At 36.9% G+C, this 72089-nt stretch overlaps 2 protein-coding genes and 1 pseudogene across 2 annotated transcripts; 1 reads left to right on the plus strand and 2 right to left on the minus strand.

Annotated features, from left to right (window-relative positions):
- Window positions 1-14106: 14106 nt before the first annotated feature.
- Window positions 14107-17051, minus strand: LOC116582386 (capping protein, Arp2/3 and myosin-I linker protein 2-like). Its single transcript, XM_032329734.1, has 3 exons — window positions 17043-17051; window positions 14651-15284; window positions 14107-14543 (listed from the first exon to the last, which is right to left on the minus strand). Exons 1-3 carry the CDS (start codon window positions 17049-17051, stop codon window positions 14107-14109), a joined length of 1080 nt encoding a protein of 359 aa, XP_032185625.1.
- Window positions 17052-33974: 16923 nt separating this feature from the next.
- LOC116582387 lies at window positions 33975-38768 on the plus strand (annotated as a pseudogene).
- Window positions 38769-41840: 3072 nt separating this feature from the next.
- Window positions 41841-42604, minus strand: LOC116582134 (uncharacterized protein CXorf51A-like). The gene is made up of 2 exons (XM_032329528.1): window positions 42393-42604; window positions 41841-42206 (listed from the first exon to the last, which is right to left on the minus strand). The coding sequence occupies exons 1-2, from the start codon at window positions 42513-42515 to the stop codon at window positions 41982-41984; spliced, it is 348 nt and encodes a 115-aa protein (XP_032185419.1). The 5' UTR covers window positions 42516-42604; the 3' UTR covers window positions 41841-41981.
- Between the last annotated feature and the right edge of the window lie 29485 nt (window positions 42605-72089).

Below are 72089 nucleotides of genomic sequence, written 5' to 3' on the forward strand. Positions count from 1 at the left end.
GAAGAGCTTAGAGGCATGGAGAGCAGGTGAAATAATTGAGAAAACAAATGCAAGGCTGAGTTGTTGAAAGGGCCCTGGGAATGCAGCAAAGGGGCAGATGGTAAAGGGCATGGTGATGGATCTGTGACCATTGATTGAATCCAGGATGCCATTGAAAGAGAATGTAAGAGAATGGTCGAGTTTCATTCTTCTACATATAGCTGTCCAGTTTTCCCAGCACCATTTATTGAAGAGACTGTCTTTTTTCCACTGTATATTTTTTCCTGTTTTGTTGAAGATTATTTGCCCATAAAGTGGGGGTCCATATCTGGGGTCTCTACTCTGTTCCACTGGTCTATGTGTCTGTTTTTATGCCAGTACCATGCTGTCTTGGTGATCACAGCTTTGTAATAAAACTTGAAATTAGGTAACATGATGCCCCCAGTTTTATTTTTGTTTTTCAACATTTCCTTAGCAATTTGGGGTCTCTTCTGATTCCATACAAATTTTAGGATTATTTGCTCCAGTTCTTTGAAAAATACTGGTGGAATTTTGATTGGAATGACATTAAAAGTATAGATTGCTCTAGGCAGTATAGACATTTTAACAATGTTTATTCTTCCAATCCAAGAGTCTTACACCATACACAAAGATAAACTCAAAATGGATAAAAGACCTCAACGTGAGACAGGAATCCATCAGAATCCTAGAGGAGAACATAGGCAGTAACCTCTTCGATATCAGCCACAGCAACTTCTTTCAAGATATGTCTTCAAAGGCAAAGGAAACAAAAGCGAAAATGAACTTTGGGGACTTCCTCAAGATCAAAAGCTTCTGCACAGCAAAGGAAACAGTCAACAAAACAAAGAGGCAACCCACGGAATGGGAGAAGATATTTGCAAATGACAGTACAGACAAATGGTTGATATCCAGGATCTATAAAGAACTCCTCAAACTCAACACACACAAAGCAGATAATCATATCAAAAAATGGGCAGAAGATATGAACAGACACTTCTCCAATGAAGACATACAAATGGCTATCAGACACATGAAAAAATGTTCATTATCACTAGCCATCAGGGAGATTCAAATTAAAACCACATTGAGATACCACCTTACACCAGTTAGAATGGCAACATTAGCAAGACAGGAAACAACATGTGTTGGAGGGGATGTGGAGAAAGGGGAACCCTCTTACATGGTTGGTGGGAATGCAAGCTGGTGCAGCCACTTTGGAAAACAGTGTGGAGATTCCTCAGGAAATTAAAAATAGAGCTTCCCTATGACCCTGCAATTGCACTACTGGGTATTTACCCCAAAGATACAGATGTTGTGAAAAGAAGGGTCATCTGTACCCCAATGTTTCTAGCAGCAATGGCCATGGCTGCCAAACTGCGGAAAGAACCAAGATGCCCTTCAACGGACGATTGGATAAGGAAGATGAGGTCCATATACACTATGGAGTATTATGCCTCCATCAGAAAGGATGAATACCCAACTTTTGTAGAAACATGGACGGGACTGGAAGAGATTGTGCTGAGTGAAATAAGTCAAGCAGAGAGAGTCCATTATCATATGGTTTCACTTATTTGTGGAGCATAACAAATAGCATGGAGGATAAGGGGAGATGGAGAGGAGAAGGGAGTTGAGGGAAATAGGGAGGGGAGGTGAACCATGAGAGACTATGGACTCTGAAAAACAATCTGAGGGTTTTGAATGGGCAGGGGGTGGGAGGTTGGGAGAACCAGGTGGTGGGTATTAGAGAGGACACGGATTGCATGGAGCACTGGGTGTGGTGAAAAAACAATGAATACTATTACACTGAAAAGAAATAAAAAATTAAAAAAAAAAAGAAAGAGAATGTAAAAGACAAAGCTAATTTATTTTGGTGAATTTTGTCATGGTCATGATTGTTTTACTTGTTTCCATCAGTTCTCTCACCAATGTATCTTTTCCCATTTTTAAAAATTTCCCATATATTTGGAGGCTATATAATGAATTTATGTATGCTTATTTTATATATATATATATATATATATATATATATATATATATCCCAGCTTTATCATAAAATCTTTAGGATGTATAAATGAAATATTGTTAGTAAAGCATAGATTTAAGACGTTTTGGTTAATAAGTAATGGATCTCTTGTCCAACATTTCACTTGACAGCTAGAATCATAAGAGATTTTATAAGGTGGATTATTACAAAGAGCTAAAAACAGGTGGGAGGCTTTGTTCTCATCTTGGTAAATAACAAAATGACTCTCTGTTTTATATTTCCTGAAGATACATATGTAATAGTTAATTAACGGGATCCTATGCTTGTTTGAAAGTCTTTGAAGTTATCTGAGATGCAGTATAAGGGGTACTGTCTCATAACCATCTCTCAATTCAAGACCCAAGTAATGGATGGTTATCAGAGAACACTTGGAAAATATTACTACAGAGTCTCTAAAACAGGCACTTAGAGAAGTTTCCCAACTGGTATTCCTCACATATTTTTTGTATCTATATTTCTCATTTAGAGTAAATCGTAGCACCATCTATCTAGTACACAAGTCAGAATCAATGAAGTAATTCCCCTCCCCTCACAGCCAATGAGTCATCAATTTCTGTTTATTGAACTTTTTTAAAAAAAGATTTTATTTTTCTTACGTGGGGAGGAGGAGAGAGAGAGCACATGCTAACCCAGAGGGCAAGGGAGAAGCAAACTCCCTGATGAGAAAGGAGTCTGATGTGTGGCTCAATTCCGGGACCCTGAGATCATGACCTAAGCCCAAGACAGACACTTAACCAACCAAGCCAGCAAGGTGCTCCCATTTGTCAAACTTGAAAACCTCTGGAATCCATCCATGCCTTTCTATAACCAGTGTTCTTCCTTTCTTCTGAATATCATTTTTGCACAACCTTTGTGTCAGTATTTCTCTCATCCTCTTCTTGTCCTCCTCCATATTATATTGATTTCATTTAAAAATGCATGATTTTAAAAGAAAATCCTGATTATATAAGTAGCTGGTTGTTTTCTGAGAATTTAGAAAATATGGAAATCTTTCTTAATAACTTCAGTGAAGGGATTAAGCCCAACAGAAAATGACTGGAATAACTGATTTCTTAATTCTCTGAGGAAAGTGCATAGTTACTACAACACTGGGTGAATAGGACAGATGCTTGTAGAATAGGGCTGGGAAAACTGCAGCCCACAGGCTAAACCTGACCCGCTGCCTGGTTTGTAAATAGTTTTATTGGAACAAGCCACACCCATTAATTTCATGGGTGTTTGCCATTGTCTATGGCTGTTTTCACACTACAATGGCATAGTTGAGCAGTTGCTGTGAAAGAGCCATATGGCCTGCAGTATCTAAAATAATTACTATCTGGCACTCCTTTATAGAAAAATGTGGCTAACTCCCACTTAAGAACATTAAGGCATAATGCTCCTTGGTGAGCTGGTTGAGAAGGGTTGCCACCCAGGAAAGTTTAAAGAGAATATGAAAATAACCCATAATCATTATAACCCAAATATAGCCACTAATGTCATTTTAATACGTTTCTAGAAAAGTTTTGTGTTTACATACATGATAATGTAACAATATCATTGGGATCGCAGTATTGACCACATTTTATGTATTTTGTTATCAGATATTTCTCAGTTATAATTCCTGGATGTTATTACAACATATAGAATTTAGCAATTCTGATAATGTTGGGCAATGTGATCTACATTTTTTGTTTCTGTACACTGTTAAAAAAAAAAAAAAGACTTATCAGGGGGTGCCTGGGTGGCTAAGTTGGTTAAGTGTCCGTTGGTTTCAGCTCGGGTCTTGATCTCAGGGTCAGGGGTTGAGCCGTGCGTCCAGCTCTGCACTTAGCAGGGTGTCTATTTGCGGCTTCTCTCTCTCTCCTCTCCCTCTGCCTCTCCTTCCACTTGCACATATACTCTCTCTCTCCAGATAAGTTTTTTTTTTTTTAAGATTTATCAGGGAAGCCTGGATGGCTCAGTTGGTTAAGCATATGATTCTTGATTTTGGCTCAGGTCATGATCTCAGGGTCATGAGATCGAGCACTGCATTGGACTCTGTGCTGGGCATGGAGTCTGCTTGAGATTTTCTCTCTCTCTCTCTCCCTCTACCCCTGCCCTCTCTCCGTCTTTGAAAAAAAAAAAAAACAACTTATCAGATGTATTAAAGATTACTGAGCCAATGCAACATGATCTCTTAAATTGGATTCTGGAATGGTAAAAGGACAGAGTGGAAAAAACTGGTGAACTATGAATAAAGTCTGTAGTTTAGTCCATAGTGTTGTCCCAATGTTAATCTCTTAGTTTTGAAAAATGTAATATGGTTACATAAGATGTTAATTATAAGGAAACTGAGTGAAGAGGATACAAGAAGTCTGTACTATCTATGAAACTCACCTGTGAATCTAAAACGATTCCAATATATAAAATTTAAAATAAAAAACTAAGTCAAAGCTGAAAACTTCTCTGGGATGTTTTAATGAGGTACAACTTACATACAGGAAAGTGCACATGTCATAAATGTACAGTTTGACTTTAAAAATTGAACACATTCTCGTAACCACCACCCAGATCAAGAAACAGAACATTAGTCATATCACAAATACAGCACATGCTTCTAGTAACTATCTCCTGCTAAGGCTAATGTTATCCTGATTTCTAACAAGAGTATTCATTTTTACAGTTTTGCAGTTTATGAAATAGAATCACATAGTGTGTATGCTTTTATGTCTGTCATATTTTGCTGAACATCGAGATTCACCCATGTCATTACATATAGTTGTAGATTGTTCATTCTTATTATTGTTTAATGTTCCAATGGATAAATATATCACAGTTTATCCATTTGACTGTTAAAAGGCATTTGGGTAAGTTGTAGATTTTGGCTATTAGGAAAAATACTGTTATGAACAGTTATGTACAGATATCTTTCACTTAGTATATGTACCTATTTCGTAGGGCATATGTCTAGAACTGATACTGTTAGGTCAATATACATTTGTTTGGCTTTAGAAGTTCTCTTTAGTAGATAATGAAAAATCGCTTTTTAAAACACTTGTATCAACTATCTGTAATCACAGTGGCATTAGAAGTTTCTATGACAAGGGATGCCTTGGTGGCTCAGTTGGTTAAGCAGCTGCCTTCGGCTCAGGTCGTAATCCCGGGGTCCTGGGATTGAGCCCCGCGTCAGGCTTCTTGCTCAGCGGGGAGCCTGCTTCTCTCTCTGCTCTGTCTGCCTCTCTGCTGCTCCCCCTGCTTGTGCTCTCTCTCTCTCTCTAACAAATGAATAAATAAATAAAATCTTTAAAAAAACTTTAAAAAGGAAGTTTCTATGACAAAACCATGAAAATCGCCCTAATATTCTAAGGGAAAGTATTTATAACCTTGAATTGTATACTAGCCAAATTCTCATACAAGGTAAGGGTAGAATTAGTCCATTTCCATAGGCTCATCTCTCAAAAACTTCCCTTTTATAGACTCTGTAAGGAAATATCTGGAAAGTGTGACTCTCTGAAAGAGATTAAGCCAAGAATGAAGACTGTACCTGAGCTAGAATGAAAGAGAAGAGATCACACTGAAGGAGATTTCTATGATAAGAATTGTGCATCAGGCTTAGAGAAAACAGTAGCTGAGAGCAGAGCAGGTGGCTGGTACCCTCTGGGAAGGATGGCTCCCCTCCAGAAAAAGTTGAGTTAATGGATTACTTGATGTATGTACCCTTACTGAGAATGACTTTTATAGCATAGTTAGGAGTAGGAGGGTGGGGGAGATAAGGCACAAAAATAAGGCAATTATAAACTCTAAACAAAAAATTTAAACACTCATTGTACCTAAAGTGAATATGCCATGAACAGTACTCATGTAGTTCTAAGATAGATGCTGAACTGATTTAATAAAAACATTATCTATTTATATTTATGTCACAGGAAAATTCTTAATGGATGATCATGGTGAAAGAAAGCAAAAATTTTAATTTTCCTTATAGGACAAAAAATAAAGAGTGTTTACAGTGGGGGGAAGAATAGCAGGTATGTGCATATTTAGAAAAATGGAAGAAATAATATAAGAAAAAGTGAAGAGTTGATAAAATGCTGTTGGTGCTGGGTCAGGATGGCAGGTGACTGTTTATAATTAAATACTTTATATAAAACCCTGGTTGTCTTGGAATTATGTATAGTAATCTTTCTTGTTTAATAGTTTAGAAATTATATAAAGAATTTATAAGTAAAAACATAAAGAATATTAAAACAGTATTAAGACCAACCCCATTTAAAAAGAATGTAAAACTTGAACAGCTGTTTTTTTTTAAAGATTTTATTTATTTATTTGACAGACAGAGATCACAAGTAGGCAGAGAGGCAGGCAGAGAGAGAGAGGAAGGTAAGCAGGCTCCTTGCTGAGCAGAGAGCCCGATGTGGGGCTCGATCCCAGCACCCTGGGATCATGACCTGAGCTGAAGGAGAGGCTTTAACCCACTGAGCCACCCAGGTGCCCCTTGAACAGGTGCTTGACAAAAGATAGATGGATAACCAATGAGCACATGAAATGGTGTTGGACATTAGTCACCAATGAAGTAGAACTTTAAACCACTCTGAAATGCAATTGCACATGTACTCAAATGTCTAAAATTGGAAAGACTGAAAATACCAGTCTCAGAGAATGCTAAGCAACTGGAACTTTCACAAGTTAGTGATGATTGTATAAAATGGTCTAACTGTTTTAGAAAATGGTTTGACAAGTTTTTATAAAATTAACATACATTTACTTTTGACCCAGGAATTCCCCAGTATTTATGCAGAGGACATGAAAATATATGTCCACATAAAGACTTGGACACAAATGTTCAAATGTCCATACTGTTATTGATAATAGTAAAAAAACCCACAAAAACCCAAATGGTCATCAGCAAAATGGATAAACAAGTTATGGTAAATTTACAGAAAGGAATGCTACTTGGCAATAAAAAAGAGTGAACTAGTGATACTTGAGACAGTGGTAACACACTTCAGAAATGTCAGTTTGAGCAAGAGAATTCGAACATACCAGTACATGTACTTGATGATTCCATTTATGTGAAGTACAAGAAACCAGAAAATGGTTGCCTGTAGACATGGGAATCAACCTGAAAGGGATACCAGAGAATTTGGGAGTAATTGAAATGTTATTTATCTTGTCTTGGTTGTTGGTAATTTGGGTAGATCTAATTGACAAGCTATTAAACTTAAGATCATGGAATGCTACATTAAAAATTAATCATGTACCGTCTGGTGACTAACATAACACAATAAAAAATAAACTTAAGATCTATGCATTTTTGTATATAAATTACATAAAAATTTAAAGTTCATTGTATACCACTTTCCTTGTTTTTGTGCTAACACAAAGATTCTTGGATTTTATTATTAGATATTTAGGTTGTTTTTATTTTTTCTATTTGAAGCAGTACTTGATGAAAAATCTTCATTTTTACTTGCCCAATAATGTTCTGAGGGCAGAATCCTGCCTAAGAGAAGAATTCCCTGCTTACTCATAGTGTGTATTTTTTAAATTTATTTTCAGCATAACAGTATTCATTATTTTTTCACCACACCCAGTGTATACTTTAAAGGTTTTAAAAAAACTTATTAGAAACCTACCCTCCAGAAAAATTGAACCAATTTCCTCGAGCACATCTGAGAATATCATCAGTGACACTATTTATTTTTACATTAACTAACTTGAAGAGGGACAGTATTTTATTTTTCTATCAAATAATTCTGATCTTAATGTCACTAGGATCTGAATTTGAATCCTAGCTCTGCCACTTATTAACTATGTGTCTGTGGGCAAATTAAACACTCTTAAGTTCAAATTTCCTCATTTATAAAATGGGGCAAATAGTAGTACCTAAATCTTAAGGCTCCTTATCAATATCCTAATGCAGCTAGGTAGATTCATGTATACTAAATTCCCTGACAATCAACTTACTAAATATGCAATTCCCTGCCAACCAGAAGACAAGAGATTGAAATCTGGTTTAGGATGGTTCACTATAGGCTTTATATTGTTAGGAAGGAAGAAGGTTTAAGTCTACAAAAAGACTTTTTTTAGGGAAGTGAGGATAGAGGCAGAAGTGAAGTCAGGCTGGGGAGCGACAGGGGTAGATGTGGTAGGAGAATGAAGAAGGAGCTGCATTTGGCTTGCTACTTTTTTTTTATTATGTTTTGTTAATCACCATACAGTATATCATTAGTCTTTGATGTAGTGGCGTACTACTTGAGAGATACAACAGCAAGGGGCAGAGGCAGAAAAAATTAGAACTTAATTTGGAAAACTCCTCTTCTGATAGATTGGATTTCAATGAATAGCTTTCTAGCAAATAGGCTGGCTCCCAACAATCAATGAACTATTTTAGCTTAAATTTGTATTTAGTTATATGGACATTGAAACTTTATTTTAAGAGTTTATTTAAATTCCAGCATAGTTAACATACAGTGTTATAGTAGTTTCAGGTGTATGACACAGTGATTCAACACTTCCATAAATCACCCAGTGCTCATCACAAATGTGCTCCTTAACTCCCATCGCCTATTTCACCCATCTCCCCCACTCACCTCCCTTCTGGTAACCACCAGTTTGTTCTCTATAGTTAGGTGTGTTTCTTGGTTTGTCTCGTTTTCCTTTGCTTATTTGTTTTGTTTCTTAAATTCCACGTATGAATGAAATCATGTGGTATTTGTCTTTCTGACTCATTTCACATAGCATAATACTCCCTAATTCCATCCATATTGTTGCAAATGGCAAGATATCATTCTTTTTATGCCTGAGTAATATTCCATTCCATTTGGTACAATTGTAAATGAGATTGATTCCTAATTTCTCTTTCTGCTGCTTCACTATTGGTATATAAAGATGCAGATTTGTGTCATCGACTTTGTATCTTGTGTCTTTACTGAATTCATTTATCAGTTCTAGTACTTTTTTTTTTAAAGATTTTATTTATTTATTTGACAGAGAGACAGATCACAGGTATGCAGAGAGGCAGGCAGAGAGAGAGAGGAGGAAGCAGGCTCCCCGCTGAGCAGAGAGCCGGATGTGGGGCTCGATCCCAGGACCCTGGGATCATGACCTGAGCCAAAGGCAGAGGCTTAACCCACTGAGCCACCCAGGCACCCCTTGTTCAAATTATCTATTCCTGTTTCAGTTTATATGTTTCTGGGAATGTATCCATTTCTTTCAAGTTGTGCAATTTGGTGGTGTATAGTTTTCCGTAATACTCTCTTATAATTGTATTTCTGTGGTGTTGTTTGTTATTTGTCCTCTCTCCTTTGTGATTTTTATTTATTTGGGTCCTTTCTACTTTTGATAAGTCTGGTTAGAGCTTATTCAATTTTATTAATATTTTCAAAGAACCAGCTCCTTGTTTCATTGGTCTGTTGCTTCTTTTGGCTGGTATATCATTTATTTCTGCTTTAATCTTTACTATTTCCTTCCTGCTGGTGTTAGGCTTCATTTGTTCTTTTTCTAGCTCCCTTAGGTATAGGGATATGTTGTTTTGATGTTTTTCTTGCTGCTTGAGATAGGTTTGTATTGCTATATACTTCCCTCTGGGACCGCTTTTCCTGCATTCCAAAGATTTTGGACACTTGTGTTTTCATTCTCATTTGTTTCCATGTATTTTAAAAATTTCTTCTTTGATTTCCTTGTCGACCCTAAGCAATGAATCATTGCTTAGTAGCATGTTTAACCTCCATGAATTTGTGACCTTCCCAAACTTTTTCTTGAGTTTGACTTCTAGTTTCATAACATTGTGGTCAGAAAAGTTACATGGTATGATTTCAATCTTTTTGTATGAGTTGAGGCCTGGTTTGTGACCTAATGTGAGATCTACTGTGAAGGATGTTTAGTGTGTACTTGTAAAAAATGTGTACTCTGCTATTTTAAGATTGAATGTCCTGAATATGTCTGTTAAGTCCATCTGGTCCAGTATATCATTCAAAGCCATTGTTTCCTTGTTAATATTCTGTTTAGATGATCTGTCCATTGATATAAGTGGGGCATTAAAATCCCTTAATATTATTTTATTATTTATTAGTTCTTTTATGCTCTTGTTTTATATATCTGGGTGCTCACATGTTGGGTACATAAATATTTATAATTGTTATGTCATCTTGTTGGATTGTCCCTTTTATTATTATATTATGTTCTTCTTCATCTCTTGTTACTATCTCAGTTTTAAAGTCTATTTTGTCTGACACAAGTATTACTACTCCAGCATTCTTTTCATACCCATTTGCATAATATATGTTTCTCTGTCCTCTCTCTTTTCAATTCAGGTGTCCTTGGGTCTAAAATGAGTCTTGCAGGATATAAATGGGTCTTATTATTTTAATTCCTTTTGACACCCTGTGTCTTCTGATTGGAGTGTTTAGTCCATTTACATTCAGAATACTGATATGTATCTATTGCTATTTTATTACTTGTTTTCATTGCTTCTGTAGATTTTCTCTGATACTTTCTTGTCTTTGTCATTTTGGCTCTTTGCTTTACATTCAGAGTCTCCTTTAATATTTCTTGCAGGGCTGGTTTAGCAGCCACAAACTTCTTTAGTTTTTGTCTGGAAAACTGTATATCTCTTCTATTCTGAATGGTAGGCTTTCTGGATAGAGCATTCTTGGCTGCAGATCTTTCCCATTGACTACGTTGAATATATCTTGCCACTCCCTCTGGCTTGCCAAGTTTCTGTTGAGAAATCTCCAGCTAGCCTTATGGGTCTTACCTTGTAAATTAAGGATTTCTTTTGTCTTGTTGTTTTTAAGATTTTTCCTCATCACTGTATTTTGCAAATTTAACTATAATATGTCTTGGTATTGGCCTGCTTTTGTAGATTTCTTATGGGAGTTCTCTGTTCCTCTTGGATATGGATGTTTATTTCCTTCCCCAGATTAGGCATGTTTATCCTGTTATTATTTTTTGAAATAAATTTTCTGCCTCCTTTTCTCTCTTCTGGGAATCCTATAATATGAATGTCATTACATTTGATGGAACCACTGAATTCCCGGTCTATTCTCATGTAGCATAATTCTTTCTCTCTTTTGTTCAGCTTCATTATTTCCCATCACTTCGTCTTCTAGGTCATTAATTCATTTCTCAGCTTCTTCCAGCCTGCAGTTCATTGCATCAAGCCTGTTTCTAATCTCGTTTATTGCACTCTTTACCTCTGACTGCTTCTGTCTTGACTTTTATCTCTGTAGTAAGGGTCACATTGATGTTTTCTATTCTATTCTGAAGCCCAGTGAGTATCCATCCCTATGATTGTTGCCTTAAATTCTCCTTCAGGCATGTTACTTATACCTGTTTCACTTAGATCTCTGGCCTATGCCTTTGTGTTGTGATTTCATTTGGGATAAATTCCTCCATCTTTCCATGTAGTCTAAGTCTCTGCTTTCTTCTTTGTGCTAGAAAATCCAATTATGTCTCCTACTCCTGAAAGTAATGGCCTTATGAAGAAGGGGCCATGTAGTTCCCAGAGCCCGGTGCTTCAAGGAGTGTCTCTGGTGAGTGCAGCAGGCACGGTGCCGTTGTGTTCTGGCTGCTCTATCCTTCAGGCCAGTTGTCTGCAGAGGCTCTCCTTGCTTGCTATGGGCAGTTTTTGGTCCCTGGCCTGAATATGGTGAGTATTAGCTAGGTGCGTTCTCGTGTGCTTATGAAATCAGACCTGATACCACCTCCAGCAGAACTGAGGCCCTGCAGAACTGTCTGATTGGAAGACATAGTGCGGGAAGGGGTTTGTGCTGGTCTTCTTGGGGAAAGACCTGCTATGCTGGGACTGAGGCAGGCATGACTGAGAAGGCCAGTCCTGCCAGAGTGAAGGGAGTTGGGGCTTTTTAGGTAGGCAGTGTTGGCACTGCACTGTTTCCTGCAGTGGCTCTGCATGTCTGTGAGTGGCAGGGAGGGAAATATTTGCCAGCCAGCTCCTTTGTTCCTGGAGAGGCATTTGAGGTGAACAGTGCCTCTCAGGGATGTGTTCTAGGAGCAAATAATTCTCCCCTTGTGTGCCCCAGGCACTCTTCAGATGGCTATTTCCACAGTCTTCCCCTGTGTTGTTTGCTTGCCTTCTCTCTAGAAGCAACACAGTGTCCTGTGAGCTCTATCTTAAAACTCCAGGCTTTAAGCTCCACTGGTTGCATGAGCTCACAAAATTCAGCCTTTCATGTTTTTTAAGCCAGTGACTTTCGGGAAACATTCTCCTTGTGAGTTGCCCCCGGGTGCTCCTCTCTCTCTCCTTCCCGCTCTCTCACTGCTCCTTCTCTACAACCATAAATCCCTCCCCCTATAGCACCCATGACCCATTTCTCCCCTAAACCTTGTCTCAAAGCTTCCTACCTTCTTCAGTGTGGCCTCTTCTTTCCCTTTAGTTGTGGAGTCTGTTCTGACAGTTTTCAGGTCAATTTCTGGGGTATTTAGGATGATCTGATTATTACATAGCTATGTTTCTGGGACTAGACAAGCGTAGGGTCCTTCTATTCTGCTACCATCTTCCTCTCCTGAACTTAAACTTCAGTTTAATTGAAACTTTTCTTCATCAGCTAATTCTCAAATTGCAAATGGAATGTGCTTTTTTCAGTTTGTGAGACAACAAAACGTATCTATATATTCCCACCACAAAACCCACATTAATGCTCTACTTTTCTCTACATTAACAAAAGTATTCATATACATATACTTGTACACACCTTTAACACACACACCTTTGCATCTTTGTTTCTCTTACTCAGAGAAAACCTCAAAACATCCTACTAAGTCAACCAATATTGCTCCAATTCACTGTTTTTTTTAAAATACTTCATAATACTCTATGGTGTTAGTGCATGCTAAATCATTTAGTTAGCTCCTTTATTTGGAGAGTGGAAAGTCATTCCTAGCTTTGGGATATCAGGAGCAAAACTACAATAAATCATTTTTTGTGTATTTATCTAGGTATTAAGACTCTTACTTCTGTGGCATAGGGTGAGTGGCATTTTATATTTTTCAGCAGATAAGAGGATGTATTAATTTTGCATTTTGCAAAACATTTAGACTTGTTTTTCTTTAAAAATGTTATTCAGTAGCACTAATGTATTATATTGGGTTTCTGAATAATAGATTCTTACAAAGAGGGAAATCTGGATTCAGGAGGTTGGCTGGGATTGCAGGGGTTAAGGGAAACGTGGGGGCTGGACTGACCAAAGGAAGGGGGTGAATTGCAATAAAGTTGCAACAGATTCCTCATCTGATCCCACCAGAAGCTCTGGAGCTGGGATGGCCCTTCAGAATTTTCCAAAATTGAGGCTAGGGGCCTGGGCCTTTGTAATCTTGTACCGATCAGTGGCTGGATGCTGCTACCTTTGGGCAAGATACATAACCTTGAGGGAGGCAACTTTTTAGGCCAAGGGCAATTCTCAGAGAAGATTGCAGCTGTGAGCATTTCAGCAGCCAACAGTACTAGCAGCCGGGAAAATAAGTGCCGTGGTCCTAAAGGGGTATCTAGGCAGTGCACCACAGCATTCACCATAACCAGCAATTAAAAATTCAAATGAAAACAATATCTAACATTATTGAATTCTGGAAAGAAGCCCATTAATCAAATCAATTTGCTGGAAGCCAAATTTTAAAATGACAAATTCACCAAATTATTGAGGATTATAGGCTTATAGAGTCTAGATATATTTTTATGTAAAAAAATGCTGCTGGATTGGCTTCCCAAGCAGCTGTAAAACTTTCATTTCCATCCGCAGTATGAGAGACCCAGAACCAGTTAATCTTGCTTTGCTGCCAGCATTTCTGCTAATTTTTTTTTAAATAAAATAAATGTGTCAAGAAGTCCAGTATGAGGCGGTAGGGAGGGACCTAAACTCTGTTAGACTGGTGAGTGCTCGCTCAATCTTAAGACCTTGAAATTCAATCCTTTAAAAGACTACTATGTTGGCCAAACAAAATATATCTGCAGGATTTGGCAAAAGAACTGCTAGGTTGAGACTGCCCTAGTTTAAAAGGAATATATATTGAGGAACAGAAAATGGTGTTTTTTTTTTTCCTTTGAGTTTTTTAATAAAATAATCTCATGCGGCAGGAAAAGGAGAGGGTCAGGGGTTGGGGCCGCCGCCTTTTTGGTCTGTGGCTGGGGAGGGTGGGTTTGGCTCAGGGCTGGAGGGCTCTGTAGACTGTGGGGGCAGAGGTTGGGCTCCAAGGCCAGATTCTAGGCTTGGAGATGAAGGTGCCTCAAGCTTTGGTCTCCGCTTGAGGACAGGGGAGCGCTGTAGCCGCAGGGGCTGTTCAACAGGGGCCTGGAGCTGGTCCTCATGCACAGACACTGCTCGTCGCCCTGCTGAGAGAGGCCTCGGCCTCAGCTGGCCATCTTCATTCCTGGGGCCCAAGCAAGGGTCCTCCAGGAGACCCAGGCTGTCTGTGGAGGGGCTGGCTTTTTGCGGGCTGGGGCTGGGACAAGGAGGGGGGGCCCAGGACCATCCTGTTGGCTCCAACCACGGCCCCTGAGCTCTGCATACAGCTGCTGCCCCTGACCCTGCCCGTAGGAGCCGGCCTCACTACACTCGGGAAAGCAAAGCCTATTCCATGATACTCCTACCTGCTGAGGAGGAGGAGGAGGAAACCCTGGGTACTAGACCTGACAAGCGACAGCCCCTGGAGCGGGGGGAGACAGAGCTGGTCCCATCCTTTGAACAGCGGGTACAAGTGATGCTCCAGAGGATTGGCATGAGCAGAGGCAGAAGTAAGTCTTCCAGCTAGTAGACTCAAGCCCTTGGCCTCCTGGACTAGGTGTGCACGAGGGGTCAGCAGACACAGAGTGGGTGCGGGACTTGATCGAGATGGGAGGGGCCTCGGCGGAGCTGTCCGTAATATCACCATCCGAGCCAGCCTTCTTGATCTCTCGGTCCTTGCTTTGCTTCCTCTTGCCTTCGGCACTCCCGCTGCCTCTGCTCATGCCAATCCTCTGGAGCATCACTTGTACCCGCTGTTCAAAGGATGGGACCAGCTCTGTCTCCCCCCGCTCCAGGGGCCGTCGCTTGTCAGGTCTAGTACCCAGGGTTTCCTCCTCCTCCTCCTCAGCAGGTAGGAGTATCATGGAATAGGCTTTGCTTTCCCGAGTGTAGTGAGGCCGGCTCCTACGGGCAGGGTCAGGGCTACTGGTGCCCCCCTCAGCCCCACCAGACTCCTCACCACGGCTGGGACGGGCTGGTGGCTGCAACAGGTCTCCGAGTGTAGCCTTCTGAGTGCGCGGAGCTGCCCGAGGCCTGGTCTCTCCCTTAGGAATGGAAACTTGACTTGCTTACTAACAAAGGGATAGCAAGACCAAGTAATGTAGTCACCCATGATAGTGGTTTTAATTTGGGGCAGGATTAGAGTTTGCAGAGTGTTGATCTTAGGAACAACCAAACTAAAAATCTGTGGAGCAGATATCTATTATAGAATACCTACTTTAAGTAAAATGTATTCAAATTATGGCTTTAGCACCCTTCAATTATAAACTTCTAGGCAAGAAGCACAACTTTTCTCCTGAACAATTTTTCTTTTCTCTTCTCTTCTCTTCTCTTTTTTTCCCTTCTCTTGATCATGAGCACGGGGGCAGAGGGAGAAGCAGATTTCCCACTGAACAGGAAGCCTGACAGAGGACTCCATCCTGGGACCCTGAGATCATGACCTGAGCCAAAGGCAGACACTTAACAACTGAGCCACCAGGTGCCTTGTTTTATTTTTTTTTAAATTTTTTTAAATTTATTTTCAGCATAACAGTATTCATTGTTTTTGCACCACACCCTGTGCTCCATGCAATCCGTGCCCTCTCTAATACCCACCACCTGGTATCCCGACCTCCCACCCCCGCCCCTTCAAACCCCTCAGATTGTTTTTCAGAGTCCATAGTGTCTCATGATTCACCTCCCCTTCCAACTTTCTTTTTAAAATAGAAATCCCTTTACTGTGTTGATTAAATACTTATATTAGGTGGGTGATGGGTATTAAAGAGGGCACTTGTTGTGATGAGCACTGGGTATTATGTGTAAGTGATAGATCATTGAATTCTACTCCAGAAGCTAATATTACACTGTTGTTAACAAGAGTTAAAACAGAACAAAACAAGAAAGAGTTTATATTGGGTAACATTGCTAAAACTTGGAGTTCAGTAGTGTACTCCGGGCAAGGACCTTATATATTAGTGAAGGAGATCTACAGAGCCAACAAAAGAAAACAGAAAAATAATTGTTATAAAGGAAACTGGCAAAACATTGAGAGACAGACATCATGTAAAAATCATGCCGTCTTGTGCTAGGGAGAACAGACAGAGTGAATAATAATACTAGATAGCAGGAGAGAGAATGCTGTGAAAATAAAAATGTATTTCTAGAGCCCATCTCAACTCAGTCATTGAGTAGCTCCATGACCTTGGACAAATCATTTAACAGCTTCCTGGCTTGGATTTCTTATTTGTAAAGTTTATTACTAGTGTCTACCTCAAAAGTGTGAAAATTAAATGAGTTATCAAGTGTAAAGTTCTTAGAATGTTGCCTGGCACATAGTAAATACTCAATAAGTTAGCTTTCCTTATTATAACTTAGAGTTGGTGGGTAAATTGATGTCATCAGCTGAGAATTAAATTGTAAAATGAAATGCAAAGTAAGGCAACATTTTAAAGAAATTGCATGTGTTTATTATAAAAGAATGGTGCGTTCTGCAGTCCTATCTACCTTTGCCCTTTCTATACCTTGTGCTATAGAAATAACAAGAATTTCTAGGACACACAATGCTGTTTCAAGCCCATATGGTATTTCCTGAACCTAGAATGCCTTCTTTTTTTTTTTGAAAGAATTTATTTATTCATTTGACAGACAGATCACAAGCAGACAGAGAGGCAGGCAGAGAGAGAGGAAAGGAAGCAGGCTCCCTGCTCAGCAGATGGGACTCGATCCCAGGACCCTGGGATCATGACCTGAGCTGAAGGCAGAGACTTTAACCCACTGAGCCACCCAGGTGTCCTAGAATGCTTTCTTTATTCCACCTTTCTTACCCCCAACATTGTGGGTCATCTTTCACATTTGAAGTCACTTATCAGTGTCTTCCAAGAAACCAAATCTGCTTTTTCTTCCTCTAAGATAGTGTACTACTCCTTCCCTATGAGATCGGCACATTGTAAATAATGGACTTTCGTATTCTGACACTCTATTCTGATTTGCTTCCAGTTATTCTCCCTTAGAAGTTGTGAATATTAAGAGTGGGGACTTTGTGTTCACACCCATCTCTATTTTCAAATTTAACACAGTGAGTAGTGTATAGATTTTTCAATAAATATTGAATAAAGGAGTGAATAAATGAATATTTTCTTTGGGATCTTTCATAATTGTTGGTTAACTTTCAGCAATTACACAGATAAGTAGATGAATTAATACTGCACTAAAGAGAAAAACAGGCAATCAAATCACCTATGAGAAATAATAGTAGCTGAAAAAAGTAGTAAACATTGATTGCTAACTCTTTGTATGTACATACTTAATTCACTTAACAATTCTGTTAGATAATTCCAGTTATGATTCATGTTTTCAGAAGTAGAAAATGAGACTTGAGGTTAAGCTACTTGCCCCAGATCGTAAGCTAACGAAGTGGGTGGAGCCAAAAAATCTCCAAAACCATTTCTTGCTTTGTTAGACTACTTGAGCTTTGCATGCTACAGTAACATTGTTTCCAATTCATATTTGACATTTTTTAAAATTTTTTAAATTTATTTTCAGTGTAACAGTATTCATTGTTTTTGCACCACACCCAGTGCTCCATGCAATCCGTGACATTTTTATGATAATTACAATAGCAGTATTCTTAAAGGATTATGGTCAAATTTGAGAATAGTCCACTTTCCTCTTGACACACAACATATTTTAGCACATTAAAAACTCCAAAGTCCTATAATGAAGGGCTTAATTGCTTAACACAGTTTAGTTAATTGACAGACTTTTTTTTTTTTTTAATGAGAACATTAGAGGGTTCTAGTCCCCAGTTCCACCATGGTGAAGAGGATTCCTCACATATTCAACAAGCAATCTGAAACAACTGGTTATCTTACAGTTTAACTCAATTCTGACACTATCTGCCCTGAGATAGCATCCTATTCCACAGGTAAAGGGCTCAGTTCTCTAAGACTTCTCCACCTCTTCAGACACTAATCAAAAAGCCAGGTTATCATTTGTGCTTTTGACCAACCAGCTATAAATCAGAAGTTCCTATAACCCCTTCCTTTCTTGAGTTCAAATTAATTTGCTAGATCAGTTCACAAAACGAAGCTTTTATTTATTAGAACACCAGTTGATCATAAAAGGATAGAACTCAGGAATGGCCAGGTGGAAGAGATGCATGGGCAAGGCATGGGTGTGTAGTACCACTTCCCAGCACCTTTGTATGTCTACCAACCCAACCTAGAAGCATTCTTAATTCTGTCTTTTAGGGTTTGTATGGAGGCTTCATTACATAAGGATGATTGATTAAATAATTGGCCATTGGTGATTGGTTCAACCATCAGCCCCCCTTCCCTCCCTGGAAATTGGGGTGGGACAGTTCCAACTCTCTATTCATTGTTGGTTCTCCTGGCAACCAGCCCCAATCTTTGAAATTTTTTTAGAAGTTCCCTTGTTTAACATAAACCCAGTCATGGTGGAAAGGAGCTTGTTATGAATAACAGAACCTTCACGGCTTTGATGCAGTTTCAGGAACCAAGGACAAGAGGCCATTATAACAAGATGCTACAATTGTCCTTACTGCTCAGGAAATTCCCAGGACTTGGGGAACTATGAGCTGGGAACCATGGACAAAGATCAAAATCTTAAAAAAAGTATGTATTCAGTTATTCACCTGACCAAAACGTATTTCTCATAAATCCCAATATTGCAAATACCCGTTCATATTTTAAAAAGCTAGGATTCTGAGTAATATGCTTTGGGAAGTATTCATTAATCTATGCAAATCACAAAATTTAGTCTCAGATGATGCTGTATAAAATATGCTGAGTCTGTTTAGTTCCTAAACTTTTCCACAGTCAAGAATGTTCCTGCCAAGTGGAATCCTTTAGATAGGAATAAGGCAGGGATAAGTTCAGGCTGTATGCAAGGAGAAGATGACACTTTACATAAACACAATTTTGTATGCCTTGCTGTCAGCAAAATTTTAAGTATACATGAACCTTGAACAACACAGGGGTTAGGAGTGCTGATGCCTGCATAGTTAGAAATCCACTTGTAACTTTTGACCCCCTCAAAACTTAACTGTTAATAGTTTACTGTTGATGGGAAGTCCTACCAATAGCAGTCAATGAATACATATTTTGTACATTGTATGTATTATATGGTATATTCTTATACATAAGCTAGAGAAAAATGTTAAGAAAATCACAAGGAAAATACATTAAGAGTACTGTATTGTATTTATAGAAAAACAGATAAGTAGACTTCCATAGTTCAAACCCATGGTGATAAAGGTCAACTGCCGAGATAAAGAGTGCTTACCACATTATGTTTGGTGACACTGCCAATGCAATACTTAAGGTAGAATGTGCCCCTATCAGAAAGCATTCATTTAGGTTTTTAATATTCATTATTCTTTAAATTGAAAAATGTATATATCTCTGCAAGGAACCAGTTTATATTTCAGGTTGCACATACATGAGACAAATGATGGAGTTGACACATAGAAAAAACTCTACTAATGAAGAGTGTGAATCTGTGAACATTTTGTAATTTACACACTTCTGGATTTCTTGACTAACCAACTTTTTTTTTTAAAGATTATATTTATTTATTTGACAGAGAGAGATCACAAGTAGATGGAGAGGCAGGCGGAGAGAGAAGAGAGAGGGAAGCAGGCTCCCTGCTGAGCAGAGAGCCCGATGCGGGACTCGATCCCAGGACCCTGAGATCATGACCTGAGCCAAAGGCAGCGGCTTAACCCACTGAGCCACCCAGGTGCCCCGACCAATCAACTTTGTTTGAATATTGCCACATAACATTAGTGTCTACATTTAGTTTTATAGTTGTGTTGGCACCAAGCACTACTATTTAGCCTTGAATGAATGAGGACAGACTAGGTGTGGGTTTTATATCTAGGTGATGCATTTGCACTAAAAAAGGCCAAATTTCGCCATGACATGTTGTACAAAGTAAGAGTTGAGAATGGCTTGACAATAGAAAAGTGGTGGGAAAAAAATGGAGACCTCATACAGTCCTTGGTATCAAAGGTATTATAAAGCCCAGGGATGTGGGCCACAGCAGTCAGCATTGCATACATGTTTCATACAGTGGTCTTTTTTCTACAGATCTTATGACTTTATTGTCATTTAACTACAAATTTTATTTTGTTTTATAGTACTGTAAGAGCTATCAGAACAAGTTGTACCTGGTTTTGTTCGTACACATTTAAGTAACATTATAATACATTCAAAGTCCCCAGTAAAAATCTGATGTAATATAAAATAACTAATTATGATTTTCTGAATAGAAGATGGTGAAAGATGTAAATCCTATAGTTCAGAGGTCCTCAAAGAGGACAATTTGGAAATGTGTGGAGGCATTGTGGTTATCACAAAAACTGGGAGCTGCTGTAATCAACTACTATGGTTTAGAAGACAGTGACTAAATGTCCTGCAAATGCTCAGAACAAACTTGAAAAACAGAATCGTCCTGCCAAAAATGTCAGTAGTGCCTTGTTAGATGAATTCCTACATCGTTTTGGTTACAGTATTGTTAAAGAAAAGTTTTAGCCCAGCTCTAGCCAATGCACTGGGCCATATAATCCATACATATCGATAAAGTTAATTTGCCCTAGTCGCCTGGCCTACATCAGAAGTCGAAACCTAAGTCAGCCTGCACTTCCAAGAAACACCTGTCAACGAATCCTAACATGCACCAATCATAATCCTCCAACTCTGCTTCAGCTAGGTCGCCCTAAACTAGAAAACAGGACCTATTAGCTTTTTAAGGAAATCCCTGACCTGTAACCCATCATGCCCTGTTTTCACAGTGCCTCTTCTTTAGCATTCTAAAAAACTTGTTCTTGTACCATATCCTTCTAGAGCAGTCTTTCACTGCGTGAGGGCACTGTGTTCCCCCAGTCCATGGATAATTTTTCCTTGAATAAGTGGTATCAAACTCATCGCCAAATTGTATTTTTGTCATTTGACATTTTTATGCCAATGTGCCTCCTTGCTTTAATATTCTCCCATTCTCTTATCCCCTTCATTTGCAGTTCTTTTCTTTCCATCCTTTTAACATAAAGGATCCAAGTGTGTTGGTGTGTGTGTACATGCACCTGGTTAGCTAAGCAATATTTAAATTGGACTGGAATTACTTGGTTTAGATCTCTAGAACTACTTCACTTTTTTATAGCTTTGGTCTTCAGGTCTGTATTTTTTATAAATTCCATAATTAATTCTGTCTAAAAGATTATGACTTTTTTGGTCCTTCACAGTCACAGCATAGGGTTCATTTTTCCTCTGTTTTATTTGCATACAGCATAAAGTTCTTAATATTTGCCTCAATTATATGATCTAGAATGGAGAAAAGGCACAGACCTTACAGTTTTGCTTTGAGAATTATGAGAAATAAGTGAGTACATAGTTTAAGTCAATGACTACACATAGCAAGTGGTTAATAAGACTTAGCTATAGAAAGCTATATGTGTTTTTTTGCAATGAATGCATTTGAATTTTGATAGTGCCATTAGAAAAATGACTGACATTTTAGAGCTGAACAGGAACACAGAGTTATTGTGAAACACAGAGGAGAGTCACCAGCATCCAATATAGGCAGCTCTAGCGAATCTTGTCATTTTCACTTAAATGTTTTCCTACTTTACCACCCTTCTACCCTGGAGGTTGATTTAAAAAAGTTAAGGAAATTGATGACCGTGAGCTAATTATCTCTGAGACTATTATTTACATTTATTTAAAATTTAAATAAGAGTTGAGAAAACAGGATAAGGGACCATTTATTTCTAACATTTAGAAATCACACCATATTTTACAAATGTAGAAAGTATGGTATTTTTTCAAAACCAGGATAAAAATTTAGCATCTCTGATGTTTAAATATCCACTGTAAATTTGCAGAGTAGCATGTCAATTGTAAGAACACATTTTTGATCATCTATCTTACTCAGTGGCAGTTTGGGCCAAGAAAACATGGTTTATTTAGATCTTGTAAAGACATGTTTCTCCCTCCCCCAGAAATGTTTTGAAGTGAGTTGCCATTAATCTCTAAAGAAACAGAATTATGTTATTCTTAATATACTGCTTAACTCATTAAGCCATAATTTAACTTACTAATTTTTAAAAGGCTTATAGTACTTACACATCAAAGTAGACAGAATCTTTCCTTTATGTTTTATAAATCACATATGGAAAACTATGTTCTTGAAATTGCACTTTTTTGATATACCAATCACCGTGGCCTGATAGCTGGCACATTTTCAGCTCTGTATCACTGAATTTCTTTTGCATCCGGAAAGTTTAAACTACCCCTGAACTTCCCTAGTCATGCTGCCCAGCTTATTATCTTTGTTTCACCACTGTCATTAAGAAATATCATCTTGTTAGATTAACCAGAACCTTTCAAAAAGATTTACTGTCACTCCTCCTATGGTTTTTCTCCTTTGATGGGAAAGAAGGTAAGATAAAGGCAAAAGGGAAAAAAAGTAAGATCCCTATACAAAATAAATACCTTAGCTTTTTTCTCATTTCCATTTTTCTCTGAGATGTATTTACAGTTTGTATTTCTAGAAAGCCTTTTTCATTACATGATGCATAAACATGAAGGATGTGTAGTGATATCCATGCTGTTTGTGGTTGGTTTGCTCTTTATGCTTATGCTTTCTTGCCCTTGGCAAGAAATAAAAAGTGATTTTGCAGTTTTCTTCACTGCCTTTTTATGAGTATAAAAAACTACTTGCTCTTAATATTTTTCATAGATCTTCTAGTAAGGCAGTTGTCAAATAAAACCTTTCCTCTCTGGGTTATTGATTTTTATGGTCACAACCAGAAGGTAGGTAATTTCAGTCATTTGACACCATATTAGGATTAAAGCAAAAAGGATCTTTGCATGTTTTCCAATGTGCATTGTATACCAAATCAGAATGGACACGAGCCTTGATCAATTTCTGGTGTTTCCTTACACACCAAAGCTTCTCTTGGAGCTGCTTAAGAAGTTTAAAAAAACTTTAGACACAGAGGCTGTCATCTGCTATTGCCTACAGTACAGGCAGCCCAAAGCAAATGCCAAGAGTTTTATTGGGTTCTTTTTCTCGATTTGTTATTGCATCTGGTCTCATTCATTGCACTAGATGTCAGTTGATGCAGACAGATAGAGGAAAGTGATTGAAACAGAGATTCCAAATGGCAAAGTGGGAGGCTATCTGAAAGTATTTTATGTGTTTGTATTTGTTTCCTGAAGTTTAATGAACACACAAGGCAGCAAGGATTGACAGAAAACATGTTCCAACATGGGCTGCCAGGGAGTGCTTATTGGTCTGTTATATTAGGACCAAAAAGCAGGAACACCAGAGTAACAATACCCATCTTCCCAATGAGTTGAATATAATTATCCGAGCACCTTCTGATGCTGTCTATTTCCTTTGCACTGTCTTGAATTCTGTTTGGGTCCTCATCTTTGTATATGTGATTAGAATTCACTGTCACCAACAGACACATGAAAAAGTGCTCAACATCACTCAGTATCAGGGAAATACAAATCAAAACCACAATGAGATACCACCTCACACCACTCAGAAGGGCTAAAATTAACCAGTCAGGAAATGACAGGTGTTGGTGAGGATGCAGAGAAAGGGGAGCCCTCCTATAGTGTTGGTGGGAATGCAAGCTGGTGCAGCCACTCTGGAAAACAGCATGGAGGTTCCTCAAAGAGTTGAAAATAGAGCTACCCTACAACCCAGCAATTACACTACTGGGTATTTACCCTAAAGATACAAATGTAGTGATCTGAAGGGGCATGTGCACCCCAATATTTATAGCAGCAATGTCCACAATAGCCAAACTATGCAAAGAGCCTAGATGTTCATCAACAGATAAATAGATAAAGAAAATGTGATATGGGTATGTATATATATATATACACATACATATGTGTGAGTGTGTGTGTATGTGTGTGCATATATATATACATATATATAATGTGATATATATATGAATATTATGCAGCCATCAAAACATGAAATCTTGCCATTTGCAATGATGTGAATAGAGCTAGAGGGTATTACGCTAAGCAAAATAAGTAAATCAGAGAAAGACAAGCATCATGTGATCTCACTGATATGAGGAATTTGAGAAACAAGACAGAGGATCATAGGCGAGGGGAGGGAAAAATGAAACAAGACAAAACCAGGGAGGGAGACAAACTGAAAGAGACTCTTAATCTTAGGAAACAAACTGAGGGCTGCTAGAGGGGTGGGGGGTGGCAGGTATGGGGTAGCTAGGTGATGGGCATTGGGGAGGGTATGTGCTATGGTGAGTGTTGTGAATTGTGTAAGACTGATGATTCATAGACCTGTATCCCTGAAACAAATAATATACGTCAGTTTTTTAAAAAGTATGAGCTGAGATTTAAAAAAAAAGAATTCACTGTCACTCATGGTTCTTTAAACCTCATAATTCAGTGGCCACCACCCACCTCAGACATGAGGATGCCCCACAGTATCCAAGAAAAGGATGAGGGGTAATCTTTATAACATAAAGAGCCAGGAATATATCAGAGTCATGCTCTAGATGATAATAATTGTTCATGCATACTGAGAGGGGGATTAGAAGTGATGTGGAAAATCTGAAGCCTAGAAGAAAATGGAAGTAAGGATCCTTTAGCCGCATGGATGAGGCAGACATTAGTGGTTACATTCTTAGTGATTCCAACTGTTGTGTTCTAGATTCTATGTAAAAATTCTACAGGGATATTGGGCATGTGTTTCCAATGTTTAATGCACATTTTACTTGGATACTTCTGTGGTAAGAGGGACTATACTGGGTATATTTCATATAATGTTGGAAACCACGGAGAGTAAAGAATAGGCTAACCACAGTCCTATTCTTGAGGGTTATTATAAAATACACTGAATAACCCAAATAAAGTTGTAGTATAAATTGCAATGGCAGAACAAAGCCATCATGTTTTCTTAGCTCAGTGAGAGAAAGATTCAAATTTCTATTATGTTGTGTATTACTACAAAGTATAAGGCTACAGGCTCAATTCTTACTTTTTATCAACTATTTAGACTCACACAAGGTAAGAAAGATCTGTCTCTATTAAGGATTAAATCTCTAATTTATTTCAGAAATGTGTCCTAGGAGGGTGGGTCATACTGTTGGATGGCCTAGTGAAAAATCTTTCATTGTTGAAAACTACCTGTAATGAATCTGAGAAAAAAAATTGATTAACAAATGGAAGGTTTCACCATTCCATGTCATCAGTCTCATAGAAACTATCACAGAGAAGGAGAGTGCAAGCGGTCAGGAAGTACAAAGTTCCCAGGGAAGCTTCAATCCTCTCCCCCCAAAATAGTGATGGACAAGTTAACCATGGTAATCATTTTTATAGTGTATAGGTATATCAAATCACCATGTACACCTTTAACATATATAATTTCTGTTTGCTGATTATACCTCAATAAAGGTAGAAAATAATTTTTGCTTTATATTGAGTGATTATCCATCTTTCTTATCCATTCCTCTATTGATGGGCACTTCGGTTGCTTCCATATCTTGGCTATTGTAAATAATGCTGCAGTGAGCATAGAGGACAGTCTCTTCAATAAATGGTGTTGGAAAAACTGAACAGCTACATGCAAAAGAAAGAACCTGGCCCACTTTCTAACACCCTACACAAAAATAAATTCAAAATGGATTAAGGACCTAAATGTGAGACCTTGAAACCATAAAAAAAATCCTAGAAGAGAATACAGGCAGTAATTTCTCTGACATTGGCCATAGCAGTATTTTTCTAGATATGTCTCCTAAGGCAAGGGAAACAAAAGCAAAAATAAACTATTGGGACTACATCAAAATAAGCTTCTTTTTTTTTTTTTTCAAAATAAGCTTCTTCACAGCAAAGGAAACAATCAACAAAACAAAAAAACAACTACTGAATGGGAGAAGATATTTGCAAATGATGTATCTGATAAAAGGTTAATATCCAAAGTATATAAAGAACTTCTAGAACTCAATACCAAAAAAAATCATCAATTTAAAAAATGGGCAGAGAACCTGGATAGACATTTTTCTAAAGAAGACATATAGATTGCCAATAGACACATGAAAAGATGCTCAACGTCACTAATCATCTGGGAAATGCAAATCAAAACCACAATGAACTCTCACCCAATACCTGTCAGAATGACTAAAATCAAAGAGGCAAGTAAGTCTTGACAAAGATGTGGAGAAAAAGGAAACTTGGTGCTCGGTTGGTGGGAATGCAAACTGGTGCAGCCACTGAGGAAAACAGTATGAAGTTTCCTCAAAAAATTAAAAATAGAAATATCATATGAGATTCAAATCAAAACCACAATGAGATACCACCTTACACAAGTTAGAATGGCCAAAATCAATAAGATAGTAAACAAGTGTTTAGAGAGAATGTGGAGAAAGGAGAACCCTCTTACACTGTTGGTGGGAATGCAAGCTGGTACAGACACTTTGGAGAACAGTGTGGAGATTCCTGAAGAAATTAAAAATAGAGCTTCCCTATGACCCTGCAATTGCAGTACTGGGTAATTTACACCAAAGATACACATGCAGTGAAAAGAAGGGCCATCTGTACCCCATTGTTCATAGAAGCAATGGCCACAGTCGCCAAACTGTGGAAAGAACCAAGATGCCCTTCAACAGATGAATGGATAAAGAAGATATGGTCCATATACACTATGGAGTATGATGCCTCCATCAGAAAGGATGAATACCCAACTTTTGTAGCAACATGCACGGGACTGGAAGAGATTGTGCTGAGTGAAGTAAGTCAATTATCATATGGTTTCACTTACTTGCGGAGCCTAAGAAATAACATGGAGAATATGGGGAGATGGAGAGGAGAAGGGAGTTGGGGGAAATCAGAGGAGGAGACGAACCATGAGAGACTATGGAGTCTGAAAAACAATCTGAGGGTTTTGGAGCGGAGGGGTGGGAGGTTGGGTGAGCCTGGTGGTGGGTATTATGGAGGGCACATTTTGCATGGAGCACTGGATGTGGTGCATAAACAATGAATTCTGGAACACTGAAAGAAATTTTAAAAATAAATAAAAATTAAAAAAAAGAGAAATATCATATGAGCCAATAATTCCATTACTGGTTATTTACCCAAATAAATGAAACAACTGTTTCCAATTGTTTCCAATTGTTTTCTACAATTGGAAAAAAAATGATGCACTCCTATATTTATTGTAGCATTATTTATATTAACCAAGATAGGGGTTAAGCTTTTATTGATCATCTTTTTTCTCAGAAGTACCAAATACACCAAGAAGAATGAACCATTAGATTAAAGAGGGCCAAACTAGGGACCTGTAAGAGTCAGAACTCAGCGTCCCTTATCTGTGCTTTCACTCAGGCAGTTTTGCTTTTACCTGTTTTAGATATAGGGGTTCTATGTATTACTTTTAAAAAGCAAAATTGAGCTATTAGTAATTGATTAAAATTCATAAACCAGAAACCTAACAAGGTGGGATGGAGGCTGAGCATAGTAGCAAGTATTCTAAGAGACCTAGATGGAATCTGCTTGAATTTTTTATGATCTAGTGTCAGAAGGTACATAGAGGGACATCCATGGTACCCTAATGGTTTAAGCCATCCAACCTAGCCGAGATTCAAATAGAGAGGAAATGGAGCTCACCTCTTGAATAAACAAGTTTCTAATAATTTGTGGTTATATTTATAAACTGCCTCAATTGCACCATGTTCAAAGAACATGTTTCTTTGTGATGGTAAATCTTGTCATTTAGATGTGTATTTTTATAAATATTAGTTTTCATTTGTTTTTATTAGGTTCACATTTTAATCTGCAAAAGCCCCCATTCCCTACCTCTACCCCTCCACAAATAATACACTCCTGTCCCTTGGAGGTTTAAATATAACTTTTAAAGGCAGGATGTTGTTGGGATTTGTTAATTTAGTATTAATCTCTCTTTTGATTGTCTCACATTATTATAACCAGTACAGATCCATGTGCCCAGCCTTGTATACTCTTTTAGTTGAGTTTTGCTTATGTACTTCATTGCTTTTTCCACACGTATTCTGTTTTCCGAAGGCTCTGAGCGCTCTGAGACCTATGCAGGGACAGTGGGTAGACATATAGGTTCGTAAGTCCAATTGGGAGGTACTTTCCAATTCCATGCTTCAATTAGCCCACTTTGATCCACAATGTAGAAAAAACTAATGGGTACTAATAGAATAATCTACCCTAGCTTATCGCCCTTCCTTGGGTCCTTCACCTGATCTGGTTTCAATTAGTCATTTCCCCCCATGCTGGGGCCTAAACAATTTTTATGTCTCTGGAAGTATTTATCACAAATTTATTTCAGGTATGGTGTATAAGAATGGGTTCTGTCAATATCTTGACTCTTCCCTTTTTTCCTTTTTTAGCATGGGCTGTCCAAACCCAACCAGTTTGACATCTTGTCTCAAAATCCGCAGTTTCATAAAAGCAAATCCATCTGATCTTTTAAGAGCATTTATAAATGCAATGGTATATTTCCCATTTGCCCTTTAGCTTAGAAAATCTAGTTACTATAAATGAGGGCAAATCTCTCTTGTGCACAGCATTTCTTGGATTTTACAGCATCATATTCATTATCTCTCAATGCTCAGAACACTGACATAGTTATAAATGAGTAAACTGAGAAGTTAAGTGACTTGTCTATAAATGCAGCAAATAAGCATAGATGGAGCTCAAATTCAGACCCTCTGATTTCACAAATTCCTTTCTACTATACCATCTCAATGCTAAGTTTAAGAACATTTCTCAAAGCAGAAACAAAAACAAAACAAAACAAAAAAACCCAAACAAAACAAAACAAAACACCCAAAACAAAACTAAAGATAGGGTGCTTATTGAGTCAAGACATTTTAAAAATGAGTCTAGAAAATATTTAAGCATAGCTATTGTGACTGAATGAAGAGCAGCTTAAAGTAATGTATTGACTGTATAGATTTTGAAAAACAATGACAAAAATAAACATTTATCTGGTATACATGTTTATTTTTTGAATTTAGATTATTTATTTATTTGACAGAGAGAGAGATCACAAGTAGGCAGAGAGGCAAGCAGAGAGAGAGAGGGAAACAGGCTCCCTGCTGTGCAGACAGCCTGATGCAGGGCTCGATCCCAGGACCCTGAGACCATGACTCGAGCCGAAGGCAGAGACTTAACCCACTGAGCCACCCAGGTGCCCCTTGAATTTAGATTTTTGATAGCTTTGATGCAATTTCAAATTTATGGGAAGTTGCAAGTATAGTACTAGGAATTCCTTGATTTGCCAGATTCATCAATATTTTAACACATTTTCTCTCCCTCTTTATTCTCTGTATATAAACTATGTACATATATATGTATATAGGTATGTATGTATATATAAAGTATTACTTCCACTGCTCCCTCAATCATTTAAGAGTTAAGTCACACATATGATGAGTCTTTACCCTAAATACCTTAAGAGGTATATCCTAGAATAATAAACCACAGTAAAATTACCTAAACCAGGAGATTTAACACTGATGCAATACTCTTCTTTAATTTAGGGATCTGAAAACTATAGCCCTCAGGTCAAATATGGACCACTGCTGCTTGTTGTTGTGAATAAAGTAAAGTTTTACTGTAACACAACCACATATTGTCTGACTGTTTTCGAGCTACAACGACACAGCTGAATAGCTGCACTAGACTATATGACCCCACAAGTTTAAAAATATTTGATCCTTTATGGAAAAAAAGTTTTCTGACCCTTCTTTTATTCAAAGTCTGTATTCAAATTAGACTTTTTCCAAGTAGGAACCCCTTATAGTTGTATTTCTTCATTTAGAATTCACCTGAGATAACTCATGGCATGTAGTTCTCATCTTTCTTTAATCACCTTCAATCTGCAACACTTCCTTAAGCTTTCTTTGTATTAAGTGACATTGAAAGTTTTGAAGAATAAAGGCCAGTTATTTTATAGAATGTCTCTTGATATGGGTTTATCTGATATTTCCTTATGATAGATTCAGGTTATGCATTTTTTTTGTAGAAATAACATTAAAAAGATGCAGTGTTCTTCTCGATGTATCCTCTCATCAGGTGTGTGATGTCCCTTTCTCCCCTCGTTGGTGATACTCATTTTAATCAATTAATTTGGTGTTTGGTTAAGTTCTTCTAATGTGAAGTTATTATTTTGCCTTTGATATTAGCATGAAACTTTTTGGTAGATAAGTAAGACTGAATAAATACCCTGTTCTAAATAAATTATCACTATGATGGTGAGAAGTATTTTTCTGAAGTATTGTATGCATATTTTAATATCTTGGAAGAATGCTGAAGGACAGGCCTATGTACACAGAGTACAGAAGAAATGTTTTAAGGACAGCATTCACTAGAAGGCAGGATTCACACAGAATGCTGAGAGCCTTATCTTCAGTGCCGTTTTTGAGTGTGAATAATGGATGTTGTACTGAAAACAGGAAACCTTGTTTGGCTGACAGGGTATTTATGGTGTAAAGTACTACAGAAGTACTGAGAATAAGTTCTTAATAATATTCTTTCAGAAAACACAGTATAAAAATTCAAATACAACACTATAAGATGAATAAGAAACTTCCATCAATTCAAAACATTTCAATATAAGGCATGACTGTCTATATGCCAGAAAGAAACAGACCACACATACAGGTTTGGGGAACAGTGATTTGCAGCAGCTGTCCATGGCCAAATACATCACTTATCATGTGGGGCTCTAAGAAATAAGTCCATTGTTCTGAGCTGAGACATAGTCTTCCTGCCCTTGGTTAGGGAAAGTCACTTAGACTACCACTTTCAAAATGACGTCTTTAAGTTATGGGAGCTGACATACCAAATGATTTGACTCAAGATAGTCAAAGTGAAGGTCACATCACTGTCCTCAAAGTCTGATTTTGTTCAGGAAGTAATTAGAAGAAGGATGATTAGGGAAGCAAGAAACAGAACATTTTCTTCCAGTGTTATTGACTTAGCATTGATTGATGTTTTAGTTCTGTCCACTCTCTGATATTAAAAAAAGAGGATGAGTTGAAGGACTAATTTTGAGTACACCCACTTTCAATTTCTGCTCAGTATTAGCTTGGAATAAAGCAAATAGTGAAACGATAACAGTAAAGACAAGAAGGGTAGCAGATGTTTTTTCTAGATGATAGCAGAGGGATTTCCTGATACAGAACTAAGGAAGTAGTAGGAGAGAACTCTCACAATGTACTTCAGTGATTGGAGTGTTAGTCTCCAGTTCTCCCCATTCAGATAATTAGATAAAACATTGTCTTACAGTCTTGTAAATACTGGTTTTTAGGCAATACCATGTGTAGTTTTAATATTATTTATTTTGATAACAAGTGGATAAGGTTTAAGTTTTGGGTAATAATGGTAGAACAAGTTGGTCTCAGCTGTAGTATCCTAAAAGGGTGCTGAGGAGTCAGATTCTCCATATAATGTATAAATACAAGCTCCCTGAAAGAGTAGGGATGACATGAAAGGAACAAATTATACAGTGTTGAACCTCACCACGTCTTGGCATACACATGTAAAGATAAGTGTTAATGTTTGCTGAGCTGTTATGAGTATTCAACTGAATGCATGCGAACTGATTACAAATTTGTATATTCCACTGTAGTTTCTTTTCCACTTACAGGAGAAAAATGTTTTAGATGCATTGGTCACAAAAATCTTCATTTAGCTTCTTTGGAAAGTGGTTAATTTTTGAAGGGTGTAGTATCAATGTAAATCTGGATCATGAGTTTCATAATTATCCAAGATGGAGATTTGATAGGAGATTAATTTGGACATTTTGTCATTTGTAATTTTTTTTTAATTATTTATTTTCAGCATAACAGTATTCATTATTTTTTCACCACATCCAGTGCTCCATGCAGTCTGTGCCCTCTATAATACCCACCACCCGGTACCCCAACCTCCCACCCCCCCCGCCACTTCAAACCCCTCAGATTGTTTTTCAGAGTCCATAGTCCATTTGTAATTATTTTAAGACTGAAAATATCTTCCCATTTCCAATCACTGACAGGCTGCTTTTAGAAATTCAATTATATATTCACTTAAAATATTTATGAGAGCCCATGGAACAAAAATTTTTCTAGAAGCTGGTAAAGCCACCTAAAGACAGCGTAGGTATTGGGGGTATTCAGGAAAGGTTTCAGAGTTCCTAGTCTGAAGTAAGAAATGAAGAGAAATGAAAATTTTAAAACTGGTTCAACAATTCACTATTTTGCTTTCAATTTAAGATTTCCACAAAATAGTTACTTATGATACTTTAAAAGCAAGTCCTTTAAATAGTTTCCAAATGATTGATGTTAAGTTTGAGGACTTGAGGGTATTGCTATTTATCTTGGTTTGTACCAGAATGATACAACTAAGCAACAAGGCCTCATCAGAATTCTCCATGAAACAAATGCAAACACAGGAAATGCTATAGATTACTTTTTTTAAAAAATTAATTTATTAAAACCTTTTTTTATAAACATGTATTTTTATCCCCAGGGGTACAGGTCTGTGAATCGCCAGGTTTACACACTTCACAGCACTCACCATAGCACATACCCTCCCCAATGACCATAACGCCCCACCCCCCGGCTATAGATTACTTTTAAAATTATGATGGTTTGGAAGACAGGATCTGCAGACAGATTGCCTGAATTCCAATCCTGGCTCTGTCATCTACTACTTGCATAGTTTTAGGTAAATAAAAAAAAAAACCCTAATACCTCTGTAAAGTTTCTTACTCAATAATGTTATTAGGAGAATTAAACAAATGTATGCAAAATATTTGTAAAAATGGCACAAAGAAAGCACTTAATAAGTATTAGTATTATTATCAAATGCAGAGAAACTGTACATGTGAGAAAATCCATAGTCCAAAAAAGTTTCATCACTAAAGAAAAATGAATGAAAACAAATGAGCTGAAAATGCAATTCAAAAAGTTAAAAAACAAAAGGAACCATGAGAAATGAATTATTAAATTTAGCAACATGAATTATTGCATTGAAAATAGAGATTAAAATTAATCCAAGCATTGGCACATCAAAAAGAATGAAAATAGACAACTTGGTAAAATCTAATTATGAATCAGAGAAAACACCAGATAAGCTGTCAAAATTTGAAAGGAAATAAAATTATTTTTAATAATGGTGAATTTTTTGTTATCAATCATCACAGTCTTATAATTTGCCTCTGGAAAAAGTAGGTTCTTCATCTGGAGACTAAAACCAAGTCATGCAGTTGAGACATGGTTTCCTTGTATTTGACTGAATGACAGTGTGAATAGCTGGTTGGTGCTTGGAGAATGGTGAGTGAGATGGCAGGTAGGTGAGGGTAGGGAGCAAAGGTCAGGTGCTGGGAAGTTGTTGCCGTCCTTAGGAATGTGACAGTATTTGGAATAGAAACTTGGACTTGGCAGTCTCGGCAAGGTTTTTCTTTCAGATTTATTCTTATGTATTTCTATGTCCTCCCTTAATTCTGAATAAATATTTCAGAATGCCAGCCTAGCTTGGCTAGGTTATGGAAACAAAAGGAATAGGGTTAAGACAGAGACATAGAGGGGCGGTATTACACTTCTGAAACTGGATATGATGGAGGATTTTTTTTTTAAGATTTTGTTTTTAACTAATATCTATACACAACATGGGGCTTGAACCTACAACCCCAAGATCAAGTGTTTCCCATTTAGACAGGTTCCCCTGGATATGATGGCAGTTTTAAAGAATTCTAAGGGTTTTGGTGCAATTCAGGGGGCTGTAAAGGACTTTTTCCTTTTAATTAGGCAATTACTTGGTAGTCATTTTTGTAGTTTCCAGCACCCAGAAGAGTGCATGCCACATGGTAAGTGCTGAATACATGATTGTTAAATGATTGAGGCCATTTTTATATAGGCAGATGAGGTGATTCTTCTATCTTACCCTGTTAATGGTCCTGTAGTGGAGAAACTTATGGGAGAAATGAGAGAAGGTGGTTTCCATGTTTCTGTTGCTTTTTAGCAAGGTTGCTCTACTCAGTCCACTAAATATGCCTGTTCCCTGCATGCACTGGTCTTTTGTCCTTGGTGATATTTTCCAGGCACATGTGTGCAAACACTCATCTGTAATTGAATAGAACTTTATTTATCAAATACATTCTGTCAGAGAAGACTCTGGCTGTAGCAACTGGATCCAAGCACCATCCTCCTGGAATGTTCTAGGGAGGAATAACTTTAGCACTAATAACTCAGTTACTAGTGTATCTACAGGATCCAAAACAGCAATTTGAATTTGTGTGTGACTTATAAAAACTTTGCAGGGTGTATTGCTATTTCCACTAATAGCACACAATTACATGTGCATTCAGGCCTGTAACCTTGCCTACTTGAAAGATTAGTGGCCATTATTTCCTTCCCAAAATAAAAATGTGTATTTCTAGGTGATACAATTATGTGGGAAGCACCTAGTGCTGGGAGATGAGGTGGAATCGATCTACCCATGATAGGTAGACTATCTGTGGTCTACCTATCATGGGGAATATGGCTAGAAGCACCGAAGAACCCATCCCTGAAGGCCAGCCTCAAGGGGTCTACCTAAGACTGAGGTTGGATTAGAATAGAAACATTCTCTCCATACTGCTAACTTATCAAAGAATAACAACAGCATTTACCACTAGGTAACTGGCAAAATCATGGAAAGAGAGACTCTCTGTATGGAACCAATGTGCAGGGACAGCTGAAAGCTGAGACAGAGCACAATCATGGAGGAAAAACTTCAGCAATCTCAAGTACTCAATAATGTGGACTAAAGGGAATCTTTGTGCACTGTTCGTGGCAATGTAAATTGATACAGTCACTATAGGAAAGAATGTGGAGGTTCCTTAAAAAATTAAAAATATAACTGCTATATGATCCAGCAGTTCCACATCTGGGTATTTCTCCAAAACAGTGAAAACACTAATTTGAAAAGGTATATGCACCTCTATGTCCTTTGCAGCATTATTTACAGTAGCCAAGATATGGAAATAAACCAAGTGTCTACCGATAGATGAATGGATAGAGATGTGATGTATATACACAATGGAATATTACTCAGCCATAAAAAGGATAATATCCTGTCATTTGCAACAACATAAATGGGTCTAGAGGGTATAATAGGTATAATGCTAAGTCAGAAAAAGATAAATGCCATAGCATTTAACCTATGTGGAATGTAAGAAACAAAACGAAGAAGAAGACAGTACTCTCTCTTTTTTTTTTTTTAAACACTCTTAAATATAGAGAACACACTGTGTTTACCAGAGGGGAGATTGGTGGAGGATGGGTGAAATAGAACAAGGGGATTAAGAGTACTATTATCTTGATGAGCACTGAGTAATGTATAGAATTTTTGAATCACTATATTATACACCTGAAATTACGTAACACTGTAAGTTAACTATAATGGCATTAAAATTTCTAAAAATTAAAAATAGAATTATTTTGTGATCCAGAAACTCTGGATACATACACAAAAGAATTATAAGCAAGGTTGAAGACATATTTGTATACCCATGTATATCGCAGCATTATTCACAATAGGCAAATGGTGGGAGTAATCTAAGTGTACACTGATGGATGAATGGATAAATAAAATGTGTTTGTGTACAATGGATGTCATTCAACCTTTTAAACAGAAAGGAATTCTGACAGATGCTACAGCATTGTGAATCTTGAGGTCATTATGCTATGTGAAATAAATCAGTTACAAAAAGAAAAATACTGTGTGATTCCATTTATATGAGGTACCTAGATTTGCTAAATTCATAGAGACAAAGTAGAATGGCATTTGTCAGGAGCTGTGATAGGGAGGGGATGAGGAGTTGTTCTTCAGTGGGTATAGAGTTTGTTTTGCAGTATAGAAAGTTTTCAGATTACTGACATAAATGTGGGTAAATATTACTAAAATGTATGCTCAGAAATGGCTAAGAAGGAAAATGTCATGTCAGGTATATTTTACCACAAAAATAAAAAGCAGGAATGACTATATTATTATCAGATAAAGTATATGTCATAGCAAAAAAAAATTACTAAAGGCAAGGATAACCATTACATGATTATAAGAGTATCAAAGATATATCTACTCTGTGTGTCAGTCAAACAAGAGAGCTTCCAAATAATGCAAAAACTGGCAGTTGAAAGGAGACCTAGACTAGGCCATAGTTAGCATTGGACTTCACATAACCAATACTCAGTAACTGATAGAACTACTAGACAAAATCAGCAAGAATAGAATAACTGAACAATACAATGACCAATAGAATCTTATTTATGTGAACATAGAACATTCTACTCAACAACACAATATACACTTGTTTCATGTGTCTACAGAACATATACCAAGAGAGACCATATGCAAGACTGGCAAAGATAAAATTAGAGGAGACAAGGACCAATATCACTACAAATCCTGTAATTACTAAATGGATAATAAGGGAATACTGGTAAGAACTGAATGCTCCTAAATTTGAAAATTTAGAAGAAGCAAATCTGTTCCTTGAGAAGCCACCAATTACCGCAACCCCCCCCCAACAAAGTTATACAGGCAATATAATCAATCTTTTTTAAAAAATTTTTTCAATTTATTTATTTTCAGAAAAACAGTATTCATTATTTTTTTCACCACACCCAGTATAATATAATCAATGTTATAACTAATAAAGGGATTGAATTTTAGTTCAAGAAAGTCCTGAAGAAAAGTATCCAGGCCCATGTGATTTCACTGGAAAATTCTACCAAACGTTTAAAGGGGCAATTATAATCTATACCATAAAATCCAAGAGAATGGGGGCATTTTATATCTCATTTTATGAAGGCAGTATTGCCTGATAACAAAACCACAGATTACAAGAATAAAGTGGATAGAATCATCCTACTTGGTATTAAGGTTTACATTGTAGCCACCATAATGAAGGCAGTTTGCTGAGAGATGGACAAAGATGAATGCATAGAAACAGACCATGAAAACGCACTTGAGTGGAGGAAGAAAAACTATTGGCCTTTTTAACAAATGGTCCTGGAGTAATGAGATCTCCATAGTAAAACAACTAAATCTTGGCCTAAATTACATACCTTATACAAAAATTAATTTAAAATGGATCACAGGTTGAAATGTAAAGCTATAACATTTTAGAGAAGATGTTTAGCACTGAAGGCCAGGTGAAAAGTTCTTAGACCTGACACCAAAACTTGATCCATAAAATTGTCCCCATCAAAATTAACAACTTTTGCTGAGTGATCTTATAAGGATGATGAAAGGCAAGCTACAGACTGAGAGAAGATGTAAATCATATATCTGATGAAGGACTTGTGTCTAAGATATATAAAGAACTCTTAACATTCAACAGAATAAAAAAAAACTCAGAAAAAGTAGCCATAGGTGTGGCTCTGATCAACAAGTAGGATGTACCTGTATGATTCCTTTATTTCTGGGGTTGTCCTATCATTGTTGAAAAAGACATAGAAACTAAACTGAGGAACTTCTTAAAAAAAAAAGTACAAGAACTAGAGAAGGAGATGCAATGCCTTAAATAAGAGCAGGTCAACAATGATAAGAACTCAAACATTAGAGAAAATTCTTCAGAAACTGGAAAAACTAACTGTACATTTGATTTTAGTGCCAGTGGTCGAAGCCATGTAGCTCTAAGGATAGTCTACCTGGACTAGAGATACTAGGGCTTTGCCAGTCGGGAAAATGCAAACAATTACTGAAAAAGAAGCTGTCTGAGGCTCTAAGACTTGACCATGAGAAAGCAGACATTCAGCTCTCTCCAATGAGGGTCAGCGGACAAAGGTGTTAAGTGCCTTTGGACAATTTATTTCTCTTGACCTTTGTTCTCACTTTCCAAGGGGAAAGAAGTCAGACAATTTTAAAGAAGTCCACAGTGCTGCTAAAAAAATAATCCATCATAGCTGCATTTTCCATCTGGTGTTCCCTCCAGACATCCATATATTGGTCTGGGCTTTTGTCAAACCCAGTTTCAGTACTAGGTTCAGCTGTCTTGAGAAGACTTACTGCTATTTTTCCCTTTATGCTGATTTAGATGTTGTAACCATGAATTATGTGGCTCAGAGGTATGTTGGCACATATAATTTCAAAAACTTGTGTAAAATGGATGTAGCCAATGGAATGATTAATTTTCAGTAGAATTTTCCATCTGCCCTAATACAACTAATAGTCCAGAACCTGGATGAGGAGAGACAGAACTAAACTGTAAGAACTTTTCTAGTTATTTCAGTTTGGAGTGACTGATCAGAGATTCCTTTATCATAAATCCTGTTGTATGATGGTTATCTTCTTTCTGATTGGCCAAGGAATGGAGAAACCAGAGATTATTGATGAACTGAATGAACGTGGATGAAAAATCCCTAGAAACCTCAATAGAGTGTGGATGTAGAATTTTCTCTAGTCTTATATGACTTGAAGTTTGAAAATATTAAGTGGCTTTATTACTGGGAGGGTCAGGAGTTCAATGTCACCCACCTCTAACAATATAAGCTAAAAGTAGTGTGAAAATTCCCGTGTCGTATTGTATTCTGCAAGTACTGGACTGTGTTGCAGTACCCTAAAGGATATTTGCAAGACCAAAGATGGAAATTAAAAGCATTATTTAACTATAGACAACTTGCCAGGATCTAGGAGACAACAGTAGTAGAAAGGAAATATAAATAAAATATTTACTGTAAGAAGTCCTAGAAATTCAGATGATCAGTTCTTAAAGGAAGTTATAAAGTCCTATTAAGGAAGTTCTTTTTGCTTAAATAAGATTTAAGGATTTTCTTATCAGTTTCCAAAAAGATTGAAGAAGAAGAAACAAAAAAAATTGTAAAATGGAGATATATTTATGTACACCTGGAAACTGTGCCTTGTGTTCAAATTCCTGAAAGCTTGATTATGCAGATGTCAAGAAAGAAAGAAAATGGGCTACAGACATGAATAAAAATTTCAATGAAGAATATATACAGATGGCAAATGAACACATAAAAAGATGCTCAACATTAACCATCAGTGAAATGCAAATGAAAACTTCAATGAGGTATCACTATACAGGCACTAGAATGACTTAAAATTTTTTTGTTTAATGATAACACCAAATGCTGGTTAGAATGCAGAGAAACCATCTTCAGAGATTGCTGGTGAATATAAAACGATATAGCCACTCTGGGCAAGGGGGAGAATAGTAGTTTCTTATAAAACTAAGCGTGCCATTGCCACGTGACCCAGCAGTTGCTCTTGGACGTTTATCCCTGAGAAATGAAAACTTTTAAGTTCACAGTAAACCCTATCCAGGAATGATTATGTCAGCTTTATTTGTAATTTTGGAAATCAAAACCAAAATGTCCTTCAGTAAATAAGTGGTTTAACAAACTGTGGTACATTAACACTATGCAATATTACTCAGCAATAAAGAAAAAAAAACATTGGTACAACAATTTGAATGGCTCTCAAGGGATTTATGCTGAATGTAAAAGCCGATCACAAAAAGTTACATACTGAATGATTCTATTTATGTAACATTCTTGTAATGACAAAATTATGGAGATGAGCAAATTACTGGCTTCCAGGGGTGAGGGAGGATGTGGCTGTGGTTGTAAATGAGTAGCGAGAGGAATCCTTATGATGGGACTTTTCTGTATCTTGACTACAGTAGTAGACACAGGAAACTACAAAGTTGATAAAATTGCACAGAAATAAACATATACAAACTAGTTCATGTGTAACTAGTGAAATATGAATAATGTAAATAAATCATAGCAATCTTACCTTTCCGATTTTGATATTGTGCTATAGACATGCAAGATGTTACCATGGGGGGGCAAGGTTAAGGGTATAAGGCATCTTCTTTTTTTTAATTTCAGTGTTCCAAGATTTATTGTTTATGCACCACACCCAGTGCTCCATGCAGTATGTGCCCTCCTTAGTACCCACCACCAGGCTCACCCATCCCCTTACCCCACTCCCCTCCAAAACCCTCGGTTTGCTTCTCAGAGTCCACAGTCTCTCATGGTTATGATTGTTTAGTTGAGAATTTAGTAGCATTTAAAGGTGCTCCAAAGGTGCTTTAGTTTCATTTTATTTTTTAATTTTGAGATTATAAATTTACATGCAGTTATAAGACATCTTTCTGTTTCTTACAACTACATATAAATTTATAATCTCAAAATTAAAAAATAAAATGAAATTAAAGCAACTTTGGAGGACCTTTAAATGTTACTAAACTCTCAACTAGACAATCGTAACCTAAAAAGACAATATTGATGTACACAAGAACATTGCTGGTTCTCACAATAAGTATATTGAGTGAAAGAAGCTGGATAAAAATGAGTATAGTTTATATTTAGTAGCATTTTATACTACTGGAATCAGCACAATCTGTAGAGTTAGCAAGGAAATCAGTAGTTATCTGAGGATGGGGGTACTATGGCCAAGGGCCAGGAGTAAACTTGGGGGTGATGGATATGTTCCCTCTCAAAGTTGTGATGATGGTTTAACAGTGTACACATAGGACCAACCTCCACAAACTGTCACTTTAAGCATGTGCAATTATTATATGTCCATTACACTTTAATAAACTAATTTACAGTGATAGTCTCTTCAGAAAAAAAAGAACTTTGAGAGAACAAAAATAAAAAATATTCTCCCCTCCAAATACGTTTAGAATTCTCTGTAGACAATGCTTTCCTCTATTGCCTGCACTGAAGGCAGACTCTTCCCATGCCCTGCCCTTGGAAGGTCACTGCTCCACTCTGTTTCTTAAGAAAGTGGGCTAATCAGGGGCGCCTGTGCGGCTCAGTTGGTTGAGCAACTGCCTTCGGCTCAGGTCATGATCCTGGACTTCCAGGATCGAGTCCCACATCGGGCTCCCAGCTCCTTGGGGAGTCTGCTTCTCCCTCTGACCTCCTCCTTTCTCATGCTCTCTCTCACTCATTCTCCCTCAAATAAATAAATAAAATCTTAAAAAAAAAAAAAAAGAAAGTGGGCTAATCAGTGTTGGGTTTGTGGCTTCCAATCACCATTATTTTCATCTTTAGGGTGCTTTTAGTAGCTTTTATTAAAGCTACTAAAGGTTTTTGGCCCTTCTGAGGACTTTTAGGTGTTGACCATTATAGGGTAAAATATAGCAAACACCGCTGTGAGGTCAGTGGCCTGGAAGTTATTAGCTTGTTCATAACGCAGAGTACTAACCACTATACGATCACAGCCTATTTCCTTGTTCAGCTTTGGGGATGGTACTGCCACCCAAACACCTCACCCCATATAGGCTCTGGTAATTTATACTTTGACGTCATTCCCCCTTCCTGCGCCCCCCACCTCCCATAGACAGAAACACCAAGCCCCTTTTCTTCTTGCCCACTAGGTCAAGTGTTCAGGAGGAAATTTGTCTTCAGTGCTCAGTACTGACCCAGTCTTTATCCCCACAATCTGGTTAACTGTAATTCTGCCAGTCTTGCCCCCAACCCTACAGTACCCTGTGTTTCTTCCTTTTTGGACTACTGCCTCTTCTTTTCCCTCCCTGATCCCACCATGAGAGAACTCATAGAAACACACATGAACTTCCACAACAGGTTGGCTTTATTTCAGGTATCATCAGAATACCCTGATGCTGTAAAATTCAATGTCTACATGATGGGCCATTTCTCAGCCACCAGACCACTGGAGACTTAGCAGGTTATTACTGAAGTCTCTGGCCTCACTCTGGAGTTACTGGCTGTGCGGGTCATCATTTGATGTGGCAGACACCTCCACCTTCTCTTGGGCTTGCTCTGGCTCATTTTGGTTCAGTCTCTCATTCAGGCTGTGATAGTGACCAAAGACTGGTGTTCCAGTTTTTTTAGGCTTTCTTGTAGGGTTGGTAGTTTTTACTGAGACTTTTTTACTCAAACTCCTTTGAACAGGTCTTTTTACCTTCAGAGTTGTCTTCAGCACCTGGAACAACAACAGAGGCCAAAAGGGCATTGGCTTAGGGGAAGAAGATAGGATATTGATAGAAAAGGGGGCATCATGAGCAGATGTCAGGGCTGAGGAAGGAGTTTGTGCCAGGTGAGCAAATGGTAAGATTCTTAGGGAGGGGAATCAGTGAAGAAAAGAGTATCTTGAGTAGGGTCATCTTACCTTGCCACCACCTTTGGTCCTGGGTTGATAGGGACTCTTTGTCTTTTTCCTCTGTTCAGAACTTGAGGTTGGTTGCTCCATATCCTTGTTAGGCTGTGGTAGTTTCCTGGGTACCTTAGACATATTGAAGCTTCCCAGTAGTCTACCCCAGGCCTCCTAACTGTTCTACTGCATATAACTCTTCCCAGGACAACAAAAGACCATACCCTTCAGCTGTGATTGGTCAGCTAGACTCTTGCCAGCCAATAGTGGTTAAGGTGGGGCTCAGGCATCACAAAGCCCTCCTTATGACACTACTCTGTTTTGGGGAAGGTTGCTGGAGAGGCCAAAATATGGCTTTGGGAAGGTTGCTAGGGAGTTCAAAATGTGGCTCTGACATTTCAAAGTGCCATTCCTGACCCTTCTAGATGGGAGGAGAAATATTAGAAGGTGAAAATGGTTTGGTTAGAGAAAGGGGGCTTTTCTTTAACATTCCCCCCCAAAGTTTTCCCAAACTGAACTACCACTGTTCCTCATATCCCCACGTTCAACCGTGGTAGTACACATGGTAGAGAAAGCACCTTTCCTGCCATCTGTTCCCTAAGGCCACCCCTATTCAGTGGTTTATTTTGCTGTATCCCACCTTTAGTTGTTAGCTAGTGTTTGGGACATTTTACCTAAAATCTCTCCAAGAGCAATATGACTGAATTTAAATATCAGTGGAACTATGGATCATCTTATAAACTAACAAAAAACTCCCATGAATAAGTTCTCTACCTATAGCATTTGGTGTTGAAGTCTACTGATTTGATTAGATTGTTTTCTGCCAGCTCTGTGTCTTACAGGCAGAGATTAGAATTAATTGACCACCCATGAAGGTTGCTTTTATCTTTTATTATATTTTTAGACCCTGACCATGTTAGTGTCATTGAGTTTTGCAAGGTTCTCTCTCTTATATTTTATTAATATTTTATCTTTATATTTTATCTGTTTTTCTTCTTCCTAGATCCCAACACTCATTTCTTTCCCACCATTAGGCATCTACTCTGATGTGTTTCAATTATGTCCTTGCATATGTTTGTACTCTTGTGAAACATGTGACCTTCTTAAATATGCAGTGTTTGAATGCATATTATCATGCTGTAGATCTTGTTTCTTAACTTATGCACTCAAACCTATGCTTTTAAGTTGAACTTATATGGCTCTATGCATCTAGTTCACTGTGTCTAATGCTTCATCATAGTCCATTAGCATCATGCACCAAGTTTTGCTTGTCCATTATTTCCCCTTTTGAGGAACACCTGTGTTGGCTCTCCACTCCATTCCTACAAACAATGCTGTGATGAACATCCTCAATCATGTTCCCTTACAGACTTCTGCATATATTTCTCTGGGATATACACTAAAGGATAGAATTTCTAGGTCCCACATACACATAATTCTTAGTCCATTTGAGCTACTATAACAGAATACCATAGACTGGCTGGCTTAAACAACAAACATTTATTTCTCATAGTTTTGGAGGCTGGAAGTCCAAGATTAAGATGCCAGCATGGTCGGGTTCTTGATAAAGACCATCTTCTTATGTCCTTACATGGCCTTCCTTGATGGGTGAGAAAGAGAGTTCTATCTCCTCTTTTTTTAAAATAGGGCATTAGTGCTGTGAGTTGTATAAGACTGATGGAATCACAGATCTGTACCCCTGAAACAAGTAATACATTATATGTTAATAAAAATAAATAGGGCATTAATTGCATTATTAGGCCCCATTCTCATGACCCATTCTAACCATAATAACCTCCCAAAAGCCACACCTCCAAATACTATCACATTGGGGATTAGAGCTTCAACATAAGAATTTTAGAGGGACACAGACATTCAGTATATAAGGAATAATTTTGCTAATTATTGCCAGATTGCTTTCCAAAATCTACCAATAGAATTATATTGTTACCTGTTTCCCTACACACTAACTAATACTTGGTATGGAAGGCAACTTCTGATATGGCTCCCAGTTCACACTTTTGTGAAATCCACTACCCTTGAGTGTAAGATATATACAGTGACTTGCTTCTAATGAATGGAATCCATAGAAACTGGCAAAAGTAGTGGGGTGTTATTGATCATTAATTAACATAATGAGGTTTCCCATATTGTGAGATAATCAGTGAAAAGTCTCTTAAGGAACATCCCACGAGGAACTGAGCCCTCTGCGCAACAAACCACAAGGAACTGAATCCTATCAACAAGCACACTAGCGGACTGGGAAGTTGGTGCTTTCCAAATGAGACTTGAGATGATGTAGCCTTGCAAGAGACCCAGGGCCAGAGGACCCAGCTAAGCTACTCCCAGGTTCTTGACCCACAGAAACCCTGAGATAATAGATTTTGGCGTTTTAAGCCACTAAATTTTGGGGTAATATTTTTACATAGCAAATGATAACTTAAGATTTTTATTTATTTATTTGACAGACAGAGATCACAAGTAGGCAGAGAGGCAGGCAGAGGGAGAGAGGGAAGCAGTCTCCCTGCTGAGCAGAGAACCCGATGCGGGGATTGATCCCAGGACCCTGAGATCATGATTTGAGCAAAGGCTTTAACCCACTGAGCCACCCAGGTGCCCCCAACTTTTAATTTTTAAAGAAATTTGATAACACAATCTCTTTTTTACTTCTGTGATTACTAGTGATGAAGCTATTCAGATTTTCTATCTTTAAAATTTTTTTGGTTATTAATATTTTTCATTATTGGATTTCTTATCTTATTCATGTTGATTCCATCATTACTTTGTAATTTTTGGATGTTAATTCCTTGTTTGTGAGCTTTATCTTTGATTTATACTTTAAATATAAATCTTTGATATTTATCTGGTTTTGTTATTCTCAACATACTTTTCCTGCACCATCTGATATGTGGTGATATCTTTATCATGTACCTTTTATTTTTAGGGAGTATTCATCGATCATGGCCTCCAGTGCTAGGCTGAATGTAGAGGCAACATCAGATATTTATATCCTGAAGGTCATGTGCCTAAGGTGTTAATAGTAAGTAGGAGAGGTTTTATTTGTTTTTGCTATGAAGACTTAATCATGTTAAAGAAGTTTCTAACTGTTCTCAGTTTTTGGTAAAAGCTTTTTAAAAAAACAAACAAGAGATTCTTAACTCTAGGAAACAAACTAAGGGTTGCTGGAGGGGAGGTGGGTGAGGGGATGGGTAATTGGGTGATGGGATTTAAGGAGGGCCCTTGATGGAATGAGCACTGGGTATTATATGCAACTGATGAATTACTAAATTCTACCCCTGAAACTACTAATATGGTATATGTTAACTAAACTGAATTTATTTATTTATTTTTAAAGATTTTTATTTACTTGACAGAGAGAAAGCGAACATAAGCAGGGGGAGCAGCAGAGGGAGAGGGAGAAGCAGGCTTTCCACTGAGCAGGGAGCTTGATGCAGGACTTGATGCCAGGACCCTGGGATCATGACCTGAGCTGAAGGCAGACACTTAACTGACTGAGCCACCCAAGTACCCCAGATAAATTGAATTTAAAATAATTATAATTATTTTATATATAATGTATATAATACATATAATAATTATATATATAATAAATATAAATATATAATATATATAAATAAATATAATATATAAAAATAAAATAAAATATATATAATATATATAATATATATATAATATATATAATATATATATTATACAATATATAATAACTATAATATATATAATAATAATTTAAAATAATCATGTGTCTGAAAAGATGTTCATCATCACTAACCATAAGGGAAATGCAAATCAAGAATACAATGAAATAACCACTCATACCTGTAGGAATCAACAAGAAACAACATGTTTGGTTGAAGATGTTGAGAAAAAGAAACCTTCATGCACTGTTGGTGGGAATGCAAACTGGTGCAGTCACTGTGGAAAACCACAGGAGATTCCTCAAAAAGTTAAAAATAGAACTATCATATGATCCAGCAATCACACTACTGTGTATATCCAAAGAATCTGCAAAAACAGTAATTCAAAGGGATACGTGCATCCCTGTGTTTTTAGCAACTTTATTTACAATAGCCAAATAATGGAAGCAACTCAAATGCCTATCTATTGATAAGTGGATAAAAAAGATGTGGTATATGTATGCAATGGAATATTATTTAGTCATAAAAAGAATGATATTTTGCTATTTGCAGTGACATGGATGGAGCTAGAGGGTATTATGCTAAGCAAAAGAAATCAGAGAAAGACAAATACCATATGATTTCACTCATGTGGGATTTAAGAAACAAAACAAAGGAGCAAAAGGGAAAAAAGAAAGAGGGACAACCTAAGAAACAGACTTTTTTTTTAAAAGATTTTATTTATTTATTTGACAGAGAGAGATCACAAGTAGGAAGAGAGGCAGGCAGAGAGAGAGAGAGGGGAGGAAGCAGGCTCCCTGCTGAGCAGAGAGCCCGACGAGGGACTCGATCCCATGACCCTGGGATCATGACCCGAGCCGAAGGCAGCGACTTAACCCACTGAGCCACCCAGGCGCCCCAAGAAACAGACTTTTAAGTATAGAGAACAAACCGATGGTTACTATAGGGGAGGTAGGTGGGGGGATGGGTGAAATAGGTGATGGGGAGTAAGGAACATACTTGTCCTGATGAGCATAAGGTGATGTATGGAAATGTTGTACACTTGAAATATACAAGTTGTACACTGTATTACACTGTACACCTGAAACTAATGAATACTTAAAAAATAAGTCTTTATAAAGTGGTTTTGCTATACCTATTGAGATAATTATTAAATGAAATATTTTCCTTATTTTATTAGGGTAGAGAATCATGCAGACATTTTCCTACCTTAAATCAGTCTCACATTCCTAAGGCAACTATTCAATTATGATGCATTATTATTGTCACCTTATTTTATAATTTAATATCTGTTTATAAGGGAAATTGTCCTTTTTAAATTATTGTATTGATTTTTCATTATATTCAGTTAGCCAACATATCATAAATTTTTATTGTAATGTTCAGCAATTCATTAGTTGCCTATAACCCCCAGTGCTCATACCAACACGTGCCCTCCTTGATACCCACCGCCTGGCAACTCCATCCTTCTACCCTCCACCCTTCTGTAACCCTCAGTTTGTTTCCTGGAGTCCAGACTCTTATGGTTCATCTGCCTCTCGGATTTCTTCCCATTCAGTTTTCCCTCCCTTCCCCTATGATCCCAATTATCCTTTAAATTTCATTTCATGATGTTTTTTCTCAGTTTTGAAATTGAAATTATGCTAGTCTTATAAAATGGCTTGGTAAACTTTCTCTCATTTTCAGTTTTCTGATACACATGTATGAAAGAGAATTGTCTGTTCCTTGAACATTTTGTAAAATTTATAAAGCCATCTAGATCTAGGGCTTCACTGTATGTGGGGCAGTGGATGAGGAGAGTCTGATTACCATTTTTATTTAATAGCTGTCTGCATTTGAATTTGTGACAGGGACTACTTAATAATACCAATTCATTCCCTTTCAGAATTTAGAACCTATTGATGCATACATTTGTGTCAGAGAGAGATCCAGAAAAGGTGACTGCAAGTTGTGACTTTAGATCTCTAGCCAAGTGGACTTACTAATAGTTCACCCTTGAATTCACCAAATCCCTTACCACATGCCATATCAGAATTCACCTTTCAGCTGGTAGGGCTGATTCTGTGAAAAGAAAGTGGATGAGAAGGGGCTGAGTGAAGCATGCCCCACTGCTTCTTAGAAATTGAAATTTACCGGGGCGCCTGGGTGGCTCAGTGGGTTAAGCCGCTGCCTTCAGCTCAGGTCATGATTTCAGGGTCCTGGGATTGAGTCCCGCATCGGGCTCTCTGCTCAGCAGGGAGCCTGCTTCCTCCTCTCTCTCTGCCTGCCTCTCTGCCTACTTGTGATCTCTCTCTGTCAAATAAATAAATAAAAAATCTTTAGAAATTGAAATTTACCAATGAATTTCTCCCCATTCCTGGGTGGAGAGAGGCTAAATGTATAAAAAATGACACCAGAACAAATAAGAGTCTCCCAAACTGTTGGCCTTATGGGTTTCCTCTGCAAAATTCAGCCATTTGTACTGTTTACCCCAACAATATGTTCGTTTCTTCTTAAGCTTCCAGTATATTGGCAAGTACTTACTCACGCTATTTCATTCCTTTTTAAGATGCTACAGTATTTTTCCTTGTTCATATTTTGAGTCTTATTTTTTTTCTTCGTGTCTCATTTATGGTTTATCTTACTAATCTTTTTAAGTAATCATTTCTTTTTTTAAAAAAGATTTTATTTATTTATTTGACAGACAGAGATCACAAGTAGGCAGAGAGGCAGACAGAGAGAGAGGAGAAAGCAGGCTCCCCACTGAGCAGAGAGCCTGATGCGGGGCTCGATCCCAGGACCCTGGGATCATGATCTGAGTCGAAGGCAGAGGCTTTAACCCACTGAGCCACCCAGGCGCCCCTTAAGTAATTATTTCTTGATGATGTAATTGTTCTTTTCGTCTATATTTCTATTTCCTCCTTTCTGGTTTCTTTTGCATTTACTCTGTTGCCCTTTCTTCCAGCTTGTTGAGCTATACTCATAGTTTGTCTGTCCTCAGTATTTTTTGATTTCTGATAAAAGTATTTAAGCAGTAAATTTCTCCTAACACACTATGATACTTATATATCACAAACCTTTTAGTGTTAAGTAGTGTTAGGAATATCTCACAGGTTTTTAAAATTATTACCTCTTTAATCTAATCATGTAGTATGATTTTAGTTTCTAAGCATATTGGATATTAAGCTATCCTTTAAAAAATTATTTTTAATTTTATTATAATTAAAAGACATAGTCTGTAGGATAATGATTCATTAAAGTTTGTTAAGACCTTTTTTAAAAAAAGCTTTTATTTATTTATTTGACGTACAGAGATCTCAAGTAGGTGGAGAGGCAGGAAGAGAGAGAGAGAAGAGGAATCAGGGTCCACACTGAGCAAGAGCCTGATGCAGGGTTCGATCCCAGGATCCTGGGATCATGACCCGAGCCAAAGGCAGAGGCTTTAGTCCACTGAGCCACCCAGGTGCCCCTTGTTAAGGCTTTTTTTGTGAACTTGTATTGTCAATTTTGAGACTATTCCTTGATTATTTGAAAATAATGTGTATTTCTATTTGTTGAAGGTAAATTTTCTATATACTATATAGAGTATATATACTATATATATATTTTCTATATAGTATATAGTATATATAGCATATATATAGCATATGTACTATATATATGCTATATATACTATATACTATATAGAAAATATAGTATATGTACTATATATATGCTATATATACTCTATATAGTAATATATCTATACCAGTTTGTGCTTATTGATTCTTTTTTGTTTAAATTCAATTAACCAACATGTAGTACATCATTAGTTTCAGATGTAGTGTTCAATAATTCATCAGTTGTGTATAACACATACTGTTCATTGCATTGTGTACCCTCCTTAATGCTCATCACCCAATTACCCCATCCCCCCAACCTCCCCTCCAGCAACCCTCAGTTTGTTTCCTGAGATTAAGAGTCTCTTATGCTTTGTCCCCCTCTCTGGTTTCATCTTGTTTCATTTTTCCCTCCCTTCCCCTATGTTCTTCTGTCTTGTTTCTCAAATTCTTTGTATCAGTGAGATCATAGGATAATTGTCTTTCTTGATTGACTTATTTCACTCAGCATAATACCCTCTAGTTCCATCCATGTCATTGCAAAAGGCAAGATTTCAGGTTTTTCGATGGCTGCATAATACTCCATTGTAGATATATACCATATCTTCTTATCCATTCATCTGTCGATAGACATCTGTGTTCTTTCCATAATTTGGCTCTTGTGCACATTGCTGCTATAAACGTTGTGGGTGAGCCAGGTGGTGGGTATTAAGGAGGGCATGCATTGCATGGAGCACTGGGTGTTATATGCCAACATGAATCATGGAACACTACATCAAAAACTAATGACATATGGTGACTAACATAACACAATTTTAAAAATAACCAAAAAACCCCACTGTGCTTATTCATTGTATTATTCATATCCTCTTTCTCTGCTTCACCCCCTCCCTGACCTTGGCCCTTCTTCTTTTGATTTCTAGTTGCCTAACATAACTATTTCCATACTTTCATTTTCATCCACTATACTTCCGATGGGGGCCTCCTTTGTTAGCATTCAGCACCTTACCGACTGATTATTTAGTGGGACACATGTCTGAGCCTAAAGACTTTGCCATATCTCCATCTGAACCTTCTATGCAAAGACCTAGAATATCTATAACCATTATGAAAGGATGTAGGTCCCTGGAGACTTATTAGGTGCAAAAGTCTCCCTACATTTTTATTTTTGGGGAATGGAAATGAAACGCCCGAGACTTCCTCTAGCTGGGAGATTTTTAACCACAGTTCCTTTAGATCTTTCATATCTTTATTATTATTATGGGAGTTTTTAATGAACAGAAAGTACATGGCTTCGCTCTTTATTCAAGCAGTGGACATATAACAGGAGCTCAGTAAATGCTTGAATGAATAAATGAATGACTACATAGATGCATGAATTAATGTATAGGCAGCTTATAGTCAGTGACAGTACCTTTATTCTGAAGCACTTTCACTTAGTCATCTGTAATTATTGAGAATTATCTTCTCATTTTCTTTAAACATTTATTTAATTAACAGTAATACTCACATATTTATGCATGTCAGTAAGCCATTGGAGTTTCTTTAAAGTGTTAATCATGTCCTTTGGCATTTTGCTCTTAATTTCTTTATTTGTATAAAGATATTATCTCTAACTGCATAAAGTTCATACTATATTACACAAAACTGCCTTTTATCTAGTCAACTATATTTGTTTTTTTCTTTATGACTTATGACATGGTTTTTAAATTATTATATTGTTGGGAGTAAGTATTGATGATTTGGAAACACTGAGACTTATTGTTCCTTCTTATGAAACTATTAGCAATCTCGTCTGGTATTTCCAATATCTTTTAAGCATGTTTTGACTTATGTACATTGTCTCTTATGCTTTTTTCACAAATTTTAATGTTTTATTGTTATTGTTTTTCACATTAAAAATAGGTAGGTAAGTGACATTTCTACAATCACCCCAATGCATAGCTAATTGGTCATGCCATACTTTCCTGCTGCAGCCCAGAATCCAGTTAAATGCAACATTCAGGCAGTCCTGACAAATGCACAAGCATTGACTAATGTGTGTATGTGTGTCTCTCTCTGTGTGTGTATATACCTGTCCTTTTTTTCCTGATGTATAATGTATTATTTGTTTCAGGGGTATAGGTCTGGGAACTGTCAGTCTTATGCAATTCACAGCACTCACCATAGCACATATGCTCCCCAATGTCCATCATCTAGCCATCCTATCCCTATCCTCCAGCAACCTTCAGTTTATTTCCTGAGATAAAGAGTCTCTTATGGTTTATCTTCCTCCCCAGTCCCATCTTATTTCATTTTTCCTTCCCTTCCCCCCATAACCTCACACCCTGCCTCTCGAATTCCTCATATCAGAGAGATCATATAATTGTCTTTCTCTGATTGACTTATCTTACTTAGCATAATACTCTCTAGTTCCATTTACACTATTGCAAAAGTGAAGATATCATCTTTTTGATGGCTGCATAATATTCCATTATCTATCTATCTATCTATCTATCTATCTATCTATCTATCTCTCTACATATATATCTCACATATTCTTTATCCATTCATCTGTTGATGGACATCTAGGCTCTTTCCATAGTTTGGGTATTGTGAACATTGCTGCTATAAACATTCGGGTGCATATGCCCCTTCAAATCACTACATTTGTATCTTTAGGGTACATACCCAGTAGTGCCATTGCTGGGTCTTAAGGTAGCTCTATTTTCAACTTATTGAGGAACTTCCATACTATCTTCCAGAGTGGCTGCACCAGCTTGCATTCCCACCAACAATGTAGGAAGGTGCCCCTTTCTCCACATACTCACCAACACCTGTCATTTCCTGACTGGTTAATTTTAGCCATTCTGACTGGTGTGAGGTGGTATCTAACTGTGGTTTTGATTTATATTTCCCTGATGGTGAGTTATGTTGAGCACTCTGTGTCTGGTAGCCATTTGAATGTCTTCTTTGCCGAAATGCCTCTTCATGTCTTCTGCCTATTTCTTGATGGGGTTATTTGTTGTTTGGATGTTGAGTTTGAGAAGTTCTTTATAGATTTTGGATACTAGCTTTTTATCTGATTTGTCATTTGCAAATAAGTTCTCCCATTCTGTCAGTTGTCTTTTGGTTTTGTTGACTGTTTCCTTTGCTGTGCAAAATATTTTGATCTTGATGAAGTCCCAATAGTTAATATTGCCCTTATTTCCCTTACCTTCGGTGGTGTTTCTAGGAAGAAGTTGATGTGACTGAGGTCGAAGAAGTTGCTGCCCATGTTCTCCTCAATGATTTCGATGGATTCCTGTCTCACATTGAGGTCTTTCATCCATTTTGAGTCCATTTTTGTAGATGGTATAAGGAAATGATCCATTTTCATTCTTCTGCATGTGGCTGTCCAATTTTTGCAACACCATTTGTTGAAGAGATGGTCTTTTTTCCACTGGACATTCTTTCCTGCTTTGTCGAAGATTAGTTGGTCATAGAGTTGAGGGTCCATTTCTGGGCTCTCTCTTCTGTTCCATTGATGTATGTGTCTGTTTTTGTGTCAGGACCATACTGTCTTGATGATGACAGCTTTGTAATAGAGTCTGGAATTGCGACAACACCAACTTTGGTTTTTGTTTTCAACATTCCTCTGGCTATTCAGGGTCTTTACTGGTTCCATATACATTTTAAGATTATTTGTTCCATTTCTTTGAAAAGAGTTGATGGTATTTTGATAAGGAATTGCATTAAATGTGTAGATTGTTCTAGGTAGTGTAGACATTTTCACAATATTTTTTCTTCCAATCCACGAGCAGAGAACGTTTTTCCATTTCTTTGTGTCTTCCTCAGTCACTTTCATGTGTACTCTGTAGTTTTCTGAGTACAGATTCTTTGCCTCTTTGGTTAGGTTTATTCCTAGGTATCTTATGATTGTGGGTGCAGTTGTAAATGGGATTGAGTCCTTAATTTCTCTTTTCTGTCTTGCTGTTGGTGTATAGAAATGCAACTGATTTCTGTGCATTGATTTTATATCCTGACACTTGACTGAATTCCTTTATGAGTTCTAGCAGTTTTGGAGTGGAGTCTTTTGGGTTTTCCACATAACGTATCATATCATCTGCCAAATATGAGAATTGGACTTCTTCTTTGCTGATTCAGATGCCTTTTCTTTTTGTTGTCTGATTGCTGAGGCTAGGACTTCTAGTACTGTGTTGAATAGCAGTGGTGATAGTGGACATCCCTGCTGTGTTCCTGACCTTTGTGGAAAAGCTGTCAGTTTTTCCCCTTTGAGAATGATATTCACTGTGGGTTTTTCATAGATGGCTTTTGTGATATTGAGGTATGTACACTCTATCCCTACACTGTGGAGAGTTTTGATCAGGAAGGGATGCTGTAGTTTGTCAAATGCTTTTCCTGCATCTATTGAGAGTATCATATGGTTCTTGTTCTTTCTTTCATTAATGTATTGTATCACAATTATTTGTGGATGTTGAAGCAGCCTTGCAGCCCAGGAATAAATCCCACTTGGTCATGGTGAATAATCCTTTCAATGTACTGTTGGATCCTATTGGCTAGTATTTTGGTGAGAATTTTTGCATCCATTTTCCTCAGGGATATTGGTCTGTAATTCTCCTTTTTGATGGGGTCTTTGTCTGGTTTGGGGATCAAGGTAATGTTGGCCTCATCAAAGGAGTTTGAAAGTTTTCCTTCCATTTCTATTTTTTGGAACAGCTTCATGAGTTTAGGTATTAATTCTTCATTAAATGTTTGGTAGAATTTCCTTGGGAAGCCATCTGGCCCTGGGCTGTTGTTTGTTGAAAGATTTTAAAGGACTGCTTCAATCTCGTTACTGGTTATGGGTCTGTTTAGTTTTTCTATTTCTTCCTGGTTCAGTTTTGGTAGTTTATATGTCTCTAGGAATGCATTCATTTCTTCCAGATTGTTACCTGTCTGTTCTGATGCTAGATCAGTAGTCAGTAAATTATGGCCTGTGGACCAAATTCAGCTTGGCTGTCTGATTAGGCAAAAACAAACAAATGAAAAACCATATACACATTTCTGGATCTATTTTCTATGGCTAATTTCATGCTTCATAGGCAGAGTTGAGTAGTTGTGATAAAGACCATCTGGCACACAAAACCAAAATTACTTACTATTTAGTTCTCTAATAGAGATAATATTGCCCACCCACGAGCTTTTTGAGGGCAGAGTTTGGGTTTCATTTATCTGTGTATTCCTACATGTTACAGCATACAGTTAAATGTCATTATAATTAGAGGCAATAAGTAAGTTAAAAATTAAGAAAATAAAGTCACTTCCAATGAATGCATCACTGTTGAGCACTATATAATAACTATACCATTCTCTGAAATAACATCTTTAGTCAAACATTTCCAGTATTTTTAACTTATTTTTCCTTCAGGCATTATTCTGATTTCTCAAAGGAAGAACATTTCTTTAAATAGAGATGGGGACAAAGGGTAGAATTCCATCACTCTCGACTTCCTGTCCCAGCTGTCACTTTGGGTCATGAAATTGAAGTTCATTTAAGTCATCTTTGTGTTTTATTTTTAGGAGGGTCAGTTACTTATTTTCACAGTGCATAAGACTTATTTATGAGTGTAAATTCCATCTATATTATAAAGCAGTAACATGGATTTTAAATGTAAATTCATAGGAAGTAAAATAAAGCATAGAAAAGTTTTATAGAAGAATTAACATCATTATTTTACAGATAAACTACAAAGATCTTGCTATATTTCTGTGTGTTCTGCTTAAAATGTTTTCCTAATATTTCCTACCAAAAACTTGTGTCAAATTATGCTGTTTTATAATTTTTCAATCCTCATTCAAAACTAAGCACAGAGTAGGTACTCAATAAATATTTGCATACAGAAATCTGTGACATGAGTTACTCCCCAGAGATTTTAAGATAAAGTAACCTAGTGAATAATGTGTTCTGGAAACCAGTATGAAATGGGATTGCTACAAAGAAGGAGTATTTAGAAATGTTGATGTTACCTAACCCAGTATTTGCAATTAGGTCTTTTTGGAACCTGAACTAACTTTTCAGATCTCGTAAGAGTTTCTAATAGTGAAATATTAATAAGTGAAATATCCTCTTTGCAGATAGTGCCAAGAAATAGAGTCAATATGCAACTTCAGAAATGACACAATTGAATGATTAATATTTCTTATTACTGGTGAAAAAAATATGTACTCTTTCCCTGGTAAAGCAATTTTAGGATATGAGAGATTTGTCTTACTAAATATAAACCTAAGCCTGGCAAAAATAATTTTAAATAATGTATTTAAAGAAATCAATGAAATCAGTTTCCTTTACAGTCAGTGTAAATGTACTATCATATTTGATTTTCTTATTGTTTATATCATAATTAAATTCCTTTCAGGTTGTGTTACTGAACTAAATTGTCAGGGTTTTGCCCCTCATTTGTAAACAACTGTTAGAATGACCTCCGTTTTATTATATATTATAATAGGGACCAAATGAGATTTATAGAATATAGTTATTAATTTTATATTTATTTGGGTCAATTATTCTGGTTTTCCTTCCTTTTTTGAAATTTTGTGTGTAAAAGCTGTTATTGTATAAATCTGAAGAAATTGTCCATTAGACTGTATTTTCCAAACTTAGTTCACAGTAATCCTTTATTTTAAATCTCTTTTATATGTGTTTTAGATGTTGGTATTTTACATTCTTGCTTGAATTCTTTTTTTCTTGATGACAATCACTAAAGTGTGCTCATGCACATATATGTTGTATATATTATTATCAATACATATGTTGTTAATATATTATGTAACATGTTACATATATATTATACACACACACACACATCTATGTATATAACAAACCACTGTGATTTACAGGCTAGCAAACCATGTGGGATCAAATATAGATCACAGCTGTTTATTTTTACAAATACAATTTTAGTGGAACATAGTCATATCCATTCATTTATATAGTGTCTGTGGTTGCTTTTGTGCTAAAAAACAGAGACCTATATAGTTTGGAAAGCCTAAAGTATTTACTACCTGATTTTTACAGAAAATGTTTACTGACCCATTATGTTAAAGATTAGAACACTGAATTTCAGAGAAGTTCAGTAACCTGCCCAGGTTCACACTACTATGTAAGTGACAGAGTTGAGATTTAGATGCAGTCTCCCAGACTCTAGCGCTCCTGCTTATAACTTATATATCATAATACCTCATTATCTGGTAAAACTATTATTACCCTCCTACCCTTACCACTGGTCACAGATTTTGTTCTTTTTCCAAAATACTGAGTATTTCATTTTATTTTCACTTTTTATAAGTCAAATCTCAAGTCAGTGCAACTGATATTTGCCTACTTGGTAATTTTTAGTTAGTTACTACATGAAGACTTAACAAAAACCTGCCAGGCTTGCCATAAAAAAAGGATATTTTTAAGAGGACTGGCAATAGCAGGAACCAAAGTATATAATGGACTGGTTATACTTACATTTTTAAAGCATGGGATTACCTAGAGTTTTAATGAAGTGCACAGTGGGAAAAAAATGAATACACAAAATGCTGTTAAATAAATATGAATCTTACATTGAAAAACAGAGATTCCATTTTGCAAAAAATTAATTCTCCCTACAGCATTTCTTGTGGTGTCCAGAGGTAAGTTTTAAAATTGCCTGCCTATAGGGCGCCTGGGTGGCTCAGTGGGTTAAAGCCTCTGCCTTCGGCTCAGGTCATGATCCCAGGGTCCTGGGATTGAGCCCCGCATCGGGCTCTCTGCTTGACAGGGAGCCTGCTTCCTCCTTCTCTCTCTCTGCCTGCCTCTCAGCCTACTTGTAATCTCTGCCTGTCAAATAAATAAATAAAATCTTAAAAAAAATAAATAAAATTGCCTGCCTAATCTATAGATTTAGATATTTAGATATAGATTTAGATATCTGGAGGTGATGAGGGAGTAAACCAGCTGCATAGCATGTGCACAGTATTGTCCCAGTATTTATAGAAAAATAAACAACTACATTCCAGAAGATTCCAAGAAATCTTTCCTTCTTGTTCCATTCCCTTCTTTCCTCTCTCCCTCTCTGTTTCTTCATCCACCATCCCCAACCTGTATGTCTTTTCACATGACAAATGTATTTGAATAAAACCCATGAAGTAAATACTGGAGGTTAAAATAGGATGTGAACAAAAGCTATGTGATGGGAAATTATTACATGTTGTATTATAAATCACTATTACATTTCAATGCTTAAGATATGAAATATTTTTATATAAAAACATAAAAAATACGTTTTCATAAATCACTTTCTGTGGTATATTGATAAAGCATTTGGCCTTCGCAAATCCAAAATTCCCCACCCATGGAAATGTGATATAGGTAGTACCCTAGTCTTCTTTCTCTGATTAAGGTAATGCTAAGAGTGTTTTCAAGTTTTCTTTCCCGACTGTAGTCTCTGTTTTTTTCCAATGTATGTTTTGCTTCTGTTATTCTTCATTTTCCTTGCTTGAAGTTTTCCTCAGATGTCTGATAACCCTTGATTATATCTGCTCACAATTAAGCATAAAGGAATAAAATGATGTTTGGAGGTTCTGAGTGTGTGAATCTAGTTGACATTGAATTTTATTGTAAAATTATCAAAATGCTGCTTTTGTTACTAAAGAATAGCACATTTTTATATCTTTATATCATTCTTCTTTGATCAAATTTCATTGAGAAGAGTTTTATTATCTCCTTTCTGGATTGGTAAGGATTTGGCTGGCTGCTGGAGATGGAGCAACCCTCAGTGAGAATTAAGGAAGGAGAGCCAGGAATTTTCAGCATTTGGTGTGCACATGGTTCATGGTCATTTAACATCCTTGTTTTTTAGTTCACATACCCTCAACTGTGCTTTGTATTTCCAGAGAGTAAACCTGCAGGTATCTGCTGGAGTGGGACAGAGACCATTCCATAGGGACAGAGCCTGGATAAGGGATCTAGAAATCTGAATATTTTTCAACCCTTTTTACCTTTCTCTTTATTTTAGCATCTCTCTTTCATACACAATAAGTACCTAGTGTGAATTTTTCCTGAATCTGTAAGGATTCTGTAATATAAATCTGGTTCTCACTTTTCCTAAGTCCTGCTTGAGATTCGGCTTTCTTAGTTCTAAGCCAATTATCACTGGTTCATTTGCTTTCTAACTTCTAAAATGTTGTTGCTCTTTAAGTCACTCCTGTTCTCTCTGTCCTTGTGGATCCTGGTGGAGTTTTCTGAGGAAGTGAAATTAGATGTGTAAATTCAATCTACCATCTTATTATCTTATGCCTCTGGAGTAAAGCACCTAGGGTTTTATATGTTTAGGAAACCCAGAGTAGTCTTCATGGCAGGGATTCAAATACATAAACTATATTCAATTTGGAAGTAGGATACATCTGAATTCTTTAAGGAATTAAATCAAAATATATATAAAATGAAAGAAAATAGTTTTATTTAATTGCACTCAGATTGTCATTTAGCCTTTAATGAAATTGTGAAGGCTAAAGACAGTTATATAGACTGTGGTCTTCAGATATTCAAGTAAGGAACTTTGCTTCCAATTCATTAGGTTTATAAAATGATTAAAAAACCTTTAGTCTCCCTTCTGGCAATAGGCTTGTCACTTCAAACAATTCCAAGTGAGGCAGGTATGATGATTAGTTGGTACTAATAGCATATTTTGGAATAATTTGAGATTGTTGGCATTGTTGGAAACCAAGAGAAGAAGTTAAAGGATCCTGGCTATACAGTATGACTGAACAGGACAGCAAACACAAATGCACAGTATAAAAAGGCCACTGTGTTTTTTTAGAATGAAATGCCATGGAAAATATGTTATGAACTCTAAAGAAGTAATGACAATGTTTTCTACCAGTGTGCTTGTTTTCTCCAGTAACTCACTGCTGTTTGAATGTTGCTAGTATTTAGGTATCAGCATGATTTTTTATTTAGGTATCAATGTGATTTTTGATACCTACGTATCAAAATTTCAACCTGTCACGTGCTCTTACTGAATTACATTTAAAACACAACAGAAACACATAAAATTACTGGCAGAATGGCCAGTCTATCACCAAAATTTCCATTATGTGAGAAGGAATGAATTTATTTAAAAATAGGAGCTAAAATTATAGTTCCTAATAGAAAGAACTTAAAATATAGGTTGGGTGCTGGAGATACTACCAAAAGAGATCTGTATTATTTGAATGTAGAGAAAACCATGAGGAAGAATATAGGAAAATTGAAGTGGAATGATAGTAGATCCAATTTTAAAATGAGGTCTAAATTTGTCACCTTCTTCTTCTTCTTCTTCTTCTTTTACAATTGTATTTGTCCATATAACCAACATTTTTAAAAAGATTTTATTTATTTATTTGAGAGAGATCACAAGTAGGCAGAGAGGCAGGCGGAGAGAGATGAGGAAGCAGGCTCCCTGCTGAGCAGAGAACCCGATGTGGGGCTCGATCCCAGGACCCTGGGATCATGACCTGAGCCGAAGGCAGAGGTATAACCCACTGAGCCACCCAGGTGCCCCCATATAATCAAAATTTAATGAGTATCTTGTTTATACCATAGTCTATGGTTGATGCCTGGTTATAGACCTGAAAAATAATGAAAATTATCACTACTTTCTTTTTTTAATTTTTTATAAACATATAATGTATTTTAACCCCAGGGTACAGGTCTGTGAATCGCCAGGTTTACACACTTCACAACACTCACCATAGCACATACCCTCCCCAATGTCCATAACCCCACCACCCTTTCTCTATCCCCCTCCCCCCAGCAACCCTCAGTTTGTTTTGTGACATTAAGCGTCTCTGATGATTTGTCTCCCTCCCAATCCCCTCTTGTTTCATTTATTCTTTTCCTACCTCCCAAACCGCCCATGTTGCATCTCCACTTCCTCATATCAGGGAGATCATATGATAGTTGTCTTTCTCCGATTGACTTATTTCGCTAAGCATGATACGCTCTAGTTCCATCCATGTTGTCGCAAATGGCAAGATTTCATTTCTTTTGATGGCTGCATAGTATTCCATTGTGTATATATACCACCTCTTCTTGATCCACTCATCTGTTGATGGACATCTAGGTTCTTTCCATAGTTTGGCTATTGTAGACATTGCTGCTATAAACATTCAGGTGCATGTGACTCTTCGGATCACTACGTTTGTATCTTTAGGGTAAATACCCAGTAGTGCAATTGCTGGGTCGTAAGGTAGCTCTATTTTCAACTTTTTTGAGGAACCTCCATGCTGTTTTCCAGAGTGGCTGCACCAGCTTGCATTCCCACCAACAGTGTAGGAGGGTTCCCCTTTCTCCGCATCCTCGCCAGCATCTGTCATTTCCTGACTTGTTAATTTTAGCCATACTGACTGGTGTGAGGTGGTATCTCACTGTGGTTTTGATTTGTATTTCCCTGATGCTGAGTTATCACTACTTTCTACTGAATGCAGATTATATAACAGGATTTATGGTAGGCAGACTATTAATAGCTCTTTTTTAGTTATTCCTCCCAAGAACTTTGAGTGGCTGTCACTATGATTGTTAATGACTTTTCTAATATTTATCACTTAGGGTCTCTATAAGAAACAGAGAATCTGTTCAAATTAGGATAATTTGTGTAGTGGGGTAGGTTTTTAATAAAAGAACTAATTATAGAGGCTTGGGTAGGATAGAGAAGAACCTTGAAGAATACTATAAGAACCTTGATTAATAGTGGGAAAATTGTCACCACCTCTAGTGTGAAAGGACCTGAAGGAGGGGTAGAATTACGCAAAGCTGGACTCCTTGAGATCAACAGTGACAGCCTGTCTAGGGATACAATGAGTCTAGCATTACTCACATAACAGATCTCACTTTCCTTCCTTCAAATCTCTTCCTTGGGGTTTTCCATTAACCAAACTCATCCCCAGACCAAATGAGTCTGTTTATGTATTTCAAAGCAGTCAGCCCGCCAGGCAGAGAGCAGGATGGAGGAAGATAGAGAGTGGATATTGAGAGAGCTACATATCCAGCATGCAGCCCACACTGCAAGTGACAGTTGCACGATCTTAACCAGGCATAAATTGTTCCATTGTTCATGGGTTTCTCATAAAGCATTTCAATCTTTCACAGTTCTACCTAGATAGGATAATAATTGGTGGGGAGACATTCTTGTCAAAAATTACACTGCTTTTACAAATGAAGTGAGTGAGTTTAAGAAGATAAACTGGTGATTTTGAGACATGCTTACTTCTCACTTATAAATTTCCAAAGGCTTAGGTCTTGCTCTGGCTTGAGGCTTTACCAGGATCCTGGAGTCTAGTTTGAAGCCTCTAGGGGCACTATAATGAATTAGACATCTCAAGGAGTTCAATATCAGGCATGAGATTATATAAAATATAAACACACACACACACACACACACACACACACACACACACACACACACACCCCTAACTAAAATACAAGTGTCCAGATTCCTAGAAATTGCAAAAACAATGTCCTATGGTATTACAGACAAGGAAACTACTAAAATATGACTGAAGGTTGGAGGCATAAAGAAAGATTTTAAAGTGGCATTAAAATAGGAATAAGAGATTCAGGAAGTACTCAAGGCTAACTCGATCTGAAACTGTAGAAACTATTATGGAAATGTCAACTCCCAAGCATTCTTAACCTTTTACTTTGCAAATCTGGGACCAAAGTCCGATATTCAAGAACTTGGTCTCTAGGGGGTCACAGACAGAAGAATTCAGAGAATTAACTACATTAGTCCTCCTAAGGTAAAACAAAATTGTAGTGGGGTCTTTTATTGATTTTGGCAACATTTTCTCATCTTTAATCGAAAGCTTTAATGTGTTTTTCATCCAGCAAAGGTGATGTGTCATGAAGATGAAGTTTTTGTTCCCCAAAACACATTTTAGTGAACTTTGTGGAAGTAAAATGAAAGTAGGAATAGAAATGTAATCCTCATTCAAGCAGAGTACAATCTTTATTACCAAACTTCATCATTCATACAAAACCTCTCCTTAGCTGTTCCTCAATTTGCTTTTGGAACTAAGTTGGAAGGCAAGATTTTAATACAGATACTAACATTACTATTTATTTTATCTTACTTTTTAAGAGAAAGAATCCTAAGCAGGCTCCACACCCAGGGTGGAGCCTGATGCAGGGCTCCATCTCACAACCCTGAGATCATGCCTTGAGCCAAAATCAATAGTCAGACACTGAACACACTGAGCCACCCAGGTGCCCCAACATCACTGCTTATTAATCAAAAGGAAAAGGAATTCTACTTTTGATTCACTTCTGAGACTTTGGCAAACTTTTCAGTATCTCTCAATTATAGTGGAGCAAATATGAAAACATCTAAGCACAATGCATGCTAAAAATTCTAAGATCTGTCACTTAGTGAATATTTTTAGAGAACACTAAAAGATTTAGTGAATATCTTTAATTGTTCTCTGGGAATAAGTTTTTCACCAATGAGAATATTTCTCTCCTTTCTAATGATTGCTATAGTCAACAGTAGCAGAAACCAATCTGCAGCCTTGCTAATAACATTTAAGGAAATATGAAAACTGAAAACATTTAAAAAATAAAATCAAATCATTTTCCATATACCTTTAGATTTGGGCATGATTTTTAAGATGACTAACTTAATACTGAACTTAGCATAACACCCTTTTGGTTCATACAAGTTGTTCCAAATGGCAAGGTATCATTTTTCATGGCTCAGTAATATTTTTATGTGTGTGTGTGTGTGTGTGTGTATATATATATATATATATATATATATATATATATATATATATCTCCACCCCACATCTTCGTTTTTAAAGATTTTATTTATTTATTTGAGAGAGAGAGAGGAGAGAGCACAAGAAGGGAGAGTGGCAGAGGGATACTCAGCAGGAAGCAGGGTACCACCTAAGAAGGGAACCTGATGTGGTGCTCAGTCCCAGGACACTGGGATCATGTTCTGAGCTGAAGGCAGATGCTTAACCAACTGAGCAACCCAGGTATCCACAATGAACATCATTATCCATTCATCTATGGATGGATAATTGGATTGCTTCCATATCTGGGCTATGGTAGCTGCAATAAACACAGGGATGCATCTATCTTTTTGAATTAGTACTTTCACTTCCTTTGGATAAATAGTAGTGGAATTACTGAATCATATGGTATCTCTTACTCAAAGGATTACCTTTGAGGAACATCCATGATGTTTTCCACAGTGGCTGTACCGATTTACATTACCACCAACAGTGCACAAGGATTCCTTTTTCTTTACATTCTTGTCTACTTTTGTTATTTCTTGTCTTTTTGATTCTAGCCAGGTGTAAGTTGATATCTCATTGTGGATTTGATCTGCATTTTGCTGATGATTAGTGATGCTGAGCATCTTTTCATGTGTCCTTTGGCCATATGCGTGTCTCCTAGGCAAGGGAAACAAAAACAAAAATAAGTTTGTGCACAGCAAGTAAACTATCAACAAAATGGAAAGGCAGCCTGCTGAATCGAAGAAGATATTAGCAATTGATATATCTGATATGAGGTTAATATCCAAAATATATAAAGAACTTATACAATTCAACACCAAAACAAAACAAAACAAAACAAAACCAACCCTCCACAAATAATCTAAAACATGGGGTTGAAGACCTAAATATACATTTTTTTTCCAAAGAATACATACAGATGTTTTTTAAAATACAGTTTTGATGGATTCCTTTCAGTTACCAGGAAGAGTCAAAATTTTTAAAAATAAAATACAAAGGTCTTATTAACTATCCAAGCTTCTTTAGCCACTCACCACCCAGTATGACCACCCAATCCAACTAAACACCCAACTGTCTAACAATATGTGATTCTCTTTTCTCCAAAATACCAATTGTACACACTCTGAGAATGTATTGTTCTCTCTACCTAGAAGGCCTTTACTCTTGTTTGCCTACTGAATAGTTCTTTCTTTTGAGATGCTGCTCAAATGTGATTTCTTCTGCAAACTCTTCTCTACCACCCAGGACAATGAAGCCCTGCTTCCTCTGTGCTTTCACAGCATTGTACACAAGATTGTACCAAAAGACTTGTGTACAATGCTGTAGCAATATCCTTGAAGGCAGGGGCACATATTGCTCAACTTTGTATTTTTCATGTCTAGAGCTATGACTAGAACATAATAGAAGCTTTCATTTTATAGAGAATAAGTTATTTAATGAATTAATAATAAATAATTTCTAGTTATAAAGGTCAAACTGTATGGATATATTGATAAGTAGTAGATAGTTCCACAGAAAGATAGCTTTGTATTGTCATTTCCATTGGTATTATAAGGTCTGACACAAAGGAATTAGTAGGGACCAGGGGAGTTTGGTCTTTAGATTGTGACTTTAGAGAACATCCTTGAATTTGACACCATTTTTCATTAACTGACACTAGCCAATGCAACGGTAGAATAAATATCTTTCCAGCAAGATGAGTTTTGGTGTGCCAAAATTGTAACTTCACTATGTTATTCTATACTTTACCTTTGGCTAATGTAAGAAAGATTGAGGGAATCTTCTCTGATATCATCTGAGGCTGGTTGTCCCAGTCTTTATACCATAGGGCTGTTAAAGGTGAACAATCGTATTGTCAAGGTGTGCTCTCTGACCTTTTAAGTGTTTCCCTGTTATAATATGCTGGGGAAGGGCAATATTGGAGAATCAAGATTAGCTGTGGATCTTGTTATCTGTACATAATGATTCTTGAATAAATTTTTCTGTGAACTGATTCCATTTCAGATTGAAGTTTCCTAGATCTATTAAACCATGCTGAGAATTTTCACTTTCAGGTTTCTTCTGCAAATGTGTCTGAATAGAAAGGGCTAAATAAATGCAGTTTTCTTCATAATTGCACATTCAGTTATTGCTGGAGCATGGTGAGGTCATTCATTCACTAACTCACTGATTTTTAAATAAATACTTTGAAACCCTAAAATATATCAGACATTGGATCTGTACTGGATATACAGTGTGATATATAGGATTGATAAGGTTTGGCTCTGCCACTTTAGAGTTTATAGTCTATTGGGAAAACCACTACATATTTATCAGGTATCCTTTATGAGCCCGGACTCTTCTTAACAATCAGAGGGATTAAAAAAAAACCACACATGAAGATTTAGAAAGCATCTATAATGTCTACAAAGAACTTACAATTTTGAAGGAAAAGTAAATTAATACACTGATCCTTACTGGTCAAATAAGAAACCCCTGTATACATGTTATGCTTCTTGGAACAGCCTCAGCCATGCATTAGCCTTTCGTGTCTCCCCCAAATTCCTCGTACATACAAAACTCCACTTCTGTGCACTAAATAGAATGTTTCTTTGAAGTCCTATTCCTTACAGAATCTTGTATCTGTTATCTATTAAAGCCTGTTTTCAACATTTCAAAGAGTATTATGAAACATTATGTCTGAGTCATGATGACAATATAGGAAATTTAGAGATGTCTTAAAATACTATTTATAATTGTATAATCTTAATTAGAACAAGGAAAGATGAAGCAGTTATCCTCCTGCGAATTAAACATTTTCTTATTCTGAATATTGGTATTTTATCCCTTTTAAAAAAGAAAAATACAGGTTATCTGTTTAATGTTCTAAACTTGGAGAATGATACTTTTTTATTTTAAATGTATTGGATATCATTTTGTTTAAGTAAGCCCTAACTGGAAAGATAAATGTTTGACATCTGATCTTGTCACGTCTTGTTTTCCTAAGCAAAGTAGACTAGACAGTGAAATATTAGTTTCCCATTTCTGTTGCAACTGAACTTTTGAGAAGTACCTGTGAGAAGATAGCCTTACTTATGGGTTGGAACAATGAAGAAGACGAATTTTAGAGAGTTTTAATCAGATTCACATGGTAGTACATGTTTTACTTCTCCAGATGGTACTTTGAGTTTTAATTTGACTTCATCTTGAATTCTCCCATAAAACAAGCAAACCACAATGGGAGCATAGCAGTGAAATGTTAACCTAGGGGAGGTGAACAATGTAATATCTATCCACTTCTTAATACATGAATCCTTAGGAAATATACCCAGCCTACAAAAATCTTTTTTGATATCAGAGTAGGAAGTAAGGGGATAGAAATTTGGTACAATTGTCCCTTTCTTTCTTCCTTCTCTCTTTCTTTTTCTCCCTTTCTCTGTCCTCCATTTTGTGGTGTTGTTATTCTTGCAAGAACCTGTAAATACATTTTCCCACTTTAATTTTCAAGTGGTTGAGGCTAAAAAGTGCTAAGTTTGAACTGTGAGTAGACCTTGGACAGTTGAAATAGATGGCCTATAAATTAGCCAAGGTTGATAACAGGTAATCCCAATAGGGTAGCTATCAGTAACTTTATTCAGTTTTCTTCTGGAATATTTTATTGAGAAAGGTATCTGTAAAATTTGTAGCATTTCTGAATTACAGGGCAGGCCCACTTCAGTCTCATAGCTTGTGCCTGGAAAATACCACTCTAGAGACAATAACCAGATCTTTTTTTGTGTGAGGCGTCCTCTGTCAATACATTTTTTTTCTCCTGATAGGGCCAAATATCTACAAAGGAAAAATCGGGGTCTATGTGTTTAACTAGAACTGCTGTATTCAAACATTTGGTGCAACTTCCCTGTTCTGGAAGAGCATTTACTTCTTCCCAGTCTCCCAAACATTTGCCTCTCATTGGTTTTTGACCCAGAGGGGTTTCAAGAAGCTGGCTAGACTTTTCCTGCTCTGTGGACCTTACCACTTACCATGTGCTTGCCTCTTCTAGAGTTCCCAGGCCTTTAATCATTTGTCTTTGTAACCTTGAGTATGACAGATTTTTTTGGCAAGGGCAACTATCTCAGTATCTTTCAAATAAATTTTTAGTTGACTATGATATACCAGTTTTGGCCAAATATAAAGTCAAGATGTTGTCAACTTGAGAAAGAAAACTAAATTTTGCTTCTGTTTGGATAATGTCAATGAATAATGAATTGCTTTCATTTGCCTTTCAAGTGCCTTATACAAAACAAAAAGCGATTTGTTTTTGTAACAGTTAAAATCTAAATAGGATGGCAATGTCTTTAGCTGGTAAACAACATGATTTTTTAAATTGAAGTGCTTTATGGAAGAGAACCTTTTAGTTCATTCACTTATCAAAAAGTTTTTAATTTTTACTTCTATTTCTAGCATTAATTTGGGGTTAGGGATTAGAAAACAAAACTCTCTTACAAATTTTGTCAACTTCTTAAGCACACATCAAAAAAAATGGCATTAGCCAGAATTTAAAGCTACATAGTCTATGAAACCTTTCCAAAGGGAAAAATGGTTTTCCTAAATAAAATAGAACACTTCAATTATGAGAGCTTTGATTTGATTTTTAATAACTGAAAAATGTTGATGCTTAATTGAAAATATTAGTAAAGAAATTTTTACTGTTTACCTTTGTTACAAATTTTTCATCTAGCAGTTATAATTGTGGACAAAAAAGTCTCTGAAAGGAAAGAGTTTATGTATTTTAATAAATGATACACAGTTATAGCCACACTGGAGACTATAAAATTTCTGTAATAAAAGATCACAGGTATGATTGTAGAAATATTGGACCCCTCATTTTACCAGCTGCTGCTTTTTACTTAATTTCTTTTTATTAATTTAAAATAACATGAATTTATTCATGAGCATGTAGCTATCCGGAAACAATTTTTGCTAGCAGTTACATATGAAAGTAATCAAATTTTGTCTTCTCTCTTATACATTTAGTTATGGAAGAAATAATCCTTCTATTAGAGAATAATGAAATCATACATGGATCCTATAACACGGAAAAGAATGGGTCTGAGTAAGGCTAAGTTCCCCATTAATATATTTATAAGAATCCAGGTTTACTGGCTTCTCAAACTGGGGTCTTGCCAGGAGCATTTGTACTGCTTCAGGTGGTGTTTTTTTTTTTATTTTTTATAAACATATAATGTATTTTTATCCCCAGGGGTACAGGTGGTGTTTTTGTAGCTAGTGTTTCCCAGCTGCTTGCTGCAGTTCTGTTCAGTTTTTAGTCTTCCATCTGATAAGATACCTAAAATTCCTTACCATGCAATTAGCCAATAGTGGTCCACAGCCTGAATGTGAATCTGCACTAATGTTTATGTACAGAGACTGATTTGGCATCAAAAAATACTTTTCTTATAATCGTGCACAGTGTTAATCTATTCACTTTGGCTTGAGGTAGAGCGATTTTCTTAGCACCTTTTCCCACAGCCTTCACTTATCCTACACTCCAGACATGCTGGATGACTTGACAGTTCTTGGGCTTGCCATGTACTTTTATGCCACATTGACATTGCTCTCTAGCATTTCCTCAGCCTGGAATGTCCCCTCCACAATTACTTTTCTGTCTTATAACATCATTTTCACTGAAAACAAAGAAAAACAGCACAACCCAGCAACAAAATGTACAAAGAATATGAACAGTGCATTTATTTAAAAAGATACTTGTCAATAAAAGTATAAAAATGTTCAATCTCGGGGCGCCTGGGTGGCTCAGTGGGTTAAAGCCTCTGCCTTCAGCCTGGGTCATGATCCCAGGATTCTGGGATCGAGCCCCGCATCGGGCTCTCTGCTCAGCAGGGAGCTGTTTCTCTTCCTCTCTCTCTGCCTGCCTCTCTGCCTACTTGTGTTCTCTGTCAAATAAATAAACAAAATATTTTTAAAAAAATGTTCAATCTCATGAATACAAAAATGCAAATTAAAATGCCATTTTCGTCTTTGAGATTAACAAAAATATGTTTGCTAATAAGCTGTGTTAATGAAAATATGGGGGCACAAGTAACCTCATAAACTGCTGGGAAGATATATATAAATATATATAAATATATTTATGCATCCTTTCTGGGTTTGCAATTTGGCTTTATCTATTAAAATGAAAAACACACGAACTATCTAAATCTAGGAAAGACAATTCTGGAACTCTAGAAGAAATATTCACATGTACGTTAAAGGGTTGTGCATGAATGTATATGTGTATATGTGCATAAAAATATTATGTATATGTGCATGTGGCTTAGGTCTATGTGTGCTAACTGTATAGAGGATAATTCAATACTTGTATAGTAATAACAATTCCCTGCATTTAGGTGGTGCCTTAGAGCATCCAAAACACACTCTTCTTTTGCTTACCGGAAACGCAGGAATTGGTATTACCTAAGAGTTTTTGGAAGAACCTTTTTAAAGCCAAGTTTTTATATTCTGTTACATTCATGTGAAGCTGTTTATTTAAGGAAAGGGAGCTGGTTAGGAAGAACCCCGCAAAATAATGCATGTACAACCAGCTTTATAATTCTCCATGTGGGTAGCATGAGGGAAGAGAATACAAGATGGAGACAGGCTAGAGGAAAGGGGCTATGGATGAACAGAACAGGAAATCGGCTAAAGCAATACCTTGCGATCACTCTTTCCTTTGCTAGACATTTTCTCTAAGTCATAAAGAAATTCCCATATGCCTGTTTGGTTTTGGAAATGATTACCCCATGTACTCTTCCTCAGACCAAATGAGTTAAATTTCTACACAGAAATCCGTACCCCTTCCAAAGACCGTATGATCTGTAATTATTCTGAATGATTCTATACATTAATTGTGAAATTATGTCATTTAGTCTTATTACATTCCATTTTTAATCTGTCTCCAGCTGATTAAAGGTAAACAACATCCAGGGAATGGGTTAAATTTGGAAGTATATGCTTGATAAAATATTCAGTATGCCAGTAGCTGAAGTTTTTTTCCTGAACTCAGAAGAGTGCTGTAAAGTCATCCTACCATCTTTTCTCAGTATCTTATTGCAAAGAAACTCTTGCCAAAACACACAACCACCAACTTTTCTCTAATTAGCTTTTAAGGAATTTTTTTTAAAGTCTCAATTTCCAGGACACAGATGTAAACCCAGGTCTAATTATGAGAGGCATGGGCTTCTTTTCTACTTTTAAAAAAAAAAATTCATTTGTTGACAAATGGGACAACCCACTGTATTTTCTTCAAGGATTTTCCAAAGGCAGAGGAGACGAGGTGTTGGAAAGCAGTTGAGCTCTTTCATGAATGGAGATTGTAAAGCATAAATATAAAACACATAGTCCTGCCTCAGGGAATAATTTCATGTTTATACATGAGCTCAGAGTAGCTAGAAACACACATACATGTACATATATGTGCATCAACATGAGCACATGCCTTAATACCAGTGACAAATAAAAGAGAGGATATAAAAAGGAGAACCATACTAAGGAGAAGAAAATGGCTTGGAAACATAGTGCTGATAACACACTAGACATAAAGTAGGAACTGCAGAATTGGAGGAGTCTGGCAGAGCACTTGCATTTTGAAAGGCAGAAGGAAAGAGTGAAACTAGCAGTAAGAATTATGAGAGCTAGGTGCCAGCTTCAGACTAGACCTCCAATATGGCAGATTTGTAATTGTCTATTCAAGAAACATTATATTCTCGTTCCTTACTATGTTGCAATTTTATTTTTGATAGCCATACGGCAAGACAAATGAGTCTGTTTCCTATTCTCCTTTCCAGGTACAGATTATCATGTGATAGTTCTGGCCAATGAGATAGAAATAAGTCACTGGGTAGGTTCCCCCCCCCCTCTTAAATTTCTTTCTTTAAAAATTTTTTATTATGATCAGTTAGTCAGCATATAGTACATCATTAGGTTTTGATGTAGTGTTCAAAAATTCATTAGTTGCTTATAACACCCAGTGCTCATCACAACATGTGCCCTCCTTAATACCCATCCCCTGGCTACCCCATCCTCCACCCCTTCTGAAACTCTCAATTTGTTTCCCCAGAGTCCAGACTCTTTCATGGTTTATCTCTCTCTCTGATTTCTTCCTGTTCAGTTTTCCTTCCCTTCCCCTGTGATCCTCCATGCTATCCATTATGTTCCACATATGAGTGAAACTATATGATAATTGTCCTTCTCTGATTGACTTATTTCACTTAGCATAATCCCCTCTAGTTCCATCCATGTCAGTGCAAATGGTGGGTATTCATCCTTTCTGATGGCTGAGTAATATTACATTGTATATATGGACCACATCTGCTTTATCATTGGGTAGCGTTTCTGAAACAAACTGCCAAAGGGCTCAGAGTCTGCTGGCACACAGGTTTTGCTGTTGCCCAAATATTTCTTGCTTCTTTCTCCCTGAAAGACATAAAAGATGGCTATAGCTGCAGTGACCATCATGAGATCATGAGATGGCCTATAGGTGGGAGACACAGACTGAGAGAAGCAGAACAGAAAAGAAGGAAGCCTAGGGTATTGATGACTTCACAGAGCTACTATGTGAACCCCACACTGCCTAACTGCAGAATCAGGCAAAAGAAAAAAAAAAAACATTCCATTTGTTTAATCCACTGTTTTAAAGTTTTTTGTTAGTAGCAACTGAATGCAACATCCAACTTGTTCAAAGGGGCTCTATAGAG

The sequence above is a fragment of the Mustela erminea genome, chromosome X (assembly GCF_009829155.1).
Source record: "Mustela erminea isolate mMusErm1 chromosome X, mMusErm1.Pri, whole genome shotgun sequence".
NCBI classification, from domain to species: domain Eukaryota; kingdom Metazoa; phylum Chordata; class Mammalia; order Carnivora; family Mustelidae; genus Mustela; species Mustela erminea.

What these genes read in the sequence shown, in the direction of transcription:
- LOC116582386 (XM_032329734.1), bottom strand. An exon ending in CGCTCCAGGGGCTGTCGCTT is followed by an intron (nt 14,544 to 14,650) that starts GTCAGGTCTAGT and finishes TCCTACGGGCAG; the next exon opens with GGTCAGGGGCAGCAGCTGTA.
- LOC116582134 (XM_032329528.1), bottom strand. Translation starts at nt 42,515, where the DNA reads ATGTCTAAGGTACCCAGGAAACTACCACAGCCTAACAAGGATATGGAG. An exon ending in GGACCAAAGGTGGTGGCAAG is followed by an intron (nt 42,207 to 42,392) that starts GTAAGATGACCC and finishes TTGTTGTTCCAG; the next exon opens with GTGCTGAAGACAACTCTGAA.